Raw genomic sequence first — 72,089 nt, forward strand, 5'->3', positions numbered from 1 at the left:
AATTTAGAACATCATCATTTATCATCTATCTTTTCTTTTTAATAGGAAATTGATATAAGCCGAGTTTTTTGGACAACAATACATTCTGCTAAGTTTAGGATAAAGAATGGAGCAAAGTAAATTTATCTAGTGGTGAACACACAAAAGTAAAGAGTTTGGCTTCTGTTTGCAACTATCCTATAGTAGTCCCCGTTGCAAAACCACTCACCATTGCATGGCTTAGTTGAGAAGGTATCTGTCTCTATAATTATAAATATGTTTCATTGTATTTGCAAAGAAATAAATTTTGGAGGCCAAACAAACTTTTCTGGTGGTAGGAATTAGGAAGTTTTGTTATATCTCTTATAATAGGCAATAAACATGAAAGTTACGCTTTAGTAATAACAGATGCTCATCCTGTGTGACAAGTTATATACATCTTTGCTTAAGCAACATGAGAGCCCCTCTGATAGTGGAAACCAAAACGCACACAACTCCTTCTTTTGATTGTACTTTACTCAGGCCTTGTCATGCTAAGTTGCAGGGAGGTTTGAGTTTTGAAAGAAAAGACCTCTCCATGTCTCCTGCAGGAGTTGAAATATCTCTCAAGAGGAAGCAGACACTCAGGACACAGGGGGAGCTTTGACAGTCACTCTTATTTTGTCAATAGCATTAACAACATAGGAACTCAGTGTTCCAAAACACAATATGGTGATTCATCTAAATGAAGCATGGGCAAAAGGTGCCGTATACTTTGGAAAAAATAGGGGAATTTCCTCGGAGTTGATGGAGTATGATATATAAGAGTTCAAAGATCACTGGGAAAAGATAGAAGATAAGGCACTAAAGGAAAAATGTAGAACAGTTCATTTAAGGTCATTAATATCAAGTCCACCTTAAAAATATTTATTATCATAATGCTAATAATTCATTGCTACTACACATTTGTTTGTCTTTCCCACTAGACTAAGGAAGCAAGAGAGACTGTTCTGCCTTGCTTTCTACTGTGTTCCTAGCACCAAGTGCATCACCCAACACAGCTTTTGTTGAATGGATGAATAAATGAATAAACAATTCAGGAAACATTCATAAACGTAGAGGCAAACGGGAAAGTGACCCTATCTGTGTATTAATAAAGAAAAATCAGTTAACTTCTATAAAAAATGCTGGTGTTGAAATCCAACTGGTTAACATTTGAAGAAGATAATTCAGTCAACAAGTTTTCCTGCAAATAATTTTTAATCTAGTAACTATGGTTTCTTAATTTCAATGGGACCTCTATGGGTAGTGGGCAATTTACTCACCTCCTCTGTCTCAGTTATTATCTGCTTGGGATTCCACAATCACAGATTGAATGCCTAGCACCCATCAGGCATCTCAAAAATCCACTGTGTACAAAAGGAACCAAATAAAATAAAAAACACATCCAAACACACACACCACCACTGTTAAAGACTGCTCAGCTCAGATGTAATTAGTCCAAGAGGGACACATTATTATTGATAATGGGTCTTTCTCACAGGGAACTTGGACTCCCTAGTGGGAAGTATTTTTATGGGTTGAAGATAGGTAACATTTTCAAGTTGAATTAGCTACCAACTGTTTTTAAATATTGGGTATTGGAATGCATGCCAAAATAGATCTTGTGGTCATTAAGACACTGAAGCAGCCTTTATTTTACGTGATTCTTAATATTACTCATTGACTTTACACACGGCATTTATTAGAGATATATCTCACCCACTGTTTGCCCCTTGACATGCAAATTACTAATTAGTCAGTAGTAGACATAAATGAAACCTGCAACAGTTCAGCATTATTCACTGATCCCTGGGCTGATCACTTATCTGTTGTTTCATATAACTAAGTGGAGTCAGGCAATCTTATTTGGTTGTTGCTCTTGACTCCTCAATCCCTATTCTCAGTTTTCTTTTCTATGTAGTGGAGCTTAGTGTTAGTAAAGCCCTGGCTTCTCTAGCCTTATGATCATTGCTGAATTTTGCATTCATTAATAGCGGTATTTGTACATGAAAGCAAAGTTCTCTATATAATCATAGTAGTTATGTCTCATTGTAAAATTTTTGGAAACATAATCTTATCAGAATATCTTTTGACAACATTTTCTTTATTGTATTTTGAATAATGATTTTAGTACCAACAAGAGGCCTTTCTTGGTAAATTCAACTTGCTGTTGTGCATTTAACTTTGTCTCAGATTGAATCAACTTCAGGATAAAGTAAAAATAAGGTCAAACAGAGTGCTCACTAAATCATGACCTGAGTTCTCTTTATATGAGCAAAACTGAATAGTTATATAGATCATTGAAAATTTTCAGTGGTTTATTTTTCTACATTTAGATTTATGTTGATATTCTTTTTACAGAAATACTGTAGCATGAATGAATTCTGCTTGTTGGATTCTTAACCTTGTTTTTCAAGTACCAAAAAAAAAAAAAAAAAACCCCAAAACAAAACCCAAACAAACAAAAAACAATGGGAAACTAGCAAAAACAATGAAAAACAAACAAAAACAGCAGCAACTTTTTTGCTTTTGCCATAATATTATTGTAAACTATTCTTCTTACAATGTATTTAGATCCCCAAATTTCAACCATTCCCCAAATAAAAATGTGATATTTATATCAAAATTCTAACCCAACCAACTAAGCAGGTATACATCTCTAAATAGTATTGGCTTGTAAGAATAAATAAGGGATTATTATGATAAATTATCAAATAATGCTTTTGCAAATATTATTTGTCAGCTTTATATGTCCTATCATTCGTGCATTTCCAATTCCAGTATATAGTAGCTACAAAAATAAAATAAAATAAAAAGTAACAAAGTCAGTCTTCTTAATTTGTGCTTGCTTCCCAGGTCAAAAAAAATTGTTAAGGGCTAAAAATATAAAATTTATTGCAAGAAAGTAACAGGCTACACGGGTAAATTTTGGCAAATGCAACTTTATATTGAAATTCACACATCTGTATCTTAAAGAATGAGACTCACAGACTCTAATGTATTTCTAAAATACCAGAAATCATAGTATAAGCTTTCACAAGTTAAAACTGAAATAATTTAAACAACCAATACACTGAATGTGCAGAAAGTATAAACAAGACTGTGCCTTCGGTAGAATAAATGCTTCACAAATTGTGCAGGATGTCATACTAAGGCTGTGGTCTCCCCTTGACAGCTGATTCAAAATATAAACATACTATCAGCTGCCTGCTCCTTAGAACACACTAAAATGGGTGGCACACCTCAGAAAAAAATCTCATTATCTCAGTGATGTGCACCTTAATTTTCAAACCATGTGAGGAAAAAGGAAAAAGAGTATTAAACGATCGTTCATGCACTTCCAGATGCATGACCATGACCAAGTACTGATTCTATTTCCCATGACTATTTGTTCCATTGCTAAGTAAGATGAAAGATACTAGATAACCCTTTAAGGCAACATGTGTTTATTCTGCATTATTAGAACTGCTCAATTGTGACAAGTTGGTGCCATTAATGTTGCCTCCCAGACCAATACCTAGCATTTTTAAAATATAAAGGAATTGGAAAACTTTATACCAAATCAACAAAAACCACATAATACAGGTCAATGCTAGCAATTTCACTAGTAAGGAAAGTGGTATTTAGAATAGTAATGTATTAATACAAAAAAAAAAGTAAACTCTAATTCGAACCAATGTACTGCTTTGGAATGCTCCCTAACACAAGGCGGTTTTTAAAGTGTGATCATCCAATAATTCATGGCACGTCTTTAGTGGATTACAGTACTTTAAGTCCCCAAATATTTTAGTCTTTGCAAAACAATAATAGTATGAAATGTTTTAAAGTCCTCAAACGTCTAAAATTAGTTTTTATCAGCACATTTACCTCATGTCAACTTAATTTATTAAGATGTCCAATGCTAATTGGTTTTTTTGATGTTTTTTCATAAGTAGTGATATACACAGCATTTAGCACTGATACTTAGCACCTGCTACTTTCATTATCTAGTTTTCAACCACATAAAGAAACTTAGGGCAGTGGTTCAGTCCTTTCTTAATTACAAACCTTCGCCGGCAATCAGCAGGATCACTCTGAGATTTAAAATAGGATTATAGGTGAACTATTGCAAAGACTGCAGAATGTTGCCCAAATCCTTATAACTGCTGATCCCTTTCTTGATTTTCTTCTCAAGATATGGCTACAGGCCACAATTGCTTAGCAGAGAAGGTTAGTGTTTCAACAAGGCTAAAGATTTACAGATGCTCCTTCATATAACACAGTAAGGTTCCCTTGGTAACCTGGATTTTCTGCAGTAAAGAAGGGTTGTGCTGAAACAGCGCCTCAGCTCCCTGTTAGAGAAAATGCAGACAAAAGGATTGATTCCTGCTTGGGCAAAACTCATCCAGACAGCGGCTGTAAGAAATCCCCCTGGTACTACAGGCCCTCTTGCAAAGACTCTCCAATAACAGGCCACCAGGTAGGGGCCCCACAAGGTTAGGAAGAGAAAAGTCATTATATAGAACATTCTGCTGATTCTTTTCTCCATTTTGAACTCGTCTAAGACCAGTAGCCTTCTTCTGCCCGTGGTGTTTGCATTTTGCCTGATTCCCAGCAAGGTGGGTGGTGTGGGACCCCTTCCAAATCCCGCTAGCCAATTGGCAGCTGCCTGGCCACTGGCTCCAGGACCATGAAAAGTCCAGTTCTGGCTGACTGCTGCTACAAACTGGACTGGCTTCATTTTCCTTCGATCGTGGACAAAAAATATCAGCTTGAGGTAGACAAGCTGTGTGGCTAGGAGGATGAGGGCAAGAAGCAGCATAAATCCTAAGGAATCATTAGCCCTGAAGGAGCGGTGTTGGAAGGTGCATTGATCTTCCTCCCTAATGAATGAGTAAGTGCCCACATCTAAAACTGGGGGGAATGCCATGGCCACAGACAGAGTCCACACCATGCAGATCACAGCCAAACACGTCCAAAAGGTCAGCCTTTTTGTATAGAAGCGGTGATGAGCAATAGCTAAGTATCTGGTGACACTGATGCAGAAGAGCATGAAAGCAGTGTGGAAACAGGACAAAACCCCCAGAAAGGCAATCACTTTGCAAGTCAAAGTCCCATAAGTCCAGGTAGAGCCATTTTTGACAGAGTTGAATACAAATGGGAAACAAATTGCAGATCTGAGGATATCTGAACAGCAAAGATCCAACAGGAAGTAGTAAGGTGCTCTATGCAAGGTCTTATCTTTCACTAGCAAAATGGAGATCAGAAGGTTGCCCACCACGCTGACTCCTATTATGAAACCCAAGGAAGTCAGTTTCAGAAAGGCTGTTAGAGGAGAGAGATTTTGCAAAATGTTGTCAGCTGCATGGCTATAGTTCGCCATAGATGGATGGAGGATAAAGATACAGCCTCAGTCAAGTCTCATGATCTAGATATAAGAACAAGGAAAAAATAGATCTATACATTTTACTGAAAATGTAATCCACAAAGAGAATTGATCTGATCTGCAGTCATGCTTCCTCTTTTCTTCCATTTGATTTGCCATCAGAATATCTGGAAAAAAAAAAGAGCTATCAGTTTCTAAGTTAACAAGCAATGATGTCAGGCAGTGCTAACATAAAGCTGTTCATTTATGGGTTAGCAAATAAAGTTTTAATTTTGAATGCTATTTTTTGATGTAGTAAGGATTTTTTTGCTTGAGATTTTAAAGAATTGTCTTGTTTAGTTTTCTGAGCTAGAGGAATTAAAAAATGTCCCTATTTTAGAGAACACACATTTGATTGGTACCTTTAGGGCAGAAGGAATAAAATGATCCACAATCATAAAATATGCCAGTTCATGATTAATCACTACTGTTGCAATGGAATCTACAAGATCACTAATCAGAGACAGAGAGACTACATACATTTATTTGAGGTCTGTTAGTATCTGTCAGGGCTTTACAGGCAGCTTCTCTGATGATATGGATCCAAAGAACCCTTGCAAAATGTCTTTTAACTCAAGTGCCACTATTCATACTGCATATCATAAGAAGAGTATTTGTTGATTCACCTTATAGCATATATTCAACATTAGATTTCAAAATCAATGGGAACTTGGCCCAGGACTTGATGAGACTTAATCTTTTGTCTTTTCCTCCCCACAATAGCCCCCATTTTTGTCAAGTCTTTTCTCTATTAAGCTTACATGAACATTAAAAATGGTTAATGTAAATATTGGCCAGGGAAACACACCCAGAGGAATAATGCACTTCCATTTGTAAATCTTGGCTGCCTGGATTCAATGAATTTAATAAGAACCTGTATTTCTTGGGCAATTAAGCCTTTCCCGTTTACACTGATAATCTTTGTTGCAAATCCCAAGTGGCTTCATTTTAAAACAAAATGCACATTGTCTCCTAGGTGCCCGAGAGTCACAACAGGGAAATTGGCTTCCTCTGTTATTCCCACGAAGCATGTTTCCTTTGCCACTTCTCACTTGCCCAGAATGTGGTGATGGAAGCCCAGACAAAACTGCGTCCGATGATTTTAATTTCCCCACCGGTACATCTCCGGGTAAATACCGATAGCATCATGCAACATTACGAAACCTGAAATCCGCCACCCCTAGATTTATAATGGGGGGTGGAGGAGGGGGGGAGGGGGAGAGAGACATGCATTACATACGCGAAGATGGGGTGAGAGATTGCTTCTGTGCTGCAAGGGAACTGTTCCCGGTGATTCGCAGTCTGATATTCCTCAGCCTTGCAAAGCTTTCCAGAAATGGAGCTCTCAATAAGCCCTACTGAAGATGCATTGTCTGAATGTACTTCCATTATGCAGTTTATTGTTTAAAAAAAAAAAAAAAAAAAAACCTCAGGGAGGGCTCTTTCCTGGTGAACCTGCAGTTTCATCAACACGGTGCGTCCCCTTCCCCCCAAACTTAACCGAGAGTATATCCTCCTACCTGTTGGTGTTGGATATCCCGACAGACTATAGCTTCTTCTTTCTATAAATTGCTGATTTTTTTTTTTGCCTTAGTGCCTTGACTGAGCATCCAGGCAGGGCTCGGCGGCGCCTGCGCGCTGGAGCCTCCTTGAGCTCCAGCCGCGTCCTCCCCTGTCGCAGCGGCACGGTCTCCCCCAGTAACGCAGGGGCCGCGGCGGGGAGGGCGGCTTCAGCCTCTGTAGAGCCAAACGAATCCCCGACCCGTCTCCAGATCTGGCTGGGTTTATTGATTGCTCTGTTCGGTTGAACTGACAAATGAGGCTATTGTCCCCTGGGGCTGCTTCTGAACTTTTCCCTCCTCGCTTTTGAAGTGGGTGCTCGGAAAGGCTGGTTCAGGACCTCAGGCCCACCCTCTTCCCTTAGGGCAGTGCACGGAGAAGCCGGGGTGCAAGGCATCCGACCCCTCCTCAGTTTCCCGGAACCTTCGCCTCCTGCCAACATTTTCTTCCTTTCTCTCTTAGGATGGTCCACAGCATTGGGAGCTTTTTATGTTTCTTCCTTAATGGTTTTCCCAGCTGACCTTTGCATTTGCTTCTTAGCTGGGGAGCAAAATAAATAGGGAAAGAAAAAAAAAATAGAAGTGCAGTCAGGAAAAATCTTGTCAATGGAAAGAAGGGAAAGCAAGAAGCAGGTTGGGGCAACCCTGCCTTTGTTAGTCATTTATTCTCTAACGCACTCCAATATGTGTTGAGTAAGGAGCAGGCTTAAGAATGCGTTAAGTTTAGAAGACAACTGCAAAATGATTTACATCCATTATACTTTAACGATTGTGACTAATGAATCAGGCTTTAAATTTTTTTAATGACTGTTTCTCTCATTCCAACCCACAGAGCAACAGTCTTTTCTTTTTCCTTTTTGCAAGGACGGTTGACCAATAGATTGGTAACCTCAAAGCAGTTGTGTAGGTGAGTTTCCTCCTGCCCCCCACCCCCACCCCTTTGTTATTACGGAAGAAAAATACTAGGAATATAACGAATTCTTAAAACTTACACCCGTCCAAAAGGTCCGATGATATCACAAGACACCACATTGCCTGACACCTGGGTGCTTAGGGACGCCTCTGGAATCATGCATTTCCTCATTTTACCCTTTCGGAGGAGTTTTGTTTGTGGGGGGTGGTATAAGATTTTGAACGACAACTCCCACCTCCAAAAAAAAAAAAAAAAAAAGCAGACGTGCTTTCATTAATTCCCAATGTAAAACGTCTGCTTCTCCTCCTGTATGCTTATTGCTTTATAATAATCTGTTAATGAAACAGAAAAAATAAAGATCTTCTCTACAGTAATAATTTGATCTCCAGACAGCAGTAAAATACCTCATTGCTAGGTGGTGAGATTGTGACATTCGGAGGAACTCAAGCCAATCAGCATACAGATAATATGGGTTAATTTGCATATTGCATTTCTATTGGACACACCGAGGTAAAGCTTTCTCTGTTTAAAGCCTAAAAGTGAATATTTCACTGTCATGATGTCACAGTCATTACACAAAGCCCTATGTTGGTAATACTGAAATGATATTACCTTTCACTAATATGTTTTTGGATGTCCTACACCCATTAAAAAATAGATAATAATTTATTGTTTGTTAAGGAATATACAAAAGGCACCTAACATTGGCATTTCCTTGACCTAGAGAAATTAATCCTGCAGCAGTACTGGAAGTAACTTTAGGGCATTTCCATTCCAAGGAGACATACCACTTTTTTGAAAAACAAATTCAAAAGAGTTCAAAACTGTAAGGTAGCTTGCAACTTCTAAGTGAAATGTCAAGTTCACTTTTATGGAACTACAGATCAATTCAATTTGTTCCTTTTTTTTAACTTCTCAATTAGTGTCTCAATGTACTTTGCAAAGAGTTATTATTTCTGGAATTTTTACAGTTAAAAAATCTATAAAGTAAGAGACTTAAATTAGTTTGCCAAAGATTCACGATTGGCCAGATCTTAGGTTGCACAGATTAGGGAAAAGCTATTTAAAAGTAAATTAAAAGGGTGACTGCACTGCCAAGCCGTGAGGCAATAATTTACTCTGCCAAAAGGTATAGGGCCAAGGTCCAAGGGTTTAACTATATTTTAAGAAGCAGGTATTGATTCCTTAGAAATAAGGGAGGGGACATATGTATATGCAATATTCGTTCATATTCACATCTCAGGGTATATTAGAGCTATTATTTTCCTTTGCAATGCAGTATGGTTACACCACTAGTTATCCCGTTTTTCCAGCTGTTAGATGAGAATGTCATTTTCTTGCCTCACAAGGGGGTTCAAGAAATTAATGAGATATTTTCTATTTAGTTCATTAACTCTACTGGAGAAACATTTGAAGTCTGCATTTTCCACCAAGAGAGATTTAAAAATGTATATCTAACAGCTGACAAAAGTTGCATATTATCTACAAATTCTCGAATGTAAAGTTATTGCTTCAAATTGTACAGATCATAACCTTATTTGAACTTTGAGATTTTTTTTTTTGATTACTTACATCACAACTTTGGGGGGAAATTATTATCAGGTTAAGAGTAAAGGGATAAAGCAAACTACAACAAAATACTTTGTGTTCTGGGTTTGGAGCAGTTTAAAGATTGGAATAAGTCTAAATAAAGATTTTCAAGGTCTTACAACATGTACTATATAAATCAGTGAATTAGGAAGGCTAATGTAATTTGCTAAATTTGGTTATTTAATAATTACACATGATTTTATTTTTAAAGGTAATTATCTTCATTTCAAAATTAATTGACTTTTTCAGATTTTTGCTAAATGATACACAGTCTCATGGTGGGCAAATGCAATATTTTTGTTCTACACATTGTTTATGTCAAAATTTGCACTGGAATATAAGCAAATACAGAGAATAATAGGTTAGGATGACATGTTCTGAGAAAAGAATTTTTAATCATTCATTAAAGATGCTATTTCTCCTGCTTAAAAGTTGTCATTAAAAATTTAAAAACATCTATCTATGGTATTTTTGACCCTTACCAAAATCTAAATTTATGTATGAAAAGGAAACTTTTATAATTTTTTAAAAAATCTATCTTGATAAGAAGGTCTCCCATCAGGGAGTTTTGCATAGAAACATTTTCTTTCTTTTTTTAAGATTTATTTTTATTAATTTATGCATACAATAATTGAGGTATAGGCCAGAGGTGGGGGGTGAGGGGAGTCACCAGAGACCGAGTGGGGAGCAGAACAGGCAGATCTACTGAAATACACTGCTGAGGGGAGCAGCAGGGGAGACAGGAGAGGTCTGCTAGGTCATGGGTTAGCTCCCTGGCCAGGAATCGAATTCAAGCCTCAATAGCTGGCCATAGCTTGATAGTGCTGAGACCTTAACCACGGTACCACCAGGGGGGCCCTGAAATATTTCTGATAGATTTGTTTTTTTTTTTTAAAGCTTATTAACTGGGAATAAGTGGCCAACAAAAAAGGAGACTATGGTTTTATATTTTGATATGGTTTTTACCTTGTATATGTGGCAAAAGTGACCTTTTTCAGAGTGACATCTAACTAACTGAAAGTTTCTAAGGCTTTGCCCTCCATCTGCTTGAGGGACAAAAATGACAAAATAATACATTAAATATAAATAACTACAATTGGATTCAAAAACTCCTCAGGAGTTTGGAAAAGCCAAATTGTGAACATCTCAAATATTTCTGAAGAGTTTAGTGAGTTTTAAAAAGAATAAGAATGTGGTAAGTTCCTTTCCAAATTGTTGAGAGGTTCATTTGTCAGATTTTTCCCTATTCTGTCACATAACAGTTTCCAAACTATTAATATAATTCATTTTTAATGTTCACACTAAACCTCCTTCTCAATTTAAGATCCAGTCTTTAAAAAACATAGTGACTTACCTTCTTTCATCATATGTTAAGTTCTTTTTCTCTGCAAACTTTAATTTGTTCCTTTATTTAATTTATTTAACATATCTGTCAAACTTGTCTGTAGGAGTCACTTTGCTAGATTTTCTAAGAAATGAAAATTAAGAAATGGGACCAGTCTACAGGCAGTTGCATCAGATTAGGGATAGCTTGACCTGGTAGAGTAGAAGTGGTGAGCAAACAGAAACAAAATGTAGATCCATTTGGCAAGAAGAGATAGAAGCCATATTTTTTAAACAAGTGATTATATAAGGGAAGCAAAAGAGATTGAGGTAACAATTGATTGTAAAGGTCCCAGTTTGTATAACTGGGAGGCAGGGAACACCACCAACCAAAGGTAGCAAAAGTTTAAAATAAGAGGGAGCTGCTTTGATAAATGGAGACAAAGAGTTGGTTTTAGATACACTGAATGTGAAATGTTAATGGAACATGCAAGGGTTGAAAGTGAAAGTGTTCAAATTCAGGATGTATAGGTGACAGCACTTATAGATGATGGTATAGCTAGGCTAACTGTTGTATGATACCGTTAAGGGAGAGGTTACAGAGAAAGCTAAGATTAAACAAATGAGCAAACACGTCCATTCCTCTCCCTCTGGATAACAGGTACCGGAATGCCTGCATTTAAGAGACCAGAAGGTACATGGAAGAATCAGAGGTAGAAAAAACCTACAGGAAGGAGGAAAAACACAGTCATAAACCCTGAGGGAGGAGAGAATTTCAAAAAGGGAATGATCATCAGGATATATTGTATCTAGGAAGTTTAAGGGGATGAGGACGGAGAAAATATCATTGGATCAGGGCATAAGGAAATCATTAGAGAGAAGTTTTAGAAAAGCAAGTAAGACTGCAAGGGATTAACAAATGAGAAGCACAGGTTTAAAGGTTTTATAAGATCAGGCTAAGAAAGTTTTGCTACTATGATAGCACTATCTCGATGATAAAGGTTTTAATGAATTTTTTTGATGTTTGTGAAAGAAGTATTAGTTATTTAAATAGATATAGCATGCCTCTGGAAGTCTTTAAAACTCTTCTATTCACATTATTTAAACAGTGAATGAGGAGAGCAAATGCTAGTACAACATTTAAAGTTTTGATAAAAAATCCTTGATTTATTAAATTATTCTAAGTTGCCTTTATTTTTTTAAGATGAGTTAGTCTCTACCATGAAAAAAAGTGACCTACATGGGTGTAGCTTAAGATGGAGATGTGTGTGTGTGTGAGTGAGAGGGAGGGAGACAGAGAGAGAGAGAGAGAGAGAGAGAGAGAGAGAGAGAGAAATAGAGAGAGAGAGAAACCGAGAGACAGAGAGTGCTTACATGTGCATTGACAGGGCTGATGACCAGGGGAAGCAAGTGTTGGTAAAATAATTAAGAAATGAGAAGTTTAAGGACTCCCCGGTGTCGCAGCGGTTGAGTGCTGGGCTGTGAAGCTGCCCGCAGCCTCTGCAGCGCCAGTTGGATCCCCCGCCACTGGGCAAGGGTCCCACATGGCGCGCAGACCTCTCCTGCCGCCCGCTGCTCCCCTCAGCAGTGTACTTCGGTCCTTCTGCCTGCTCTGCTCCCCGCTCTGGCTCTGGTGAATTCTCTCACCCTCCCGCGCTTCTGACTGTACCCAGTGCTTGTATAAATAAATAAATAAATCTTTTAAAAAAAAAGAGAAGTTTAATTTAATGCTCAGGTTAATAGAGAATCATATATATGTTAAATGGGTTGTAAATTTTCATAGACTAAAAATGTGATACATTTTTTACAACTCCAGAAACATAAGACACTTTTTTTCTTTGGCTATTCAGAGGTTACCTCTGTCTTAAAGTACATTAAGGTTATTACCATGAACACCAGTTATATGGTAATATGAACAGATTATGGTATTTAAAATTTTGTAATGTTTAGTTTTTTGATAAATGGGCATAATTTAAACACGGCTGAAAGTAAGGAATATTCCTTAAATTCTATTTTAAGGAATATTCAGTCTTGCATTATTGTCCAGTCTTGCATTGTGATTTTTCTGATTAGCTTTCCATTTTCATTTTTCCTAATTAAAATGTTTAAACTTTAGGGCCTCCTCGGTGGCGCAGCGGTTGAGCGCTGGGTTGCGAAGCTGCCTGCAGCCTCCGTGGCGCAGGTTCAATCCCCGGCTGCTCCCCGGCCACCGGAGGAGGGTCCCACATGGCGCGCAGACCTCTCCTGCTGCCCGCTGCTCCCCTCAGCAGTGTACTTCGGTCCTTCTGCCTGCTCTGCTCCCCGCTCTGGCTCTGTGAATTCTCTCACTCTCCTGCGCTTCTGACTGTACCCAGTGCATGTATAAACAAAACAAACAAACAAACAAATAAATAAAAAAAAATGCCTCTATAAAAAAAATGTTTAAACTTTATTTTTTAAAAAATTTTGCATATTAATACTTTATGAAAGAGACTAAATCCCCACATCTGACACTCATGAATATGTTTACTACTTTTATTTTCTTCCTATTTGATTAATATGTAAGTGTGATATTATCTGCTTAATTGTATGTTTAAAAGGCAGAAGAATAGTACTTGGGGCAACCTTCACTCATTCATTCAGCAAACATAGTCTCCTCTAGAACATGAGCACTGTGAGAATACAGACAGAATCTTATTTTGCCCTGTTCTTCTCTGTACCCAAGCATGATCTAGTGCACAGGAGCCACTCCACACATATTTGTTAAAAGGGCAGTTATGAGCCTTTATGAGCCCATCACATAAAAGGTGCTTGACTAAGTACTGTGAGGACGACATAAAAGAAGAAAAAAAGAAACACGAACTTCAACTGAACTCTGTGTTTTTAAATTTATAAGTCTGGGGCTATTTGTATTAAAGGCAGAAAGTTTTGGCCGCGGATTTATTCTACATTTGGGGGAATTTGGTGTGTTTCTTGTATTACATTAGTATTTACATGATTTCCTGTACTATTCAGTAATTTAACACAATTTTTTAATAACAGTGTCTCTCATGCAGATTATGAGCCAAGAACAGATATTTTATGCTTTGAGTTTCTAACCAGGTGTTCAAATACATGGCAAAATATCAGTAACTTCAATCTGAGTTTAGATTTTTAATCATTAATTTATTTATGGACAAAAATGTGATGTGTCCTGAAAACAAAATTAAATCCAATTTATCAATTTAGAAATAAAAAATTCAAGAGGGCCTCCCCTAGTGGCGCAGCGGTTGAGCGCTGAGCTGTGAAGTTGCCCGCAGCCTCTGCAGCGCCGGTTCGATCCCCAGCCACTGGCCAGGGTCCCACATGGCACGCAGACCTCTTTTGTGGCGCCCGCTGCTCCTCTCAGCAGTGTATTTCGTTGTTCTGCCTGTTCTGTTCCCTGCTCTGGCTCTGGTGAATTCTCTCACCCTCCAGCGCTTCTGACTGTACCTAGTGCTTGTATAAACAAACAAACAAACAAACAAACAAACAAACAAATAAAATAAAATAAAATAAAAATTTCAACAATATAAAGATAAAAATATTATTTATAAAGAATGCTTTCTCCTTTAACTTTGCCTATGGATTATTCATAATTATCTGTAGGATAGGAAAGAAAATGGTCAGAAAAAAACTTGTAATTTAGCAACTTGGATAAAGACTTCACAAGGGTGATAATGCTTTTAGGGAAAAACCAGGACTATCTCTTCTTGCATTTTCTTTGTCTTCTTTTTAGAAGATACTCTTTTTCTTTCTTTACGGAGCATAAATTAGAGCTGAATATAAGAGGTTCTTATTCAAAATATTCTTGAATATTTACTAATTGAAAACAATAAAAAAGATATCGGCCAAATAACTCTTAGCTTGAACAAAGTCCAGAGCTGGTGATAGTCTGTAACCTCTTGAATAAGGAAAGCATAGAACAAAGCTCCAACAACTCGAAAAAAGATGTCAGCTCACTTCAGAAGATAGAAATGACTGGGGCTGGGTGTATACAGTTTTACTGTACAGAATTGGACTGGGATTGCCTTTCTCTTTCTGATCTAGAAACAGGGCATTTTGTATTGGCAGAGAGTATATGATTTATAGCAGCTGTTTTTTGGTATGGCTATTGTTAATGGGTCATTAACATTTGCATGAAGTGTAGGAATACTGTTGCATGCATTGTGAAACCTCTTTTTCATAGAGGTTCAAAAGACCATGTGCTTTTCATCTAAAAACTCTACAATCTGTTATTTTATTTTTTTATTATTTTTTTATATAGAGGCATGTTTTATTTATTTGTTTGTTTGTTTGTTTGTTTATACATGCACTGGGTACAGTAAGAAGCGCAGGAGGGTGAGAGAATTCACCAGAGCCAGAGCAGGGAGCAGAGCAGGCAGAAGGACCGAAGTACACTGCTGAGGGGAGCAGCGGGCGGCAGGAGAGGTCTGCGCGCCATGTGGGACCCTCCTCCGGTGGCCGGGGAGCAGCCGGGGATCGAACTGGCGTCGCAGAGGCCACGGGCAGCTTCGCAACCTAGCGCTCAACCGCTGCGCCACCGGGGAGGCCCTACAATCTGTTATTTTAATGTTTACCTATCACCTCTGACTCTCACTGTGTTACAGAGAGGTGAACCTGTGAACATCTTACATGGGGAAAGTGGATAGTTCTATGCCAGGAGTTCCAATATCTAAAATATTTTTGGGATAGATTTCATATCACTTAATCCTAATAAAAAAGGTAGGATAGAATGATAATGTAACATTTGCAGAGATAGTTGTTATTTGTTTGGGCAAGCATTTGTCTAGGCAATCTGGCGGATTAGAGACCAGTGTTAGCCCTCCAGGAAAATGATTTGTCCTCCTGTGAGAGTTCTTAGTGTTGACGTTTCCAGTTTTAGTTTGTGTCGTGACTCCTCCCGTCACTGTGGGGTTGTGGCACGCTGCTTCAGGACGGCTGTCATTTTCTTCTATTTGTTCTAAATCCCTTGACGACCACAGGTCTGTTTCAACTCCCCATCTTTGCTAACAGATTTCTCCCAAGGGAACCATGGGTCTCTTTAACTGCTTAGCATTATAGAAAACACTTTCACGTACATTGGTCCTTTTGCACTCAAAAAGTTTGTAAGTACTAGAGTCAGAGACTAAAACCCAGTTAGTCTATATAGACTTTCAGAGCAGGGAATGTCTCCTATTATAACATACGGCATTTTCAACATTCAGTCTCTGTTAGACCAGGTAGATCTGCACATCCCTTATTTTGCTTTCTCCTTTATAACCTAAACTATTCCAAAATGTAACTGTAGACAACCCTTATCAAAAACAAACAAATAAAAAATACACTTTTCTCTTTGGGCTCCTCAAAATTTCACTTTCCAGTTAAGGGTAGGTTTGTTATTTTTCATCTATACATTGCTAATTCCTGTAAATTCTAATGGGAATTAAGCACATAAATTCTTGGCACTTACTTGAAAGACTAGATATCATGCAGAGACAGCACTTTTGTATATAGCCTACATGTAATCCTCTCTATAAATGGTTTGGTTTTTGTGCCATCTGGCATGGAGTAGGTGAGATTCTTGCTGAGGTTTCATGATGAGATTTTACTACTGCAGAAGATCATACAATAAATTGACTTACTTAGTGAAGAGATAGACTAAATTTTCGATCCTACTCACAGACTATGTTTTAGTAAAAAGTCAAAAAGCCTAATATTGATGCATGCCAATGACACTTTCTAACGTGTGTATTTATACGTATGTTCTCTATTTAATTTGCTCTCTCAATAATTTTGATACTGCACAGCTTCAGGAGGGCAAGATTTCTGTTTATGTTGATAATCTTTGTGTCTCTGGTGCCTAGAATAGTACCTGGCACATAATCAGCATTCAGTAATTATAGAAAAATAGATGAATGAATGTTTCCATTAAAAAATCATCTTATTTCAGAAGTAAATGCTTTTTCTTTTATATCTATTTCTCCAAATAAATCTCCAAATGTCTTCGGTACTTCAAAAATAAATTAAAGAATAAACTCTTCCTTCCCCTCAGGAAATGTACTATATATTATGGCTGAAATCTTTTTCTCACAATATGTCTAATTACTTCTAATGTACAATATATTGTAGACAGCCTCAAATCAACCTAAAACTATGTATTATCAAAAGAGAGCCAGTTAAACGCCTGCTATGTGTATATATACACACATTAGAGACTAAGGTTAGCACCAATCATAAACTTTTTTGGCTTTTTACTTAAAATCATTTTAAACATGGTCGAATTAAAAAAAAAAAAACTTGCACAGTTGACCAACCTACTGATTATAGAGTGAAGGGATATGAAAACTGAACTCATATTTACCCTGGCAGGAGTTAAACTTTGTAATGGCTGTCAGGATTTTATAGAATATTAGCTTTCAGAGATTATAGGTTACTTATATTTACCTTATAAATAAGCAATAAATTAATTAAAAATATATTATTGTTTCTCTATATTCTAACTTCATCCTATGAAGTGTCATTTTCCTTTCAATGTAATAAAAACAAGTTGAGAGAAATGAATAATTAGTAGCTACATAGTGTTTTTAGTGTGACAGGTGTGGTTCTTTGCATTTACTAATTTATTTGATTTTCAAAAACAAAAAACTTAAAAGGTTGCTTCTCTGAGTCATTTTATGCAAATGAAACATTTTCATCATTTTATCATGAAACCTGAGCACAGACAGGGTCAATTGAAAAGTTGGGATTTGTGCTAAGTGACTTACCTCAACAAATGGTAAAACCAGAAACTTGATTTAGGTTTTTCTGACACTAAATCTTTTGTACTTTCAGTATATTATGGCGCCTCTAGAATCTAAACTAGTACTGGTTATAGACATGTAATATGAGTTACACATATCATTTAAATTTTTCCAGTAGACAAAATAAAAAGTAATAGGAAATAAGTTAAATGAACTTTAATGATATATTTTATCTAAAGCAATATAGTCAAAGAATAAATTAAGATATAATCAACAGAAAAGTATTAAATTATTTTATATATATGCTTTTTCTTATTAGAGTTCAAAAATCTAATAATTTATAACACTTACAGAACTTCTTTTTTTTTTCTTAACGGAACATTTTAATTCTGACTAACCACATTTCCAGGGCTCACACCAGCTCAGAGTCATCAGGCATAATATCTTTATGTATAGATAAGAATAATAAGACCCAGAGAAGTGAATTCACAAACAGAGTTAACCAAGCCCACAAATGTCAAGCTGGTGACTATCCTTAAGGGGGAAAATAATTGCTGAATTTTGAGGCACAGGTGAGCTTCCCATTGTCCTACTGTTTGACGTGTGGCTCTGAGGCACTTCTGCCTGTTAGTTAAGACCTAAGTGACCTGAACCCCTTATATTGCATTTAATTTCTTGCACCTTGTAGGCCAAGCCAACTGGTTTCACTTTTCAGTGGAGCTTTGTTAAACTCTGATGTTTATTCATGTACTGTTGCAAAAATGCATAAAACAGAAGGGAAAAGGCAAAGAAGTTCAAATCTTTGTGGAAAATAGGAGCCCAGAAACCCCCTCTTTCCACTGATTCTGTTTAAGTATCCATGGGTCATGGAAAGAAAATTGTCATGTTGTGCTTCAATCTGGGAAGAAAGCTGGGACCTAATAAATTTGAGAAAGTGTTGTCTTAGAGCAGTTCCCCTGCTTTACTGTTGCATAACATTTTTTAGTTTAAAGGGTAATTTATTGCATAATATAATAACCCATTAATTTAATTTATAAATTGCAGGCTTTTTTTTTTTTTTTGGTCACTTTGAAGTCACTTGTCAATGATTTCATCAATTAATTTCTTAATTTCCACAAGCAGTAATTTAACCTCTTCTCACCTTAATGTCTTCATTTGTAAAATGTGAGCGCATAAAGTGCTCACTCAGGGCCTCCCCGGTGGCGCAGCGGTTGAGCGCCGGCTTGCAAAGCTGCCCGCAGCTTCTGCAGCGCAGGTTTGATCCCCGGCGGCTATCGGAGGAGGGTCCCACATGGCGCGCAGACCTCTCCTGCGGCCCGCTGCTCCCCTCAGCAGTGTACTTCAGTCCTTCTGCCTGCTCTGCTCCCCTCTCTGGCTCTGGTGAATTCTCTCACCCTCCCGCGCTTCTGACTGTACCTAGTGCTTGTATAAATAAATAAATCTTTAAAAAAAAAAAATAAAGTGCTCACTCAATTTGAGAATTAGTTAACCAAATGGTTGATCTTTCTATTTCTTGTCACTTAACTTGTTCACACCCAGGACTCAGTTCTGAATTACTTCTGGTTCATTCTAAAAGCCATTACTCAATGATGAAGATTCCTTTCATTCTAGGTGTTTGATGGAACATGTCTCAAGCTAAATATGAATATTAAATATATGTTGAACAATAGCAGCATCAATGAAATTAATTCATATTCTCCTATGAGGACTATTTTATATTTGTACTTTTAGTCGTATCTGGATACTAAGTTGATTTCTTCAGAAGAGGATAATCATAGTGCTTGAGTGAAAGACCCAATAATAAGACAAAGTGCAATCATGGAGTGGCTCCTTGTATCTTTTTTCTCTTTTAAAATTTTTTCTGATAAAGACTTCTCGATGAAATGTGGACTTTGACATCACTTCTGGTAACATAATGTATCAACTACAATATGTAGGAAAATGTCTTGTGATTACTTAGCAATGGATATTTTTCACTGGATGACATTTAAATATGAATTTCCAACTTCTTGAGGGAAAGGAAGGAACATGTGATACTTTCTACGAAGTAAAAAGCTTAATATGGCTGAAAGCTCAAGTGTGAGGTAGGTTGAGGGCCATGGTCTTAGATGACATTGGAGAAATAGGGAAGGAAATATGGGCAGATCCAACAATGCTATCTTTTTTTGCTAAGGAATTCATGAAACGGGGAATTCATTAAAAAGTTTTGAACTGTTCAACATCATTTGTAATCAGGAAAATGCAAATCAAAACTACCATGAGATACCATCTTACACCAGTGAGAATGGCACATATTAAAACAACAAATGTTGTTTTAGCAACAACAAATGTAGCAACAACAAATGTTGGCGAGGATGTGGAGAAAAAGGAACTCTCCTGCACTGTTGGTGGGAGTGCAAACTGGTCTAACCACTACGGAGAGCTGTGTGGAGATTTCTGGATCTACTAAACATAGAGCTTCCATATGATCCAGCAATTCCACTCCTAGGTATTTACCCAAAGGACACAGAAACATCAATTCCAAAGAGCACCTGCACACCTATGTTTATAGCAGCACTATTTACAATAGCTAAGCTTTGGAAACAACCCAAATGCCCATAAATAGATGACTGGATCAAGAAGATGTGGTACATATACACCATGGAATATTACTCAGCATTCAAAAAAGATAAACACATGCAATTTGCGGCAACATGGATGGCGCTGGAAGGGATCATGCTTAGCGAAATAAGCCAGAAAGAAAAAGAAAAATACCGGATGGTCTCACTCATAGCAGGAATCTAGAAAACTTAAATAAGGGACCAGGAAAATGAATAACTATAAGAAAGTGAAAATCAAAATCAACAAAAAACTATGAACCAGAGACACTCTATGGGGGATGGGGGCTGGGGAGGGGAGGGATTGGGGTCAAAATAAGGGGATTGCAATTGTAGGGGAATATAAAAATAAAACTTATTTAAAAAAATAAATAAAAAAAGTGAAGGATTAATAAATCAAAAAATGTTTACTATAAGGAGAAAGCATTAAATCTCCCTTATTTGTGCCACTATTAGAATATGCTGGTGATCTCAGCAGTATGCAGTCCAAACTGGCAAAATTACTCAGTGACTGTGGCTTACCAGAGGATGAGGAGTAATTATGATGGGGAAAACTGGAGGCAGACTTAAAAAAAAAAAAAAAGTTTTGAACTGAGATGTAACAGGGCTACATTTGTGTTTTAAGAAGGTCACCATAATGTTTATAGTTAGAAAAAATTGTGGAGGGGTAAGATGGGAGCTCAGAAGACCAGTTAGGGGTGACTCTCATCTACCATATGATAGTCTGAGTTAGGGTAGGAAAGTTGGGGTAGATAGAAGTGGGTGGATCTTAGGGATCATTTGGAGGGAGATTCCAAAGGACTTAGAGATAATTGGATGTCACGTGTAAGGGAGAGGAAGTTTCCATGCATCCTTTTAAGTGACTGTCTGGGCCACTGGAAAGATGGTGTCTATTAATGAAGTCTCACTGGTAGTGTCAGAAAAGACTGAGCATCTGAACACTGCAAGGTTTGCTTGTTCCTGGATATTGCTAGGCCGATATCAATTAGTGTGTGGGTCATTTGCTGTGTGTGGGAGTGACGGGGTTATTGTTTGTTTTTATTCTTTCTTCTTGAGACAATCCCTAATCATACTTGTTCAATAAAGAAAATGAGCTGCCCCCATTTCACTGAATTAAAATCCAAAAATGTACGAAATCATTACTATAGTTTTCACTAAGGAGTTCGAAGAGGAAATCATATCCTCATGCTGCTGACTGAAAATGGGTAATTACAATATATTCTACACATTAGAGCTTATTATTTTTGAAATTAGGAAAACTTCTAATGAAGCCACAAAATTTTATCACTTTGAAGACTTTTAGAGATGACTGACAAATAATTTTACAGATGAAAAAATTGTGGGGGTTAAATTGTTGGCTCAAGGTCAGTTGCCTGGTAGTTGATTATTTTTTTTCTACATTGGTGATGATTAGTACAATTAATTTTTTTCTGAATTGATGATCAGTACATTTTAATGATGTACAATGAAAGTGGTGATTAAACAAGTGAAAGTGAGCATATGTCATCACAGGGCCCATAAAAGTGTTGGTCTCAAAATGCTCTGGTATTTTTGGAGGCAAAATAAAAGCATTCTGACAAATCATCTGAAACAGAATATGGTATAGATTCTGGTCTTGGTGATCATGCCTGCTCCTGAATTCTTTTAAGAGATTTACACACATTTATCCAGAGCATAATTATCTTGATTAATATTGAGAATATGGTATTTATAGTCCCAATGTTTAACAAAGTGCTGCATGATTAGCCTTTTAAAATAATTAACCCTCTTGTATATAAAATTCCTAATTTCATTTTAGACTATAAAGTACACTAGTATTTTCAAGTTTAATCACCCCCATATAATGGATTCAGTGGAGGTACGTGTGAGAAGGGTATTACAACTCTGATACTACAAATCAATGAGAAATGAAACCACATTTTAGTTTTTTGTGGCAGACAGATATTTCTCAGATCTTCTGCCATTTGCATTTTGATGTTAGATATGTATTATTTAATTACCAAAAAGATTTAGAAAAATATTTACTAAAAATTAAAATATGCTACTATATATACATATTTATTGATTTGATCCCATTTTCATGTGAGAGTAAAAATTCTATCATAGTAAATCAAAACATGGGCTTCCTCTCCACGCCCCACCATGGGAAATAAATAGTAAACTAGTTTTATGTTGCTTATATCTTTGTGACTTCTAATGAGATTTGCCAGAGTATTTTGCCTGATGGACTGTGAACTAGATATGCTATTTTCCCGAAGAGGCAGAACAAAATTCCTTGCATCGCCTTAAATTATCTGAGGCATTGTTTCTAATTTTTGGTCTTGTAACTTAGAAAAGTCCCAGGTTGAATATATTAGGAATTCAACTAGTAACTAGTACAACAGTACTGGAGAAATCAGCAACCAAGAAAAGTCAAAGGCTCAGATATAGCCTTGGGCCAGTGGAGGAGACTAAGTAGTGCATCTGGACTTCCACTCTCACCCAGTAACATTAGGGTGCCCTATGCTTAGTGTCAGTGATGGACATGGGGAGCAGTAATAAGGTACCCCCTGAATTTCAACACCTATCTGGTACTACTAAGGAGGAATCCTATTTTCACCTAATAGAAAAGTATCAGAGAAGGCCTGCTAAGACACAAGATTTTAAATAAGATTCAAATTCATTTTAATAATACCTAAATGTTTAGGTACCATGGAAAATCACTCCTCATACCCAGAGCCAGGAAGATTTTAATTTGAATGAGAAAAAACAATTAACAGATGCTGATACTAAAATGCCACAGATGTCAGAATTATCTGACAAGGATTTTGAAACAGTCATCATAAAATTGCTTTGATGAACAATTATATACTTGAGACAAATGAAAAAAATAGAAAGTCTCAGTAAAGAAATAGAAAACTCAGCAAAGAAAGAGAAGCTACAAAGAAAAAACAAATGGAAAATTTAGAACTAAAATATACAATTTAATCAATGAACTTGGGAGGCTAGAATTCTAGAAGTTGTCCAATCTGAACAACAGCAAAAAAGACTGAAAAAAAAAAAAAAATAGACCCTAGGGACAAATGAGACTATAATAGAAGAGCTAACATTTGAGTTACTAGAGTCCCAGAAGGAAAAGAGAAAAAGGATAGGGCTGAAAAGAGTATTTTGAAAAATAATGGCTGAAAATTTCCTACATTATAAAGACATAATCCTCTGTGTTTTAGCTTAGTTCAAAAAGCTAAGAAAACCCCGAGCACAGTAAAGCCCAAAGATGCTCATGCCAAGACACATCATACTCAAAATTCTGCAAACTAAGGCAAGGAAAACAATCTTGAAAGCAGCCAGAAAGAAATGATGCGGGAAATATGTAGATTTTTGGCAGAATAGTCTAGTTACCATAAAATTACAGAAAATAAAAATTTGAGTAGTGGTGACAACTGTAAATTTGTGATTTTTGTTAATTTCAACTATTAGTCTTCTGCCTTTTTGACTGGACTCAAAGCAAGCTAACAAATGTACAGAGAATTTGTAAGACAGCTACAAATTTGTAAGACATCTACCCTGCCCTGGGAGATATTTTTCAATCCTATTATTCCCACTCTAAGTGGAGTGTTATCATTAAAAGCAGAAGGAATTCCATAATGGGAAAAACCCTCACAAAACAAAAAAATGAGCAAATACAAGAACAGACACTTGGTATTTGGGATTCCTGCATGAGCTTCAGTTCTGTGAATTCCTTAAAATTAATATAAAAAAATAGCATGCAGTTGCATTTTTCTAGGAAAAGGATCAGATTCTTTCATCAGCTTCTTAAAGAAGCTGGTGGTCCCCCAAAAGAGCTACTCAATGAGTTTTTCTTAGCTAAAACCATATAATCCAACTTAGATGGATGAATAAAATGAGGTTATTTTTAGAATTTCCTCATTATAGCCATTCAAAATTGCTGAATGTCACCCCAAGATAATTCTCTACCTGTAAGGGAAAAATAAGAAAATGGCAGTTTTTTAACTTCTTTTAGGCACTTCTGGAGATACACATTCATTAAGGAATGTTTGCCTATAGTCTTATTTTGAACATTTTAAAAATAGTACCTGGAGGTGACTAAATGACTAATGCACTGTGGTTTAAAACGTATGTTAGGTTTGATTTCTCCCAATGCCAATGGAAAAGTTCACACATACAAAGCAGCAGCAGCAGCCTTTCCACATCACTATCAATAGGCTTATTTATAAGAGATAAGACAACTCGCTTTCAATCGGCATCCTTTTTTAATCTACATAGTATATAATTTCCAGTTTATCTGAACAAAAACGTAAATGCTTTCTCTGATGCAAAAAACAAAATAAGTATGACATAAACATCTAGGTTCTATAATGTCCTTTCTAACATGGCTGCCCTTTATTCTTTGTATCCTCTATGAAATCCCTTACACATGCCAGGTCCACGCACACCTGGAGAAATGCATACCTGTTTTCTGATTTAAAATTAAGACTCCCAGTATCACCTAAAAAGCTATAGATTTAGAAAAACTTTACTTGCTCCAGTAAGATCCAACGTCTTTATTTACCCAAACTATTCTATGCTATCTGCTTTTATAGAATCTAAAGAATCATTAGGAGCTTGTTAAACATAGGCTCCAACCCACAATTACTTACAATACAACCAGGGGAGGGACCTGGGAATCTGAAAGTTTTATCAGGTACTTGGCATGATTCTTTGGTTCTAACAACCTTGAGTAGTTTTCCTTTTTCTTTTTAAGATTTATTTATCCAAACAAGAACTGGGGTACAGGCCAGAGGCACGGAGGGGTGAGAGAATTCACCAGAGACAGAACAGGGAGCAGAATAGGCAGACAACTGAAAACACCGCTGAGGGGAGCAGTGGCGAAAGGCAGGTCTGCTGTGCCATGTGGGCATCTTCCCTGGCTGGCCAGGAATCGAACCTGTGCCTCAGAGTCACAGAAAGCCCCACAGTGCTGCGCTCAACCCCTTGCACCACCGGGGAGGCCCTGGAGTAGTTTTCTTAAACTTTCATGTGCATGCAAATTATTCTGGGCTCTTGAAACAAAAGTAAATTCTGATCTGATAGGCCTAGGTGGGTTCTGAAATTCTGCATTTCTAGTAAGCCAATCCATGTGATACTGCTGGATTGAGGACAGTTCAAGTAGCAAGAATAGGAAGACTACATATCATCTGGCTGGTGTACAGGCCATTACATTTCCCTTTTGTATCTGCGGATTTTTTTTTCTAGGGACTTCTCCCACTTAAATGTTGCCTATTTTTTATTTTCACTGACTGTGTCTCTACAAGCTAATGTGAACATTTAAGGTAAGGCATCTTGCCCTTCTCCACTTAGCTTATATAAAACTCCACACAAAGACAAAAGCAGCCTGAAATAGACAGAAATGGACACCACACATTAATTTACAACATAATGGGTTTATATTTAATATAGTACTTTTCACTATGGGATGTTATTCAATTAATACAAAGGTTAGTTGTTTTTTTTTCAACATTGAATCCTCTCCATTTCAATGTCAATATAAAGATTTTTTTTTTACATAAGTCTTTTCTCCATTTTAATGTTAGATATATTGAATAATTTCTCTGAACTTTTCCCCCAAAGAAATGTTCTAGTTTTTGACTGCATTTGATTATTTAAGTACAGTAATAATGTGGAAGACAGCTAAACAATAATCTACTAAAAATATGAAGAAAAGGTCCCTTAACAATGCAGGAGGCAGTGATTGTAAGCAAACACTGGCAATTTCTTAGGATTCTGGGCAAGAGTTTCCTTCTTATTTCATGTGCCTTGAGAATTCCGAAACTATGAAATATTACTAATGCAGATTTTAGTACTCTTACATCTTTGACCCTCTTCGAACTGATGCAAATTATAGGCAGCATTTTTCAATGCATTATTTGTTGTGAAGAAACCATTTTTTCCCCCATTAAACACCTATCAATTTGTTCCCATTTATAGGGAAATTATCCTATTTACTATTTCTTGGGAATGTTTAGACACCAAAGCACATTTTTAACCTTAACTGCACAAAGGTCTTCAGGATAAGGTTTGATTCAGAGAGCTCTTCGAAGTCACATCTGTCCATTTCTTTTCCGTGCATATACACCCAAACAAGCACAAATGCCTGTAATGCTCAGAACCACACCCAACAAGAGAGCAATTGCATCTCCAGCTTCTACTGCTTCAACAACAGGCAGCACCAAAAGCAGCGAAATGATGACTAAGAACAACTGTGTTGAAACTGAGGTCATGATGTTGGGATCTTGAGGTGTCTAGATCTTGAGGGCTGGTGGTTTCTAGAAATTAAACAAGAAACAAAAAGGAACCATTAACACTCCTTCCCTTTTCAAATGACAAGATTAAGATAGGAGAAATAACAGTCCACTCAACTTTCAGCTAATTCCTGGGCTACAGCTCTTTTACCACATTCTTCCCACCCCCCAGCTTTATAATGCCAACACAGCATGAATGAACCAAAGAGCAGCTGAACATTACAACATAACTAAGAATGCATAGCAAACGTACAAAATAGTCACTGGATAACTTCACATATTCTAGTCAGTAAAAATTACAGTTCTCTGACTCTTCCATTCAGGAAATCCAGACACATAAGGCAAAAGTCACACAACACTTACGTGTGTGAACTTGTGGGGAACTAGCTAAGACTTACCAGACAAACGCGTGAAGTAAAATTCTGACTTGAAATACTCCCTTCCCCAGGCTCCGGATGCTGAAACTAAGAGCTTCCACGTGACAGCGCCTATTATCAGAGGGGGAGAGGATACAAAAAACTAGTCATTATTATTATTACTACTAGTATCATTATTTTAAAGAGCAGCTATAGTTCGTGCAGAAAGGGGAAGTTCACTACGGCAGAAGAAGGAGTAATAAGTAGAGGAACAGTTTGCCCAAGCAGAGGCACTCCTCTTAAAGTTGGTCAATTCGTCCACTCAGGAAAAGCTAAAAATAAACAGAACTGAAACACGAGTTCATTGCGGGACTCGACACAAAGATTTGAAAAACAATCCCTCTTTTGACCCGGTAAGGTGCAAACTTCCCTCCTGTGTTACCTATACACTGTTGCAATCTTATTATTCTCTGCAGACGAGCTCGTACATTACCTTTCAGGAAGCAGCCATTACAGGAATGGCGAGGAGGGCGGAGTCGCCAAACTACATTTCCCACAATTCCCGCCGCCGGCTCTCAGGATGCCCTGACGTGATCCTGCGTCACCGGCTGAGGAAGCTTTTCCGGAGACGGAGACGGAGAGGCGCGAGGTCCCACCATTTCACCACAGCGCCCCGCCTTTGTCTGGTAAAGTGGTTTAGTGTATTTACAGAAAACTCACAATTTGGAAATAAACCCAAGAAATATCAGCAAGTGTTTTTACCCTGGTCAAGGTTTCAAAACACACAGGAGTTATGTCCCGAAGAGATCACCAAGCAGAGCTGTGTGTTTTTGGAAGCTTTTGAAGTGAAAGGTTTCCATTATCTTTGAAGTAGGGAATTTCCTGACACCACTTTCCAAATGTGCCTATGGCATTTATTTGTTCATTCTTTTTAACCAGCGTGGTGGGGAACACGTTTAAAAGGGTGTTTGGAAAACGTTAAAACCACTTGTAGGGTAAAACGGACCAAGTTTAGGAAAAGTAGATTAAGCAATATCAGAAGAGCTACGATTCAGGTTCTGGAGTTTCCCTATTCAAGAGTGTAATATATAGGACACTTTAGTAACTTCTCAATCATGTTTTTATAACGCCCCCCCTAAGGATCCCGAAATAATGTGAAAAGCTGTAGTTACAAATTTTAAGTCGTAAGACAAGAATAAATTATGTATGTTATCCCTTTCTGCAAGGCTCTTGAAGTGTAATGTCTGTGAAGTCCTTATTAAACCTTTCTGTAGTTACCTGGTCTTCCGCACTCCCATAATTACTGACTGGAAATTTGTTGGATACCCTGGGATTGCCAGTTAATGACGTTGCTTAGTGATCAAGTCACCTGCCCTGTCTGAAAGTCCTTCAGTTCAGTTATTTAGATACACTCTCAGGTATGGCAAGTACAGTCAGTTCAATGCTCATAAGTAATGTGAGCGCTTGAATTGCTGGTTATCGTTTTTCTTTCACATTCCCAATCTCCAGGCTGACAGCAAAGCTTTATATTCCTTGCTCCTAACATGCACCTAGCAGGTGCACAGTATATTGGCTAATTATAAATATCACTTAAATAAATGGGCCAACAAAATTTCATGAGACAAAGAAACGCCAAATAAACCAAAAGAAATGCTACAAATCAGAAGGAGAAAGACAAATACTAGATGATTTCACTAATATGTGAAATATAAAGAAACAAAACGAAAGAAAAAACCTAGAAACCTTAGAAATCTGATTGAGGAATTGAGGCTACTAGAGGGAGAGGAGGAGGAATGAGGTAAGAAGAGGGTAGGCAGCCCAGTGAACTCTGGGGAGAATTATGAATCTTTCGGTGATGTGGCAACATATACCTCCAAAAGTATGACCCTGTATCCCTAAATCATGTAGTGTTTTATACCAATATACGTTGAAACAATAAAAAAAAAAAGGTCATGTCAAAAAGAATTGGGTCATATCTATTTTCCCAATAATATTAATAAGAGTTTACATCTGTGTATAGATAAGACAGTAGCACACAAAACAGAAACATTATTTGTTTAGGAACTTGTCTATAATAGTCCCTATGTACTTCTTTTGTCTACTTGGGGCATCAGGTTCTCAACAAATGTTGGCTAAATCTACCTGGATCATTTATTATATCTGAGTGATTTCCTTTAAGTACTTCTTAATGTTGGACAAGCTGTATTGGCATTTTGGTTGAGCAATGCTTTGTTGTGGACACACATCTCTAGCTCATACCCACCAAATGCCAATAGAATCCCCCAGACATGAAGACAATCAAGTGCCCTAACACTATGCTAAATACTCTTTTGGTAGTAGATACTATCTCCACTTGAGAATCACACAAAATTTCACCATAAAATAAAAGTAGTTGAAAACAACGAAACCAAACAACAAATAGTTCATATACTTGAACATATGTGTACACAGCAGAAACAGACACACACACACACACCATCTCCAAACATTGTAGTGTCTTAGTGATTTAAATTATATTTCTCTTTGGTTATGTTGACTTTATATTTTCTGTATAATGCCTTCTTATCAGCATCCCTGCAAGACTTCACTGGTTGCTTTTTAAATTTTTTTTTATTGTGATAATATTGCTTTTTTTATTGTGATAATAATATTCACAATATTTTTTTATTGTGATAATACCTCCTCAGATGCCTGTCATACCACAACCACCACCAAGGTATAGTGGGCAATGGTAGCCAGTGACCAATGAAATTCAGAGAAAAAGAATGTTATTTTAGCCCCTTATATGGAGTGGTGAAGGGCAAAATTTCCTAAGTCAGTTGATACCAAGAAACAATTTCAGAGAAGGAAGCAGCAGTGACTTCTGTTTATTTTATAACTATTAGAAATGATTCATTTCTAGGCTCTAAAGGAAGGTACTTCTGGAATCCATAAGAGGAGATCAGGATCAGATCCATAGGCTGACATCAGGATTTTATAGTAACTGGTATGTATCAGGAATTCATAAAACCAGACTTGCCTCATTAGTAATTAGCCAAGCCAAGTGAGTGGAGACATTTTATTGGAGCGTCACAATTAAAAAAGGGCAATCTAAAACTAGTCAGTATTTCCCATTAATAATAGGACATTCATCACTGAGATAATTACATTAAAAATAACCAATCATTAGGCTAATAGGATGGGATAATGCTCACTTCCCAGATCTATTCAGTTGCTCAGAAAAACACCTGAGACTAAATACTCTTGTGCCAGCATTTTACAGAAGTGTATGGGCAATGATGCAAAAAGTCTTTTTTGACGTGGTTCCAGGCACCACCTAGAGTCCATTGCAGATATGGTCCTGACTTCTACCAGTGAACCTCAATAATCTGTAGGAATCAATAACACACAAGCCTGTGGTGTCCAGGGAAGTAGAGGAACCCAGTCACAGGCACTGATGGATTTAAATTTTACTTACATTACTGGGCTTCCAGGAACATGTTAAGGATGTTTGGATGGGACAACTTTCACAAGTTGTGAGATCATCTCTTTATGTAGCACTTTATGGTAATACACTGACTCAGAACATGGCTTTGGAGACACCACCAATTGGCCCAAAATTCACCTCTGCTGCTTATTAACTGTGTGAACCTGAGCAGATCATCTCACTTCTTGACCCTTGACTTTGCTCATCTGTAATGAGAAAACCAATTTTCATAGGATCCTTATAGTAGTTTAAATGAGCTGACCTGAAAATTCCCAATATGGTCAAAGTGCTATTATTATTAACAAGATAATAGAACTTTCAGAAACAAGGAACTAACTGATCAGATACTATTTGAGTACTGCGCACAAGGAAATTTAAAGCCAGAATTATCTTGCTTCGTGGAAGGGTGAACAAATATTATTATGAAAAAAAAAAGGATTTTCTTGGAAAATGTAGTTGCTACATGGGACAAAATTGATTGATCTTTAACAAACACTGAAAAGTGATTTAATATGTGTCAGAGACTACTCTGCTCATTAACTAATATAAATGATTTTACCTGTTAAAATAATCCTTGAACTACCTTCTATTATAGATGAAGAAACAGACATAATCATCCAAGGTCACATAACTAGTGAGTGGTTGAGTCAGAATATGAACCTAGGAAATCTAATAAAGTCTATAATTTTAATTATAACCCACATGGTTTTATGTGGAAAATGTTCCAAAGACCAACTGCCATTTTAATTTTCTTTGAAATAAGGTATTTTAGGAAACCTAAGCACGGTGAGTCACTAAGGGATTTTTGATGTTTGTATATTTCCTCCAGGATTGAGTTTGGTGAATGAGTTATTGCCAATATTTACCTAGTTTGTCAAGTGATTTTAGCTTACATTTAATAACTATGTACAAAATAGTGTTTTTTTTAATTAAAATATATCTTATCTAGGTTCAGAAGTATGCTTACTGATGGGCACAGACATTGATTGCCAGAGAAATAGACTGCAATATGTTGGTAAATCTCAAGTATCCTAAAGTCCATATTATATTAAAAAATTCAAAAAGAAAGAAAAGTAAGTCAGAGGACACTTTGAAAATCTGTGCTTAGACAAGAGACTATGGTGACGGTTCTTGGTTGACTTCGTGGGAATTTTATGGGGACTACATCTGAGAAGAAAAATCAAACATTAGACAAAAATGAACAATGATGTAAATATATATATTTAAATAAATATATTTAATAATAAAAAAAGAAAATCTGTGCGTAGAGGTCAAGAACTTAAATTAGTCACTGCAAAAGTGACACAGAGGCTATTAATTATTTAGTATATATAGTTCATCAGGAAATATTAAGTCCTCTGTATAGACCAGGTGCTCATTATGATTAGGAGCTGGTAACCTTGGAGACAGCATGAAATTTATAAAATTAAAAACATACCAGATAGAAAATGCAAATAGCATAGGAGAGTGGATCATTCTCCAATTGGTCTTAGCTTGATTGCCTTTGAATCGAAAGAATTTCCACTTTGAATTTATCAGTTTATTCATTTGATAATGCTTTTTATAAGAATCAATTTAGACATGTCAGAGTGTGTAGGGCTGTAATATTGTAGGGAAGTAGTAGTTGAGAAGCAGTGACTCTTAGAAACTTGATCTTGGAAACCTGAATGAGTACTTGAACGTTTTTTGTAGACATTTATTGTGAGTTTTCAGTTGACATATTGGAAATGGTCACTTTTAGTTTTTAAATGTTTCTTTTGCTAAATCATATAGATGGTCTAGGTAGAGAACTTTATGGTATAACATCAGTTTCTGTGTCAAGAATAATTTATCTATCTATGAAATGGTAAGATGGAGAGCAACATAAAGTTTTACTCTTGCCTATAATATTTTGATTGTTTATAACTCTATTCCCTGAGTCCATTATGACAACAGGCTGCTTGTCTGTAGTTATTGTGAAAGTGGTATTGTTTGAATTAAAAATCTTCATAAATTTAAAAAAATGACAAAAATCTTACTTTGTGGAGGAATAATTTTACTCAAGCAGACTGCCAGATTTTTGTATTACAGGGAAAACTATTTTAAAAGTGAAATAAGTGATATTTTTAAAAAATGATTCTGTTTCATTCGCGGGAAAAGTTTCATACAATACTATTCACAGTTTCATTTCATTGTGAATTGGACCCAGTTTAATACATTTTAAGCTTTCATTCCTCAGGAGATTCAAAATAAGTAGCTGACCTCAATCTGACAGTCAAAGTGAAGCACTGCTTTTGTGAGCAGGCCTATCAGCACAAGGGTATGTTAGAGTGAATGTGGTGTGCTGTGTAAGAGGAGGGGAATAATTCTTTCATCTACTCTGCTTTACTAGGACCCTTAGTGGGAGTACTCTACTTACCTTTCTTCACTAAGTTTTAAAAGGGACCTAGCAAAACAGCAGAGGGCCCAAGGATGAGTGAGAGAATTAATTCAAATGATCAAAAAATGGTTTCTGGAGGAGTGTTCTCAGAGTGTGTTCTGTGGTTAACTAGCATCCCAATTACACGGGAATTTGTTTAAAACTGAAAATTTCTAAAACAGGTTCTGCAGAAAGTTCTGTGGTCCATCCAGTCTTGGAACCTTTGTATTTGGGGCAAATCAATTATTTGGAGTGATTATTTGGTAAGAGGATATGCAGAGGCAACTGAATAATGATCTTGAACTTAATTAGCAGCAAGCATTTAATAAGGCCCAATTAGAACTATCTGTATTGCTCTCAGTTATTAAAGAAGTGGGAAACATAAATGTTTTTGCTATTTGTTTACATATCAAATGACCTTTCTCTAAATTTTTTTAAAAAATGTGTGAAACCATTTTGATAATTTCCATTATTAGAAATGTAGAAACATCACATTTCTCAGAGAAAACAAAACCTTTTCTAGCACTGAAAGGACCTCTGAATAGCAAAATGGACCATATCCTCAGTTTTACAATTTAATAATGCAGTCATGCGTTTCTTATGGTTTTTTCTTACAATAGTCCTGTGTTAAAGATTAGAACAAACTATTAAATGCAACTCAGTGAAGGTGACCAGAAAGGTGTATGTGGTGGGATCCTATTATGTCCTTTTCTGGTCATTCAATATTGACCAAGCATTGAATTTGTAAAGCTTTGGACCTGCCTTCCTTAAACATTTCTTTTCTCAGTTGTTATTTGGAAGTCTGTTGGATAACCTGGAGTGCTGGTCTTCTAATTTGCTGACTGATGGCCCATCCATATACTTTGGAACTGAGACTAGCAAATAGTGGGATAATTATTTTATGAAAATTGAGTAGTAAAATAATCATTAAAATTTTAAAAGACTTACTCATCATAAAGCTCAGTTTGAATCAATATGTGTGACTTAACCATGAAAACAATGAGTGCGGTCTTGGGCTGCAAGAATAAAGGTGTAGTATCTAGAATGGAGAGGGAAGTTCTGCTTGACTCTTCTTAGTTTGTGCCATGCCTGGCAGTATAATTTTTGTAAGTGAATTCCCCTCTTTTAGAGAACTGTTAAATTGGATATTAACTATGATTGTGATAAGACTAGAACCATTAATTGAAGACCATAAGTGAAAGATCATGAGGTATAAATGAAAAAACCTCAATGAGGATATCTGCTATTTTTAATTTACCTTTTGAGTTTTATTGATTTGCAACTAGTTTACATAACTCTGTAATTTTATTTTTAATGGTTCATTCCATAGAAAAGGTGGTGTTTGAACTAAAACATGTCTCTTTATCAACTAACCACATGTTTTAGTTCAATATAAAGAAAAGCTTTCTAATGTTCTAAGAGAGAATTGACTGTCTGGGTAGCTGTGAACTCTTGATTGGTCAGTAGGTTGGCTTAAGTAACACTTAACTGGTTTATAGAAAGGACTCAGACTTCAAAAAGACAGTTGGCTTAAGTATGCTTGAAAGTTCTTTCTGAATTTGACATTCTCTGATTCTCTTATCTGTTGCTCTTACCACTCCAAGCCTATGCTAGTTGCCTTGTGCTTTTTAAGAGTTGTTTCAAGACTCTCTGAGATACTGGTGTTTATCTTGCCAAAAACTTTATCCTTAAAATTTCTTTATTTAAAATTAGAAGGGAAAAAGTGGATTTTTTTTTTTTTTGCTTTCTGAAAAGGAAATCTTTGTTAATGATTTGTTAATCTTTATAAATACATAACTTTTTGGTATATTTAGTATTGTTCACATTTGTTCATATGTTATTATCAGCCTGGGTCATTAATACTATCTCATAAACTATCATGCAAGAAAGTTTGGGAGAAAGTATTTTTTTTAAAGATTTATTTATTTATACATACAAGAACTGGGGTACAGGCTAGAGGTGCAGGGAATACGAGGATTCACCAGAACATAGTGGGGAACAGAATAGGTGGATTGACTAAATACACTGCTGAGGGGAGCAGCGGGTGAGACAGGAGAGGTCTGCCTGCTCCATATGTGAGTTATCTCCCTGGCTGAGGATCAAACTCGTGCTACAGTGGCTGTAGATAGCTTCATAGAGCTGAGACTTAACCTCTTGTGCCACCAGGAAGGCCCAAGATTATTTTTTATAATTATTTTTCTTCTGGCAAATGAGAAGTACAGATTTACTAAACTTGTGGTTTGAACACATATTAAGCCACTCGTTTGTTTTGAAGAGTCTCCCGGGAATTCTAGGGAAAAATGGGAATCAACAGGATGCCCATGTTAATTACTTTACTTTTAGCAGTGTGCTGTAGTATTTGGGTAAGTGGATCAACATATAATGCTCTCTAGTTTTAGATCAATTAAACTTTAAAGATTCTTACATCAAATCATGGGTGGAGTAAGTTTTCTCTGCCCCAATTAATAGATTGATATCTGTAATAGAAAGTCAAGTCATTGATACAAAGACCAATTACTGATGGAGTCAGCAAAATTACTATGTGTTTTTGTATTTGCCTTACATAATTATTGACTTGAATCTTAGATTAGGTTGCTAGGAAATAGATTCTGAGATGAAAAATTGCATGTAGGAGGTTTTATGAGAAATGCTTTCCAGAAGTGCACTGTAAGGAAATAAGGAAGATTCGGGAAGAGGGAGAAGCTCACCCACAGTGAAACTGAGGCTTCTACAGCATAGAACCATTCCCTTCCCCTCTACCCCAGTTTTATCTAACTCTTTTGTCTCATTTCATCTTGATCACTGCCTAGCCCATAAGATGTAAGCATTGCATATCCTTATAAACTACTCCAACAGGTTCAGGTTGAATTATCTTTTCTAGTGAAACTTCAGGCATTTTATTTTCTCTCTAGGCAACTGAGAAATATATTGGGTTGGATAAACATGCATTTGTATATGAAAAGGCAGGACTCACCTCAGCCATTAGCTTAGTGTCTTCTGATGTCATAACTCCAGTTAATTTTATTGCAGGTATTGAATATGTGAATGCTCTGTAACCATCTGTCTTCAGTGTGGCATGTAATCAGAGATTTTGGTACTTCCGGATGAGGAGATTGGAGTGGGGATGCCTGATAGCAAGAGAAAAATAGCTTTTGGTTTCCAATTGCAAGTAAGTCACTGCATATAATGAGAACCTACTATTTTATCCTGGGAGATGTAATCTTTACTAAATCATGCTAAAGTTACTCAACACACCTCTGTATTGTCTCTGATCTGCTTGTTAATGTTTTAATCATTCTCACTATAAGTTTCCAGCATAATAAATGGAGAAATGGCACTCTAATTATTCTGTACAATTTCATGATTAATGTGTACATTTAATTCAAATGACTGTCAAACTTTTTCATTAAATTATTTTATTTTTCTTGAGGAAAATTGCTTTTAACCCTCCCTACAAGGAATATTGAGATTATGCAAAATCAAAGAAAATTTATGAGCTGTGCTACTGTGTTGAAGACAGTATGTATCGTGATCTTGAAAGTCTTGATCAATTTCAGTAACTGAATTACCCTTTTCCTTATTTGATTGCCAAGGACAGCAGTAGAAATTTAACTTTAGAAGGAAATAAATAGTCATTTCCAGGAAAATGTTTGCGATTTTGAAATTGTTTGCATAGATGATACATATTAAACAAGTTAAACAAGGTATTCTTTTGCAAGTCTGAGAGTTATATTCACAAGTAATATAGTCCTTTAAGCACTGGGCATTGTAGTTAGAAAAAAATAATGTCTATAAACATTTGTCAAAAAAGATATTTTTGTTCATTAAGATTGATGTTTGTGACTGAAGCTGTGATGCTTCTAAACATAAGTTATTATGGTGTGATTTAAAATTCTTTGGAAGAGTAGTAGGAATTGCCTCATGCATTGACCCCTAACTGTGAATCTCAAGATGGCATTCTGTAATTATTAGAAATGCCAGGGGTTGGGTAGAACTAATAGACTTATATACTTCTCCCAGGATATGAGCAAAAACTCTGTGCTTCAAGGTGGGGCTACATGAAGTGTGATGATGTGGCCATAGAGAGCAATATAAAATCATAGTCCTGCTTATAATTTTATTGCATATCTCTACCTTGTACCTGCATTTATCCTTCTGTGACCCCAGTTTTCTTCCTGTGCTTTAGGTCTTTTAGTGGAATAAGTAGCAGCTAATAAAATTCCTCAAGTTTTGATGCCCTTAGTGGTATACATATTTACCCCTGCCCCCACCTTCTCTACATAATTAATTGAAGCTATTTGTTCTGCTCTACTCTTGCCCCTCTACACTAGAGAGGCAAGCTCAAGTAATAGCTAACCCACTGGAAAGTATCTGTTAGTTTCTTTAGATTCAATTTGGTGTATCTCCTCCCTCAACCTTTCTCTGATCTCACCCAGTGAGGGTTAATCACTCCTACCTTGGATCCCCCAGGCATGGCACCATTCTTGCACTTGTCCTTGTTCTTGATGCCCACTCCAGACTATCGGCTCTCTAGATGGGAAACTTGTCTTATTAATTTTTTATGTTCTCAAGTGTAGCCATTTCCAAAATGAAAAATGCATATGTTTATGCTTTTTCTTTTTCTGAACAAATTAGTTAAAAATGGAAAGTCTTATGGGCAGTGAGGTAGGTACATCCAGTATGTCATCAAGTTATCTTTTTTCCATCTAATCCTCAGTTATCTTCTAGTTCTCTATCTCACTCTCATTACCCAGGTTCAAATTCTCATTTCTCACTGCCTATTAAAACTGTATCGTTACTGTACTTTACACTTCAAACTTGTTAGGATGTTAAACCAATATATGTTATTATTTATAGTAATTAGAAAAAGTCTGTTTCCTATGAACCCCCTCCCCTCTAGCGATAAATCTCACATTCACCTCCAAACATCTGGCATAACTGTTTATTAATATATCCTGAAGGATAACCTTAATTTATCCCTTTATAGCTAATAGGAAACATTCTAAGATCCTTAGCATGTTACACAAGACCTTTCATGATTGATCTATAATTTTCTGAACTCTATTTCTATTTTCTGCTCCAGTCATACTGTTTTTCTTATATAGTCCCATACAGTACAATTTCTTGCCTTGTGCCTTACTCTGAAATTTGCTGTTGCAAAAAAATGCTCCTCTGCAATCCACTTTCCTGGATAACTCTTTCTCATAAGTAATATACTATAGTGATTAAAAGGGAATATGTTGCTATCTTGGCTCAATCACTTATATATTATTTAAGCTTGGGCAAGTTTCTCACCTCTCTGTGCTTCAACTGTCTTATCTGTAAATCAGGACTAATAATGGTACCTGCCTAGTAACTACACAAATGTAAGCTATTTTTGTTTATTTTATTCCTTTAGACTCAATGAAGAATTCTACTCCTTCAGGAAGCCTTTTAGGATTTCGCAGGAATGGATTAGGTCTCTTACCAATACATAATCCACAACATCTATTTTTGGATTCATTGAATTTTGTTGGAATGGTCTCTTTATGTAACTGTCTCTCTTCCAGACTATGAGACACTAAAAGGAAGAAATCATGTTTTATATCTTTTTTTTAAAGATTTATTTTTATTTATTTATACAAGCACTGGGTACAGTCAGAAGTGCGGGAGAGTGAGAGAATTCACCAGGGCCAGAGCAGGGAGCAGAACAGGCAGACTGAAGAAGAAGTACACTGCTGAAGGGAGCAGCGGGTGGCAGGAGAGGTCTGTGTGCCATGTGGGACCCTTGCCAGCGGCCCGGATCGAACTTGCTACAGAGGCTGCGGGCAGCTTTGTAGCCCAGCACTCAACCGCTGCGCCACCTGGGAAGCCCAAAAATCATGTTTTATATCTTTAGCATAATACTTGCTCACAGTAAATGTTCCAAATGTTTGATAAATGAATATGTTGTAGTGTGACGAATTCATGATTTAGAATCAAACATGTTCCAATGAAATACTAGCTCTGCATCTACAGACAAGAAACTTAATTTCTTTCAAGCTGTTTCTTTACCTAGAAAGATAATGTTGTGTTTTTAGAAGTAGTGATAGTATATGAGCTTACTATAGTGCCCGAATTAGTGTTTTTTTCTTGTAAAAAATATAATTTTATCTCAGAGTTAGTGTTAGTAGGTAGATACAATTTTTTTTCCTGCACAGCTATCTTAATACTAAAGAAAATATACTATAGTGCTTGTTTTTTTTCTAAAGCTAATCTCTTGTTGAATTTCCCCTGAATTGTTTATTGAATTCCTGTATTGTTCATAATAATACTCAGAGGACATTTAGCATTTTGCTGTTGTTGTTTAACTAGCTTCTTTGCTTTGCGTGGGAAATAGATAAGCTTTTTGAGAACAAAAATCATGTTATATTTTTATTTTCTTCCTTCCTCCCCGTCTATTACCTTTGCACCTTTCCCCTAATAATAGGGATCTTTCTGTGAACTAACAGATCAGTAAATAAATGTTGACTGATAGTGATGAGTGGAGGCCCAAGAACAGGGAATCGCAATTGGAATGTTTTGGCTCTGGGAGGGTCTGTCTCATTTGAAGTAAAATCTCTGCCAGCAGTTAATGCAAAGATTCCACTGAACATGAAGGGGAACATAAAATAAATATAAGATATGGCTCTTTCTCTGTTGGAGCTGACTATCTATTTGGCAAGATAAAGCAGTGCCCACACTGAACCATTAAGCAGCAGTACTGGACAGAATGTGATTAAGCCCACACAGTGTTCAGAAGAAGAGAAATTAGAATTCATGCAGGTGAATAGTTGGGAGTCTCAGAGTGGAAAGAAACAGAATCGCATAGCTATTTGAATGCATATGACCTGCAGGTGTTGTGATGAGTGATGAACCTCTGTGTATGTGTGTGAGTGCACAATTGTACATGATAGGAACATTTTGTTCACTCATTCAATAAACATTAAAAAATTAGGAACTAGTGTCTGTCTGCTCAAATTTTAAAAAATACAAAAAGCTGGAGCGTTTCATGATACAAGCAAGAAAATACTATCATTCTTGCAAGATGATATGCATATTCTCCCCTTATCCAGAGGCAACTTGGAGACTTAACCTGGATTTCATAGTGTTTGTATATCCTGGGCTATTAGTAAAATATGTGCTGACTGACCAGAATTGAGAGAACTCTGTTAGTCTATTAATCAGCTGGGTTTACTGAGGCCTACTTGATTTTTTTCAGAGAAATTATTCTGTGATGGGGTGTGTCTATGCTCCTTTAGTTCTAGGTCATTGAGAGACTTGATGAATTCATTTGCTCTTGTGGTGTTCAGATGCCTTATATGTATGTAACATATAAAATCATAGCTTTGAAAAAGACCTGAGAGAGCTTAACAAGAGAGCACAGAGATAAATCTGTTCTGCTGCTTGCATGTTTTTATAGGTGATATTTTATTGGAAAACAGAAATGCTCATGTGTTTATATACTGTCTGTGGTTCCTTTTTTCATTAAAATGACACAGTTGCACATGGATGGCGCTGGAAGGGATCATGCTCAGCGAAATAAGCCAAAAAGAAAAAGAAAAATACCGGATGGTCTCACTCATAGCAGGAATCTAGAAAACTTAAATAATGGACCAGAAAAATGAATAACTATAAGAAAGTGAAAATCAAAATCAACAAAAAACTATGAACCAGAGACACTTTTAGGGGGGCGGGGGCGGGAGGGGAGGGATTGGGGTCAGAATGGGGGGCTGCAATTGTATGGGGAATATAACAATAAAATTTATAAAAAAAAAAAAAAAAAGAAAAAAACTTAGTAAGTAATGGCCTGGAAATGTTACTTGCATCCAATATATTTTTTACATTCTGGAAAAAAAAAAAATGACACAGTTGCAACAGAGACTGTATGTTCCTTTTCGGAAAAAAAAAATGTTGACCTCAGTTTAATCCAACTGCCTAATTTTAAGATGAAGAAACTGAATCCTAGAGAGTTTAAGTGATTAGCCCAAGTTCATGCTGCCAAAAGAATTGAGGTTAAAGCATGATTAATGCATGTTTTGAGGAATGAGGATGATGAATATCAAGCCACTGACTAGCTGTGTTCCAACAGTAAAATAAGGGAAAAAATAAATATGCTATAAGTCGATTTACCTACAGATAAAAAAAAAATGGGCTGGCTGATTTACTTCTCCCACTGAATCGATCAATCATCTTTATGATGTCATGCAGATATAGCTGAAGTAAGACTTGAATCAAGTGATATCACTATTTTTATGCAGTTAGGTCCCTATTTCCCAAAGAATAGCAGAATATTTATTGGTCAGCCTCTTGTGTCTCAGTGTTATATTCCTCAAAAGTTGAATTATTGATGGTAAGTCAGGGAAGACATTTTGGTAATTGCTGAAATCCTGAATGTATTAAGACTGACTAACTGTCCCTGTGTTCTGCTGTGGCACCAGCTGACAGTGATGAAATCTATAGAAGTAGGACACATTTCCATAACATGAATATTCAGGGTTGGTGATGCAAGAATTATTATTAAACCACTGGGAAGGAACACGTTCTCCTTATTATTTGATTGAATACTAAATACTGCCTTTTAAAAATAATTCAGTATGAATACTTTGATAATGAGGAAAGAGAGATGCATGGGAAAAAAGTCTCATACATTTCCTCTTGGTACATAAGAAGGAAATTAAATTAAGTTTAAAATATATAGTATGTCTAGAGGAACTATTTTGGCATCATTAGCTATATTTCAACTAAATATGTCTCACATCTATTGAAGTATAATGTAATAGAAGTCAGAATAGAATTTGATTTTAACGAGATATATATAAAACTAGAAAATGTAAAAAAGCATGCTTAACCATAAATAAAGAAACCTGAAATAAGTAAAGTATCTATTACATACAACAATTATTATTACCAAAACAGTATTTGTTAGATCTTAGGGCATATTTGCCACATTTCTGAGTAGGAATATTTACAATTCTGTAAATGACCCAGTTTATACTTCTTAAAGAACTACTTACCGCTAAGAATTCTGGGTATACCGATAAAGCGCCATCATTTGGTTCTTCATATCAAAGATTTTATGTAGGAGGAAAAAAAAGGAAACTTATTTTATTAATTCATCCATTGAATATGAATTGACCCTCTACTGTATGCCAAACAGTACATTACTAGGTCATAGCCTTACACAAATAAAAATAGACAGAATTCCTGTCCTCTAAAAACCCGTGAACTAAAGGAGGGTGCAGCCAAGTAAATGGATAATTTCAACAGAGAATTGTACATGTTCTATTAGAGATAAGCTCAGGAGGCTGTTTTGTACAAGTTCTCTTCCATTTTAATTAGTTTCTCATCATCTCTTCTGGTTCTTTTTCCCCACTTAGTTTAGGTGAGCATGTACCTGAGGCCAAGATTGGGTTTGATATCCTTCCACTTTTCTCTTCCTACTTCCACTTCCCACCTTAAGGGTTTCACCTCTCTGGTGAATAACTGACTGGGTTGTGCTACTCCTTAATTGTCCTCCCCAAGCTGTTCATAGCTCATTAGTGCCTTGGGCTTCATTTCCACTGTCTTCTATTCCTCTTTCCCCCTTCTCCAAAACTAAGCTATCCAATACCCTGTTATTGAGGTTCACTCTGTCAACTAGTAAGGGAAATAGGAATTTCTATCAATTAGGTGTTTCTATTGTTTGTTGCCAATATATCCAAGGATCTATGTAGCATTTTATTTTAAATGAGAATTCTTGCTCACTAAACATTTTTTATCCAAAAGGAGAGGAGTGAGGCTAAAAATTTCAGGCAATTGTTGTCAAAGAATGGAAGAAACGTTTTTGGCTACTTAGATCACACTATAGGTAAAAGATAAATAAATAACAGACTTGGTGAGGTAAAGTCAGTGAGAAAGGATGAAGTAGCCATACAAATATCACAGACAATATATTTTTTAGCACAACAGCTACTCATTCTATACTTACTGCTTCTTATTTTTTTTAAAGACTTCAAGGTCTTTATTGTGTGTGACAGCTTGATGTATTGGGAAAAATATGAATTTTGAACTCAATGCTCAAATCAGACACAGTTTATGCAAAAAAAAAAAAAGAAAAGAAAAGAAAAAAAAGTGTGCAAACACCTAACATACTGCATGACTTCAGGCATCCAATGTATGTGTCCAGATGTATTTAGATTAATATGTATTACTTTTTTCTTTATTTTTCCCCCTTCCTTCCTTCACTAAGAGGAATAATAATTAGTACCTATTTGCAAAGTCTAAGTAAAGAAGGTTTGTGGAGAGAGCAAAAGTTTTCCTGGAACTGACCTCCACAGGGCAAATTCAGAAACTGCAGATCTCTATTATTTATTCAGAGAGAACTGCATCATAATCACACTCCTGAATGCTTGGGGTGAATGAGTGACAGCTGAACACCTCAGTCACTGTGAGATGGCAACCTGAAGTGGGTGCCTCCAAGGCAAGGGGCAGAGACCTCCTCCAAGGTCGTGCAGAAGCAAGGCAGCAGTCAGCATTGCAGGGGAGGCAACTGCTGGGAGAGACAGCTGCAGAGAGAGAGGCTATTATGGGATGCCTCTCTCTCTGAGGTGGGGTGATAGTTTGTATATGCTTCAAGATGTCAGCGACTGTGGATTCTCTCCAAAGAGCTACTGGGGACCTCATTCTTTAGGCTTTAAAAAAACAGTACCCTGAAGCTATTTTGTTTATTTTGCTTTCATGACTTATACCATTACAACATAGGTTTAAGTGAAAGAGTTTAAAAAACCTTTAGGGAAATGGAAAGTCACTGACATAAGCAAAGTTGAAAAGAATTAGGAGTCAGGTCTTTTGTTAATTTTTCCAAGAGAAGAAGTAGCTGGGTTTTTTGGCAGAAAAAGAAGAGCATTGTTGGAATGTGTGTGTGGTCCTGGATGAGATACTGAGGGTAGTTTATGAGTCCGGATCTGTTGTTTTGACTAGGGAGAAGGGATGGCTGTCTAAACCACCCCCTTATGTAGCAGAGTGTCAGGGATATAAACAAGAAGAGCCAAACTAAACTCAATTTTAATAAAACATCCTTTTTTTTTTTGGTCACCTCACAAAAAGCTGGTATGAATGTGAGTCATGTGTCCTAATGGTATTTCCCAAGACATTGGGGGTGAGAAGGCTGTGGAAAGATGACCTCTGCAGTGAATTCAGGCACAAAGAGATTCACTGTGAGTGGTTTGACACTACCTGAGCCATTTGTAGGACCAAGTGGACATACTGCATAAATTCTGGGGAATAGAAAGTTAGAAAAAGGTCTAGGAAATAAGATGGTGAATGAGATAACCAATGTTGTAGTTATGAGACCAAAATGGAAAGACACATGAGGAAACAAAATATTTGGGAGAGCAACAGGCACTGGGATTGGAAGAAATGCTAAGACTTTTGGTAGAGATGTCCAACAATAGCTTGATGAGAAATCAAATTTTGACAGGGCAGCTTGGTAGCTGGTAGCTTACCTCCAGAGCTACTGTTCCATCAAAAATTATGACTTCTGGGCTTCCCTGGCAGTGCAGAGGGTTAAGACGCAACCTATGGAGCTATCCGCAACCAATGAAGCACGAGTTCGATCCCCTGGCGAGCCAGGGAGCAACCCACATGGCGCAGCAGACCTCTCTTATCTCGCCCGCTGCTCTCCTCAGCGTTGTATTTCAGTAGATCTACCTGTTCTGCTCCCCACTCTGTCTGTGGTAACTACTTTTACGTCCCCACCCACGCACCTCTGGTCTATACCCCAGTTCTTGTATGCATAAATAAATAAATCTTAAAAAAAAAAAAACAACAACGATGACTTCTTTGGTTCAGGAGTTTCTTCAGTTTGTCTTGGGAGGTAGTAACACCTTCTGATTAAACTGGAGACTTCACCAGGCCAAATGAAGGCTGGTTCTAAAGAGTTTCCATAATAACTGCTGTTGGTCACTTTCCTTATATCTGACCTCCTGTAGATAGGATTTGAGTTGAAGCTCTTTTTCTGTCTTTCTGATGGGAATCATAGCTTCATATATTTTTTTGTTATCCTAAATAATAAACTCATTGCCAGTACATAATAGGACTTCAAGAAAATGATCTGTCACGATTTGTTTCTTGATACCCAGTATAGCCAATCTCATTAAGGACAGTGCATCAATAGTATTGTTTTATTTTGTAGCATCATTAAAATAATATGCAAAATAAAATTGTTATATTTTTGATACAAACACAGTGACATACAGGAACTTGCAATAACATGGTTTTTCAAATGACAGAATTCAGTTTTTTTCAATCCTGAGTTAGAGTTGTAATTTACCTAGTCTAGTGTGTAGAAAAAAGTAGTTTATTTATCTAGATATTCTGGAGCGTGTCTCAGTGTAGAGCCTGTGTAGTCAAGGCAAGCATGAGGCAGCTCAGTAAGAAGAAGATAGACAAAGAATGATGGAAGCTCTGCCCCCCAAAGCCAAACACTTCTCTTATTCCTATTACTGAGTAAATGTAGTATTTCAAAAAATTGTTTCTTTTTTACATATAATTTTGATTTCAAAATAAAAGTTAATTATATTGGTTTACAATAATACGATATTATTTAATTTTCTGAATTACGCCTTCACAACTTGATATGTTAATATGCCTCACTACACCCATCGTCAAAGTCCTAGTGCCATTCCCACTACCAAGTTGACTACCTTTACCCTTTTCTCCCATCATCCTTTCCCTTTCCATCTCATAACTACTGTATTTTTTCCACAATCTAAGAATTATGGTTGTTGTGATTTATTAGTTCATTTGATTTGATAATTTATATTCCACATATTAAAGATGCCATTTGGTAATTGTCTTTTACTTTCTTTTTCTTTTTAAGATTTATTTATTTATACATAGAAGAGCTGGGGTATAGGCCAGGCGTGGGGGTGGTGAGAGGATTCACCAGAGACAGAGTGGGGAACAGAACAGGCAGACTGACTGAAATACACTGCTGAGGGGCGCAGCGGGCGAGTCAGGAGAGGGCTGCTGCACCATGTGGGTACCTCCCTGGCTGGGGTCTGAACTCATGCTGCAGTGGCTGTGCCTAGCTTCATAGGTTGCATCTTAACCCCTTGTGCCACCAGGGAGGCCAATTGTCTTCTACTTTCTGGCTTATTTTGCTTAGCATAATCACCTCAAGTTTTATCCATATTGTGGCAGAAGGCATGATTTTATCTATTTAAGTAGATGAATAGTATTCCATTGAGTATACATACCACAACTTCTTTTTTTTAGTCATCTGTCAATGGACTTTTGAATTGTTTCTGTCCATTGGCTTTTGTAAATAATGCTGCTGTGAACATAGGGATGCATGTATCTTTTTGAATTGATGTTTTCATGTTCCTTGGATAAATACCTAGAAGTAGCATTGCTGGAGCATATAATATTTTTTTTTCATTAAAAAATTTCTTAAGGAAGTTTTGGATCCTCCATGCAAATTTCTTCCATAAGATATCCTTGTATCCTGCTGCTGGGTCCTTTTTGCCTTTTACTGAATTGCTCCCTAAGGTATGCTCAGTACTATAACCAGAAGACTGGTCTTAATAGAGAGATTGGTTTGAGAGACTGGAGAATGAGATAATCTACCATGCCCTGAAGTACATTCTTGCTAGTTGACAGTGGATGAAAATTGTTTCTCACATTCATCCTTAGAGTTCAGGGGAGCAACCTTGGTTTTTGGATTAGTTTGCTAGGATTGCCATAAAAAATTCTGCAGACTGGATGACTTAAACAACATAAAATTGTTTTCCTACAATGCCGCAGGCTATGAGTCCAAGATCAAGGTAATAGTAGGTCTGGTTTCTCCTGAGATTTCTCACAGGCTTCCAGCTGACTTCTTGTTGTGACCTCCCTTTGGCACAGGGGGAGAGATCTCTTCCTGGCTTCCTGGCATACTGAGGCCTGTCTTCTCAGCATGTCCTCACGTGACCTTTTCTTTGTGCACACATGGTAGAAGAGGAAAAGCTCTGCTGTCTCTTCCACTTCTTTTAAGGTCACTAGTCCTATTGGATTAGGATCCCACTCTTAGGACTTCATTTAGCTTTAATTACCTCTTTGAAGGTCCCGTCTCTAAATATAGTTACATTGGGGGTTAGAGCTTGAACATATGAATTCTGGGGAACTCAGTCCACTAAGCTTCTCATGCAGTTTTTGTTGGTGGAGAAAATCAATAAAAATGTTGCACCAAAAAAAAAAAAAAAAAAAAAGAAAGAAAAGAAAGAAACCTGATTTATTTTTGAGCCACTGAAATTTTAGGATTGCTTGTTAATATAATACAACCCAATCTACTCAGATTAATAAGCGTGACTTATAGTTTCTCTGAGTTGAGTAGGCTATTGTCCAGTTTCATAAGACAGGACAAATTTTAGTAAGTCCTGCATCTCGGTGCATTTGATTAGGCACAGTACCACCCAGAATAGATGTTTGAGATATGAGGTTAGAGGTATACTAAGTATAATTGTAACAATGTAATAGTAACAGTAGTTACCAATTATTTATTGAGTACCCACTGTGCTAGGCTAGATGTATATTAGTGAATAAAATACTCTGTCCCAATGATAACCCAGAAAAAGAGAAATGCTAAGCAAGCAAACACATACATTAGTATTTTATAACAATGTAGATAAGATCTAGTAAAAGATATTTCAATTTTTATCTTTTCATTTTTGGCTTCAAAGATAACTGATTTCTTATAAATCAAATCTGGTAATATTAAGATTTTATACCATAGTTACTACCTGAACAGATGCAAACACTGAAAAAAAATTGTAAATGTGTGAAAAATAAAGCTTTTTTTTTTTTTTTGGTTACTGAAGTTTTAAATTTGCTTGTTAATGTAGTACAACTTTGTCTATCTGAATTTCAAGTGTGGCTTATATTTTCTCCAACAAGCCAAAAGGGAAATCCTTCTAAGCTGATCTCTATAGTAAAATTATTTACTTTAAAGTCAATCTATCAATAGCTTGTCAGTCACATTACCAATTTATACATTTGGTTGAAAGTAGAAAAAATGACTGATTTGTTCCATTTATTTCAGAATTTAAAATTTTCTCTTCATAAAAGCATCAGTGACTTACAGTTATAAAAATGTAAAATAGCTTTCTTATATGCAGAAAAGTTATGTTGTGTTAAGTATTTTTACAAGTAAAGGATAAGCAAACCATTGGCAAAGGAAACCTATATTGCTAAAGATCTACCTTTGAATATACACTTTCTAAATTAGCATAGAATGAAAGGATAAAAGCACAATATGAAGATATATACAAAGTGAAGGAAGAACTTACAGGTTCCTGAAGACATCAAAAAGACTTGCTTTTCTACCAAAACATCAAGACATAATTGTAAATTTAAGTTCTCAGAAAAAGATGATAAAAACAAGGTCTTGATTCATGTTAAAAAAAGTGAAAGGTAGTGGCTTTATAAAATCTTTTAAACAGAAAAATATATTCAGTTAAAAACAATTTCAGGAGTTCATCAAGATGGCATCACAATGAAAACACCAGCTCACCTCCTCCAAATACTAATAACAAACTGCTGTAAAACAAAACCAAAACTCCCTGAGGAAAAAACTGGCAAAACACACTATAGGAGCACCTTCGCAGCTGAAAGGGGTAGGAACAACTTTAACTGAACTTTAGAATGATAATGGAGCAGTACAACTCATCAGAGGGGAGAAGCAAGAACCCCCCAGTTATTGACCTTGGCATGCATCAATCTGGGGCCCTAGGACCCAGCACCGCACTACATAGCGGGATGCACAAGCAGGCACCTAGAATGGAGGATGCTTTGCTGCAGTATCAAAGATGGGGCATAGAGTAATGACTACTGGGGTAAGTCAAAGGCTTGTAACAGAATAGTTCTAGCCTCAGTTGGGTGAGAGTACCTGGACTTCCCTATAGAAGAGGCTACTGCAAGTTCTGGCTGACATATCTGAAACACCTCCTCCCCACCCCACAAAATGAAATGTCTGAACAAACTGCACTGTGAGCACCTATCAACAACAGGAGTGGATACCCCAGGATAGGAGTGCTGGGGAGGAAAAGAGGAAAAGAGAACAGCTTCCAGCTTAGAAACACAGACCAATGAAAGGGTCTGAAGGAGGGGATCACAGTGGATCTCAACCACAAATTCTGGCACTCATAACATAATAGGAAAAGTTCATGAGTGTACTGGAGGCGATCCTTTGGTGCCCTGGTCCTCCCATGATTCCAACAGGTACAAAGACAACAACTGAAAAATTTGCCCCTATTAAAAACCCATAAAAAATTGAAACTGAGGAGACAGAAGAATGCATCAGAAATGCCAAAGCAAAAAGGAAAACAAAACACACGCAACAAAAAACCCTGAAAGGAGCCCTGACTCAGTGGAGCATGACAGAAGGGAAATTCAGGACAACAGTTACTGTGATGCTGCTGAAACCAAACCCAAAATCAAAACCAAAAACAGGTTATAAAATAAAAGAAGAAAAAAGATAGGGAAAACATGAGGCAGGTACATGCTGTGTTTTATCTGTGGTTTGTGAAGGGCTATTTTACCAAAGGAGGAGGGACTGAATAGAGGTTATAGTCAGGTGACAGTGGTATCCATAATTTTGGCTTGTATGTGTGACAAAAAGCCTCCTTTGCTTTCTCTGCCTTGGTAAGTTTTGCTACAGCAAATTTAGTTTTTTAACCTAGAACTGAATCCTACTAGAGAGACAAGTCAACTGATATAATTGATGTCCCTTAGAGAGATAATTTATTATAAATATATTTAATTTCATTGCTAAGGGACACATTTTTCAGTGCTTCCCCTTTCTTTAAAAAAGATTACCAAGTGCTCAAAGTTATTTGCTGCAAAGGGAACTTTCATAAGTAGTTAACAAAGTTTCAGTACTTTATTCTGTACAAAGTATTTCAGTACTTTATTGGGTACTAATATCCTGTACTGCAGGATATTTGACTATTGGGAAATCTTCACATTAATCTAAAACTCTTTCTAAGCTCTCTATGATTAAAGGCATGTCCACATCGGTCAGAATATTTCCTCTGATACTGATCTTGCTCCATCTATTTATAGACCTACCAGTGTCTCATTGTGAAAAGGGAAGCTGTGGAGGACACAGTACTATTCTTCCCCCTCTCTATTTCCCATACACACATAATACTTTTTCTTCTGGGGATCAATGAATTTAAAGCATCATGAGATCAAGTGGGATATATTTTATTTGAAGCATAATTGTCTTATTTTTCATCAGTTACCCTTTTTACACCCACCAGGCTTTGACATTTATGCAGTAATATCCCTAGCATGTGTGGGAAGTCTGTTCAGATCAGACATCTCATTTTATCCCTATGCCCTTTTTTCTCCCCATGTCCCTCTTTTTTAAGGCTCCCAGTGCTCCAGGGTTATTACTGTGTGTTAGGTGATAGGGATTCTTTTAGCTCTGTTCTTTATTTGATGCTTGATCCTGGGAAAGCCACTTCCTCACTTTAGTAGCTCAAGTTTCCCCATTTATAAATGTGACAATCCTGAAATGTGTTCTGGTCTCAGATTTCTTCAACTCATATCTTCAGGCTAAACGGGGTTTTCTAGGGAAGATGACGCTTAACAAATGGAAATAAATGGTAGAATTTCATGCACAAGAGGCCATAGAGTTAGATGCCATATTTTTGTGGATACCATCCTGGTGCCTAAAATCACACCAACTGAGTGGTTGTCTCCCTTGTGGCTTCTCCTGAGCTGAGTCAGACTTATCTGCAAAGGAATCAGTGGATAGAGAAATTAGTATTTGAGTGTAAAGAGCAACTGAAATGAGACAAAAATTCTGGAATGGAAGAGCAGTGCACAGGCTATGGGTTGCATTATTTCATTTCTCCTCTTTTATGAGGAAATCTAAAACTAAAGACCATTTCTTAAATTATGCATGTATCAAACTATATTCAAAATAAGCATAAATTTTTAAGGATGGCTAACGATGGAGCACACTTGAGATAAGGAGAAAAAGAAAACTTAATGGGTGACCACAGCCTTCCTATTCTGTGATAATTATTTCATGCTAGATCACCTAACCTTTTCTAACATAAATAGCACAACTACTATATTAATTGATTTCATATTTCACTTGTGGATAATTTCAAGGTTTGTCCTTCCTCAATGATATTGTTTCCATAGTAACTAATTCATTTTATATAATAAGTAACATGAAGAGTAGAAAAGATCAATTAGAAATATATTAACTCCAATTAATATATCAATGTTTGAGGTTATAGGTGGCAAATTTTCAAAATGAACAAAATGGTCCAACTATTGTTGTTGGACACTGGTGGATGGCACATACACTAGTGATAAAAAATCTGAGCTCTGTTGCACAAATTATTTCACCATGTCACACTTCAGCTCCCATGTAAATACGCAAATGTGAAAGTGATAACCATACAGTCAACCATTAATTATGTGTTAGCTAAATGTCTTCTGTCTCCCTTATATTCTGCAATTTCATTTCTTTTCTACTACAAAAGAAGGAAGAGAAGGTAAAATTAAACTGATTTATCTTGCTTTTTATCAGCTATATTTGTGAGGACACATTAATTCATTAATTTATCAAAGATTTATTTAGTACACACCAATAATTAGCATATGCTTAGATTCCATAGATACAAAGATGTTTAGTTCTTAATTGCTAGAACCTCATTCTATTGGGAATATAGTCAAGTTAGCAAACGATTGTAGTTGGATAAAAGACGTCATTTGAAATTGTTTTTCTGTCTCTTGCTCTCATAGCTTTACCTAGGAAATGATGGAACCTCCCAAATGATAGAACTTCCCAAATTTTTAGGGAAGTACTTATAGTTAGTAGTTTAGACACAAACTTACTGGAGTTAAAGTGTTATTTAGAGATATTACAATTCAAGAAAGGAAGAAAGCTGAATTTAATTATGGGGTTTAATTTTAATCACTTCATCTGATAGTTTCTTCAGTCTTACTAACTGCATAGTACCCCATATAGTACTGCATCTCCAAAATAGACCAAGTGCTGGCTTGTAAATCAAGTCTCCAGTAAATTCTTGAAGGTTGAAATCACATCACATGTATTCTCTGATCACAATGATATCGAAGTAGAAATCAACACTTGTTTCTGGTCTTATTAATATGGGCCATTTTCACAGGTATAAGGTAGTATATAATTGTGGTTTTGATTTTCATTTCCCTGATCATTGATGATGATGAGCATTTTTCATGTACTTATTGTTCATCTGCATATCTTTGCTGCCTAAACAACAACAGCAAAAAGAATTCAACATCAACACCAGAGTTACAGAAAAACAAGAGAGTTATTGTTAGATAAGAGGAAGGACAGGAAAACTCTCTGAGCAGAGAGGGGTCCTGTGTGGGTAGCTGATGAGGGGCCCAACAGCAGGAGTTTATATGGGTATAGTGCGCAAGAAGTGGGGGTGTTTAGCCATTGGGTGTCTCTGCTTTGTGGCTTTTGCTGATTGGTTGGGGCCGTGGGGTCTTCTAGATTACCGAGGCCCACTGAGTTTCCCACTTTACCTGGCCTGTATTTCCAGAACCGTTACTTCAGCATTGTATTATTGTGTTGGTGTTCTGAACATTCCATTTTTATTTGATTTGGGGAGACACCTGTGCTTGGGGTGGGGGGCACTCTCCTGGTTCCCATTGATTGTTTAGTTTGATAAATGGGCTTGGGGCTTAGGGCACCTTGCTCCTAACTGACTGCGTGTAATCATTTTCTAACTTCCTCATTCATTATCTGATAAAAAATTTTTAATAAATTGTTCAGCTTTCTAGAATTGATTTGTTGGTTGATGGGTTGAAATTAAGACCCAGTTTGATACCAAAGGGAAGGCATAAAGCTACAGGATCAGAGAAAGGTGAACAGGAAGTATGAAGTGGAAAGGGAAGACCCAAAATATAGGAGACATGTTAATTGGTACAAATGAAGTCTGAAATGTAGTGTGTGCAGTTGGAATGAAACTGTGGGAAGGACAGAAGAGAAGCCATTGGAGAAGACATGAAACTAGAAGAGAAAGTAAAAATGGAACATTTTTACATAGAAGCTTTCAAAATTGCAAAATTTTAAAACATTCAGAGTAACAAATTCAAGGTACCTTAATATTTTACTTGCTATCCATTTGTTATCTATAAGTGCAATCCTGTTTGTGAACTTTAATCCTAGATAAGTCCTTATATTGGCAATATAAAGACCAGTAATCAAAATGTCCTTTTTCTTTTAAAACATTTTTTCACCACTTGAGTTTCTCACATAATATTATAAACTTATTAAATTTTCCCAAGGAGCCATGACTCCAAAACACCTATTCTGCTCTCATGATTTCATTTGAGAAGAAATCAAGTGTTTTCTGGAATTATTTTCTTTAGGACTTTTACTAAGACCCTCCTTCAATGTGATTAATACTTTGCTTTTTATTGCTGCTATAACAAATTTCTATAAAATAGTGACAACACAAATTGATTATCTTGTAGATCTAAATGTCAGAAGTTTGGTACAAGTGTCACTGGGTTTAAGTCAAGACTGTATGGCTGAGTTCTTTGTGGAAGTTCCAGGAGAGAATTGTTAAGCAAAGGCTATCTAGAAGCTTGCCTTTTCTAAGTTGCAGAGGTTGCATAAATTCCTTGACTCGTGGCTCCCAACCAATTTTTAAGACAGTAGTATAGCATTCTCACTACCTCAGACTTTCTTGCCTCTCTGTTTTACTTAAAAGGGACTCTTATAACCATATTGGGCTCATCCAAATAAATCTGGATAATCTCCCCATCTTTAGTTCAGTTAATCAACAACCTTAATTCCATCCTCAACCTTAATTCCCCTTTTGTGTGTAATCCCACATAGTCACAATTAGCATTGCATTTTTGCATGGCCATTATTCTGTTTGCCATACTCAGAGGGGAGAGTAAGCCAGTAGAAGTAGTGAATTTTATCTCTCCGCTATAAATGTGTGATTCTTTTCCTTTTCACTTCTTTTAAGGACTTTTTTGTTAATAACAGGAAAAGAGATCATGCCAGTGGGAAAAAAATTCATGCTTTTGAAACTCTTTTTCACAGTCTGATTTTTTGTGGTTCCATTCCAAAAGTAACATGAACTACTGAGATCACTAAAATCCATATGCACTCCTGAGAAGGATTGCAAATTTACACAATACTCTGTAATCACCTTCTTTTGTATGTATAACTTACCCTCAATTTATCTGGTGGTAATGATGTTGTTACCCATTGAAGGGAAAAATAAACATTGAAAGTACTGAGTAGGTACAAAGTGTGCTGTTGGCACGAATCTTTAATAAACCTGATTTAGCTTTCAGCCTTGAATGGATGTATGCTGACATTGACCTTAATATCCAAATGTTACATATATATTTATATTTAAAATGTTAGTATTATTTTGAATTTTGGGTTCTTTGTTAAATAGCATTAATTTTCACATCTAATTTATTGGCTAACAAAGACTTTTTACCAGGTTAAAGGGAAATAATTACTGTGAGTGGTATGAACTGCAGAATTCTGTTTCATTAGAAAATCCACTTTCTGTTTTTACTTATTTATTACTATTATCTTTCATTTTTGTCTCAGAATATTTTTAAAGAGACTTTTAAGTCCTAGAGGATAAAATCTGTGCCTGAGCTCATTATGTCTCCCAAACTCTGACCAATATATTCTCTGCCTCCCAGGCACCGTCCCTGGATGTCTCATCAACAATATAATTCAATATAGTCAAAACCAGGCACCTCACCTTTCTTGTTTTCATTGCAAAACCTGTTTCCCTTTTCATATTCCCTCTCTGCTAAGGATACTACAACCCACTCAGAGCCTAAGCCATAAGTCTGGTATCCTTAGTTATTTGCTCTTTATAACCTTCTCTAACCAGTTGACCCCTTTGGTTAATGCTAAACTCTAAAGGAGAAAGTAATTACATATAATAAAATATGGTTAACATTCTGAAATGAGTACATATTGAGCCTTTCTTTTGTTAATGCCCAATTTAAAAAGGAATATTTCCTTGAGAAGTTTCACAGTTTGAGTATTCAGACTCAGGAAATCTGGAAATCCTCAACTTCAGGCTTGCTGGTGATTCTCAAGAATTTCCATTTGCTGTCCTGGAAGGAAGTGTGATATATGCATATATATATATATATATATATGCACACACACACACATATATATATACATATATATATAAGGTCTGATTACATCAACTATTTTGAATAATGTAGAATTACATTATAGCATGTAAACCAGTAAGAAAATTTTAATTAACCTGCAATAAATAAATATACTTCCTATATAAAAGGTAGGGTTTCCCCCCCACAAAGTCACTATCTTCTTCGATCAGTGACATAGATGAATTCTGCCTCTTACCCTTGGTAATTATCACCTATCCTTGCAGGTTTATGGAATATAAATTAAGATTTCATTTTTTGTTCAATTGTATAATCAATTACTTTGATGCTGACATTTATGACATTCCCATCAAATTTGTAGATAACATAAAACTGGGAAGAATTGTGAATATGTCAAAATCCAGAAAGACCAAGAGCTTCACAGGATCAAATTTAACATTGTAATGTTAGGATAATGTAAAGTTTTTACTGGATACACTAAATAAATTTTACAAATGCACATTATCAACTAATGTTAATGGCTTATTACAAACTAAATTTTTATCAAGGAATGATGACCCTAAAAAGTATTCTCAAGTTGTTTTGTTCTGGATGAAAATGCAATGACTCCCTGATTTGGCAAGCAGTCGTGGTGGGAGGAAACGGTGGTTCACATTGGGCTGGTGAGGGATGTGTGCTTAAGAGTGGAGGAGATAGAATTATCTGGAAGATCACTTTTCTTTTAAGAAGAACAGTTTTCTGAATTAACTATTTTTGGATTTCCCCTGTAATCAGAAGTCTTGTCTGTGCCTGGCTGGGTGGGTGGGGAATGGGCAGATAAAAGCAAGATGATTGATGGAGTTCTCTCATTATCTAAGAGTTTATTATGTGTGTGTAACTAGAGGCTGGGGAACAAAGTAGAATGTTACCTGCTACAGAGAAATTTGTACTGATATATTTTATTTTATTTATTTAAAAAGATATATTTATTTATGCATACAACAGCTGGGGTACAGGCCAGAGATGTGGGGGGTGAGAGGATTCACCAGAGACAGAGTGGAGAACAGAGAGGCAGACTGGCTGAAACACTGCTGGGGGGAGCAGCGGGCGAGGCAGGAGAGGTCTGCTTCGCCATTTGGGTTGCTCCCTGGCTGGCTGGGGATCAAACTCGTGCTGCAGAGGCTGCGGATTGCTTCACATTGTGGTGCTTAACCCCTTGCGCCACCAGGGAGGCCCTGTATTGATATATTTTAAAATCTATTATAACAGAAATATGAAAGAATTGCATGATGGATTTTCTACATAGTAATGACTGAATATTAATTGTACTGAAAACAATTAATATTAATGGATGATTTAAAATTGATTAGAAAGAAAACTGAATCAAAAGTCATAAGTCCTGAGAACTAACTTTACAATAGTTTATAATATGACTTTGTCTTTTTGGATCAGTTAGACAAGGACTAACTTTCATATCTTTAGCTTTTAGAACATTTAGTTTCTTTAGTAAAATTTTAAGTCTGTCAGACCATTGAACGTCAAGCAATGTTTGTCCAAACAGTTGAACTGATTTGTCCCTTCAGACATATACTGGATGATATTACTTAAATATGGGATATAAGGGGCCTCCCTGGTGGCGCAGCGGTTGAGCGCTGGGTTGCGAAGCTGCCCGCAGCCTCCGCAGTGCCGGTTCGATCCCCGGCCACCGGCGAGGGTCCCACATGGCGCGCAGACCTCTCCTGCCGCCCGCTGCTCCCCTCAGCAGTGTATTTCGTCCGTCTACCTGTTCTGTTCCCCGCTCTGGCTCTGGTGAATTCTCTCACCCTCCCGCGCTTCTGACTGTACCCAGTGCTTGTATAAATAAATAATAAATTAAAAAAAAAAATGGGATATAAGGATACCAAACAAGGGATGAGATAAAGTGAAGCTAGCAATAAATCCTAGAAAGTTGATTACAGAACTGGAACTCCCAGAGGGGGATGTGGAGAGAGAGGGGGATAACAAAGTGGCAAAGGAGCACAAGGGACTGATGGGGATTGACTGTGGGTTCTTTGGTGGTGGATGTGATGTGGTAACAACACCTGGAGGGGGAGATCCTTTACCTTTAAAACACAAATAATCATGTAAACCAATGTTAATTTAAAAAATGTATCAAAATTTATGTACTGTTTTAATGTAATAGTACTTTCAATGAAACAGTATAATCATAGTAATTTAAAAAATGACCACCAACATAATTCCAGGGGATTGATTTTCTGTCATTAAGCCAGGGTCAACCAGCCTACTTTAGGCATGAGCAATAGAAGTCAAACTGCCATTCACAATCCATATGATTGTTGAAAATCATTAAGTATTGATTCTCATTACTTTATCTGTCCCCCTAATATTCAGTGTTAAGATTCAAAAATGAAAGGACAGATTGAAAAATTAAGATAATTCAATGAAGTAATTAAGAATTTAGGTAGCTTAGATACACAGAAGAATAAAGGAGAAAAAGATTGCAAACTAAGTACATTGGTAGAACATCTGTATTTTGAGGGTTCAAACAGACATTCTGAATTATAAAAATGATTACTTGGTTTATTCATTTAATAAACATCTATTAAAGTCCCTACTATGGTACACAAAGCATAGACTTTACAACAAATAAGCAATTGAAATGCTGCACAAATAAGCAGCATTATTCTGGAGATATGCACAAATAAGCAATTGAAACTGCTTGATATGGAAGTGTAAGTAGAGAGGAGGGTGACTAAACCCAGACATGGGGATCAGGACAAATGTCATATGTTCTAGAGGAAACAAAAGTGAAATCAAGGGGTAGGGAAGGACATGGTTGGTGAGTTCCCACCTGGGTGCTGATCACTGCAAAAACAGACACACTGGAAGAAATAACAATAACAGTTTATAAACAGTGGGTAAGAAAAAGGATTGCTGAGAGATAGATTAATAGGCCGGGTGGCATTTGGTCCATGCAGTTTCTCAGGGAATGTCTGAGACTTAGGGTCTGGAGTCCAAGTTGTAGCCAGCTATGGTAAGATGATAGCTTGCTCCTGTCCTCCTTGCCAGTACTTTAACTCCCAAGGCTCCAGCTTCTCCACCATTTCCTGTCAGCCCCCACGTGGAGTGGAGTCCAGAAAGCTCCATTTTTTACCCTTGTAGGGTAAGGTAAAAAGTATCAGGCTTTTCTGCCCTCCCGCCATTAGGATAGATGAGGGAACCCTGTGGTCCTGAATGCATGCCTGATGGCGGGCACCTGAAGTGGGTACACCTGGGCTGAGAGACTGGGTTTATAAGGGCGGCATCAGGGGGACGCCAGCAGAAGCCAAGAATGGACGGAAGCCGAGAGAACGCCAGAGAGCCCAGATAGAGTGAGGATTTGCTGGGGGCTGGGAGGACTGCCAGCCTCCCGGCCCCCCAGCACCCTTGCCTGCCATATGCCTGGTAAATCTAAATAAAAGACCTGCAAAAGCCACTGAGGACTCTGACTCCTCCTTTACCCGGTCTGCTGGAAAACCTGCCTAGTGTCCGTTCCTGACCCTACAACCCCTGAGTTGACAGTAAGTACCACCCACTGACCTGGAGGTTGCTCCTCACTGTTTTTAAAAATAAATGAGAAAATATGGGAAGGAGAATGTTATCCACAGACTCACTGTATGTGCAGTGACCTGAGGTGAGGGAATGTATGGCTTATTTGAGACATTCGGTATCTTGAACTTGGATACTTAAGGATCCCAGGTTAGTGGAGTAGTTCCTTCATTCCTTTGTCCCTCCCTCAACCCCTCCCTCTCTCTTTATTGAAGTCTGATTAACTAATAAAAATTGTATATTCAGACAATACAACATGATTTTTTTTAAATGCATAAGCTTTGTTTTATTTCCTTTTAGTTTTATAATCAAGTATGAATTTTTATGGAGCAAATACATTTTCTGAAAAAGTACTTTCACTGTGACTTTTTTTTTTAAATAATAAATTTTATTTTTATATTCCCCCATACAATTGCAAATGCCCCATTCTGACCCCAATCCTTCCCCTCCCGCCCCCCACCCCCCAAAAAGTGTCTCTGTACAACATGATGTTTTGATAGGCATACATTGTGAAATGATTATCAAACTCAGGCTGAGCAATATATACATTGCCTAACATAGTTCTTTTTTTGGCTGTGTGTGATGAGAATACTTGAGATTGACTTGCTTAGCCAATTTCAGATAATTCATTATTACTCGGCATCTAGAACTTATTCCTCTTCTAACTCAAAATCTGTACCCTTTGACCACCATCTCCCCTTTTCCCCTACTCTCCCTCACTACCCCTCCAGTCCACCCAAGCCATGGTAACAACTATTTTATTCTCTGCTACTACAAAATTTATTATTTTTTTTTGTGGGACCCTCGCCGGTGGCCAGGGAACAAACTGGCGCTGCAGAGGCTGCGGGTAGCCTCGCAGCCCAGCGCTCAACCGCTGCGCCACCAGGGGAGGCCCCCAAATTGATTATTTTTTAAAGATTCCTGTAGAAATGAGATCATACAGTATTTGTCTTTCTGTGTCCTGTTAATTTCACTTACTATAATGTTCTCCAGGTTCATCCATGTAATCACAAATGGTAATTTTCCCTTCTTTATTTTTGTGGCTGATAAATATTTAATTTGCCTTATTCATTCATCTGTTAATGAGTTGATGGACATTTAGGGTGTTTCTACATATTGGTTGCTGTGACTTATGCTGCAGTGGTGTAGGGTAAGGAAAAAAGTATCAGGCTTTTCTGCCCACCCACCATTAGGATGGATGAGGGAACCCTGTGGTCCTGAATGCATGCCTGATGGCGGGCACCTGGAGTAGGGTGTGGGCATAGGTAGATGGGATTCACCTGGGCTGAGACTGGGCTTTTAAGGGCGGTGTCACGGGGACACCAGCAGAAGCCAAGAACACATGGAAGCTGAGAGAAGAGAAGCAGAGAGAAGGCCAGAGAGCCCAGATAGAGTGAGGATTTGCTGGGGGCTGGGAGGACTGCCAGCCTCCTGGCCCCCCAGCACCCCTGCCTGCCATATGCCTGGTAAATCTAAATAAAAGACCTGCAAAAAGCCACTGAGGACTCTGACTCCTCCTTTACCCAGTCTGCTGGATCAGAAAACCTGCCCTGTGTCCTGTCCTGCCCCTACAAGTGGATGTGAGGGATAGATATCTTCTTGAGATAGTGATTTTATTTTATTTTTTGAATGTATATGCAGAAGTGTTCTTTCAGTTTTTTTAAGACCCACATACTCTTTTCTATCATGGCTCTACCAACTTATATTCTTATCAGCAGTGCACAAGTTCTATTTTTAGAACCATGTGGCAGCTCTTTTCTCCACACCCTTTTCAATACTTGTTATCTCTCGTCTTTGTGGTGAGAGCCATGCTAGCAGGTGTTTGGTGATATCTCATTATGGTTTTGATTTGCATTTCCCTGGTGATTAGTGATGTTGAACAACTTTTCTTTGTCTTCTTTTGAGAAATGTCTATTCAGGTCATTGGCCAATTTTAAAAATTGGGTTATTCTTAATATATCTTGGATATTAACATCTCAACATATATATGATTTTCCAATATTTTCTCTCATTTCATAGTTGCCCTTTGAATTTTTTTTGTTCTTTGGTATACAGAAACTTTTATGTTCAATGTAGTCCCACTTGTTTGTTATTTTTTGCCTGTCACATCTCAGAAATTATTGCAGAGACCATGCCAAGGAGCTTTCCCTGTGTATTTTCTTCTAGCGGTTTTGCCATTTGAGACATTATAATATGTATTTTATCAATTTCAAGTAAATTCTTAGGTACTATTATAAGGATTCAGTTGCTTTCCTTTGCATGTGGAAATCCAATTTTCCTTTGCCCATCGTATAGTCTTGGCACCCCTGTCAAATATTTTTCTGTATATGCGTGGTTTTATATCTGGACTCTATTCTGTTCTGCTGGCCTATGTCTGTTTTTATGTCAGTTCTATACTGTTTTGATTACCTTAGCTTTGTAAAATAATTTGGAATTAGGAATTATAATACTTCCAGTTTTGTTCTTTCTCAAATTGCTTTGACTCTTTGGAGCCTCCTTTGTCTTCATGTGCATTTTTTGGGCTAAACTTTCTTCTGTGAAAAATGTCATTGGAATTTTGATAGTAGTGATTAAATTGAAGCTGGCAATCATTTTGGGTGGTGTGGACAGTTTAATAATATTAATTCTTCCAGTGTATGAATATGGTGGATGTTCCAATTTATTTGCGTTATCTTCATTTTTTTTTTTCCTGCAATGTTGTATAAATCTCAGTGTAGAGACTTTTCACATTCTTTGGTAAATTTATTCCTAAGTATTTTATATTGTTAGTGCTACTGTAAATGAAATTGTCTTCTTAGCTTCTTTTTCAGATCATTGTTATTGAATAAAAATGCAACTTTTTTTTTTAAAGATTTTTTTTATTTATTTATACAAGCACTGGATACAGTCAGAAGCGCGGGAGGGAGAGAGAATTCACCAGAGCCAGAGCGGGGAACAGAGCAGGCAGAGTGACGAAGTACACTGCTGAGGGGAGCAGCGGGCGGCAGGAGAGGTCTGCGCGCCATGTGGGACCCTCGCCCGGTGGCCGGGGATCAAACCGGTGCTGCAGAGACTGCGGGTCAGCTTCGCAACCCAGCGCTCAGCCACTGCACCACTGGGGAGGCCCAAAATGCAACTGATTTTTATATGTTCAATTTTGTATTCTATACTTTATTGAATTTATTTACTAGTTTTAGCAGGTTTTTGGTACTTAGGGACCCAGATTGGTAGAGAGATAGGTAGATAGATTGGTAGGTGGGTAGAAGGTGTAAAAATTATCTGTGTTCATGAGTGACATTTGTCATTTTTTTTTTTTGTTATTGTGTCCTTATCTGACTTTAGTATCTGTAATGTTAACCTCAAAAAAAGACTTTGAAAGTATTCCCTACTTTATAATTTTTGGAAGAATTTGAGAAAGTTTTTTTTGTGAAATGTTTGATAAAAACATCAGTGAATTTATGTGATACTAGATTTTCATTGATGTTAATTGTTTTTTTGATTACTGATTAAATCTTATTCATTATTGGTCTGTTTAAATTTTCTATTTTTTTCTGATTCAATTTTGGTAGGCTTTATGTTTCTAGAAATTTGTGCATTTCTTGTAGGTTATTCAATTCGTTGATATGTAGTTCATAGATTTTTTTAATTTAAATTTTATTTTTATATTCCCCATACAATTACAACCCCCTTATTTTGACTCCAACCCCTCCTTTCCCCGCCCCCCAACCCTCATAGAGTGTGTCTGGTTCATAGTTGTTTGTCGATTTTGATGTTTTCTTTCTTATGGTTATTCTTTTTCCTGGTCCCTTATGTAAGTTTTCTAGATTCCTGCTATAAGTGAGACCATCCGGTATTTTTCTTTTTCTTTCTGGCTTATTTCACTGAGCATGATCTCTTCCAGCTCCATCCATGTTGCTGTAAATTGCATGTGTTTATCTTTTTTGAATGCTGAGTAATATTCCATGGTGTATATGTACCACATCTTCTTGATCCAGTCATCTATTTTTGGGCATTTGGGTTGTTTCCAAAGCTTAGCTATTGTAAACAGTGCTGCTATAAACATAGGGGTGCAGGTGCTCTTTGGAATTGATATTTCTGTGTCCTTTGGGTAAATACCTAGGAGTGGAATTGCTGGATCATATGGAAGCTCTCAAAGATGTTTAAGAACTTTTGTATCTCTATGGTGTTAGATAGTATAGTGAAATAATAATCAGTCTAACTATTCTACCATAGAAAGAGAGGCTACATATTTTTCCAAGGTCTCCAATGTAGTAAGCAATATTGAACTAGAATTTAAATTTACCTCTACATTCCAATGTCTGTTGTTTTTTTTCTCTTGATTCATTCTCTCTTACTGCTTATGATAAGGCATTTCAAAGTGTGCCTCGATGAGCAAGCACATTCTGTTAGATAAAGTGACTTAGAAATAGAAATTTACTGTGGGCGAGTGATAATGAAGTTTTTATTCATTTCGTTATCAGAAAATGTTTTGCAAAGAGAAGAAAGGTGAATGGACAAGCTGGTGATTTAAACTCCCTAAATTGTTAACTAAAGACAGAGTCTCAGATACCAGTAATTTTTTTTCCTTCTCCACTTTTGTTTATCATCTGATTGTTTATAAAAGGCTGCACCTTATGGCATATGAGTAAACTCTGCTTGGGGAGTTACAGGTATTTTTACTTGGCTATGTGCAGTGAATTAATTATTCCATTGAGATTATTTTTCTTTAGTCTTTTCTGTTTTCTTATTGTCATCATGTATATGTTTGTAATTGTATAGTATTTAATTTACCTTTAAGTATTTTATTTCCCTTTAAATACCTAAATATTTCCCTTTAAATACTTAAAATGAAATAAAAATGAAATCTTGTGGAAAATATTTGAGAGTGCTGAATCCTAACCACTAGACAACCAGGGAAAAATATATTTGAATTTTTTAGCATGCTCGTGCACACACACGTATTCTTATACACTCAGAGCCAAGATAATTTTTAAAGATCTCTTTAGATGAAGATTTATATGTAATACTTTCATGGGCTGAATGTGTTCCGCTTTAGAGATGGGACCTTTGGGAGATAATTAGGGTTACATTAGGTCATGAAGGCAACACTCTTTTGATAGGATTTGTGCTCTTGCAAGAAGAGATACTTTCTTTTCTTTCTCTCCTTGAGTGTCCAGAAAGGAGTGGTTATGTGAGCACACAGGGAAATGGATTTCTATTCCCAGAACTGTATGAGATAAACTGTTGTTTAAGCTACCCAGCCTATGGTATTTTGTTATGACAACCTACACTGTTAAAACAGTATGGTAGCACAGATCTTTTATGAGAGTTAAGTTTAATATCAAAGCCTCGAAGGTAGTCATTCTTTTAAAATACCTACATTTATGTTAAAAATTATTCTCACAATCTAAGAAAGATTATAACAGAACCATTGTACTATATGGGTTAGATAGTACCAAATTCATTACCTACCTGAATAATAATCATCAGCCTTCCTGCCCAATATCTGTCTGATCTCTTTGAGAGCCTTTTTTCCTTCTTCCTGATTTTGTATTCATAATGAGAAATGTTAGCAATAATAGCTTTAATAATGGCAGCATTGTCTTGAATTTTTATAGCATATTTCCTATGAGAGGTTTAAAGTGATTCAGATGAATTTCCTCGTTTTCACTGGCAACTTTCCAATGACTTAGAGTGTCAGAATGAACACTACCTCAGTTTCATAGCTATTGCTGTCCATCCATTTCACATGACTGCTTCAGTCTTACGTGAACCTACTCTTTTCCTTAGCCTATCTACAGTTACAGGAGTATTGTATATGTGTGTATTGCTAGTCAAAAACCTTTCCTTCTATATCATGTACATCTTGTGTGGTGGAGGTTAGCAATGCTCTGGACTAAAGAATATGAAATGGAAATGAAATGCAAGTAGGTTGCCAGAAGCAACACTTAATAGAAAGAAGTTCCAGTTCTGTTTATCAGAAATGTGACTATTTTAACCTTAACTTATGGCAGATGGCAATTTTTACTCTAGCCAAAAATAAGATCCACTGAAACCTAACATGAAATGTTCAATTTTGAAATGAGTTAGAACAGAACAGTAAAGCCAGAAGTAAAGACTAGGAGATACAGGATAACACTTCTACCATGTTTAGTAAGAATATTTGATTAAATTTCTTAGTGGTTTTCTTGTTCTTGAATGGTCACTGATGTCAGGTGTTTATGAATCTTGCAATTATATTGGAGTGATATAGACTGAGAGAAAAGAAGAGGAGATTCTTGTATACAAACATTGTCTCTTTCCTATTATCCTTATTCACCTAATAATTTTCAGTTTTGCACATTTAAAAAACATGTAAAAGTAAAAGAACCTCAGTTCAACCTTTTTTACCTCTTGAAATCTTAAGTTATGCTAGAAATATAATATGCAAAACAAAACAAAATGAAAATGAGTCAAACTCTCATGAAAAACAATATGATTAAGGATTAAATTTATTGTTATAAGAGAAATATTTAAATACCTATGTTAAATTTACTTAAAAATGTTCAGTAGTTAAGAATGCTGTACTAAAGTGAAAGATGGATATCATTTTTCCTCTGATGCCTTAGCGACTACTCATTCTTCATTTTTATAAAAAGCTTTTGATTTAAATATTATATTTTGCTATAATTTTTTGTAATTAGGGTATACAACATTGCAAAATACTAAACAGTTAGATTATAGATTTGCACAAATAAAAATATATTTAAAGATCATATTATGTATGACAAATATATCAAAGAATAATACTTATGTATATTTATATATTCCCCTAGGAAATAAAGCCTGGTAATCACTGGAAAACATTTGTTATGTATGCCCTCAAATTCTAAAATTAACTGAATGAAATATTCTAACTTATCTAAATATCCAAATTAATTGGACTCTTCTGAGTAACCACTTTTTTTTTTTGATTGGTGTTATTCTTTGTTGCATCTCTCTCAAAGTGCTTCAATTTAACCTATGTAGTGGTCAGTTAATTGTGTCAGCTTGACTAGGTTACAGTTTCAAATACTGATTTCATCGTTGCTGTGAAGATAGGTTATATGTGACTAACATTTGTAATTAACTTTATTGAGGTAACATTGATTTACAACACTGTGTTTTAGGGTTATAGGTTCATACCTACACAAATAAGTTATCAAACCACACCCACCACCAAAGCACCAGTAATCTTCTACTATAATCCATTAGGCCCCTCTCCCTGCTTTGCTCCCAACCCTCAACCCCTTTCTGGTGGCCTCAGTTCTCCAGTCAGATTTGTTTTGTTTTGGTTGGTTTTGTCTGCTCCTTTGCTTTATTTTTATATTTTCCACATAGGATTTAATCATTTGGTATTTGTCTTTTTCCTTCTGACTTATTTTGCTTAGCATAATCTCCTCCAGTTCCATCCATGTGGTCACAAATCACAAGATCTCATATTTTTTAAAAAATAGCTAAGTAGTTTTCCTATGTATATATACTACTTCTTTATCCACGCATCTATTGTAGGTCATCTAGGTTGTTTCCTTAGGTTGGCTATTATAAATCGTGCTGTAATGAATTAGTGTTTTTGCATCCTTGGGGTAGATCCCAAGGTCAGGGATTGCTGGATCATATGGTACATCTATCTTTAATGTTTGAAAAATCTCCAAACTGTTTTTCTTGGAGGCTGAACCAGGCTACATGCCAACCAACAGTGTGAAAGGGCCTCTTTTGTCCACAACCTCACCAGTATTTGTTGTTTCTTATGTCACTGAGTTTGGCCATTCTCACGGGTATAAGATCATATTTCATTGTGAATTAAAGGAATTTAAGTAAGGGAGATCATTTCATATAATCTGGGTGAGCTAATTCAATCCCTTGAAAGGTCTTAAGAACAGGACTGAGGGTTTCTGAAAAAGGAAGACATTCTCCCTGTATGTAGCAGCCCCAGTTCATGTTGTAGACTTTCCAATATGCTCTTCCTGACAACCTGCCTAGATTAGGCTTGCCTAGTCAATCCATAAATCAAATTTTCACAATAACCCACTTTATACATATTAAGGTCGTCTTTTCTTTTGATTGAATTCTAACTGATCCAACCTTTAATAGCCAAGTTAGCTTTCTAATTGTTTGACCCAATACATTTTCTAGAATAAAAGAATTACCGAGTTGTTGGTAAGAGAATTTCAACAGCAACCCCTTTATTTTAATATAAATTATACATAAATTGTCCTTGTTTTACATCAACATTTCCTTCATATAGCATTACAACTTGCAGCTTGGTTTGTTTTGTTGGCCAAAACAACCCCAACAGTCCCCTCAGTTTGACTAAACTTCAGCCAGGTTTCTAATAGCTCCTGACCTCTCTTAGAATATTCAGTTCAGAAAACTTGAATTTGTAATTTTTTTTCTTTGTTTCTGTGAGATGTAAATCTCCTATCCTCTTGCCTGTTTTATAAACCAGGGCTGTCTCTCACAGGATCATCTTCTCTTTAAAAAGTAGTCAGGGGAGAAAGAGCCTTTATCGCCAAGTCTGTTTGGGAGGGTACGAGCCTACGAGCCTTACTTGTGTAATCACCAATTTGAAAACATAAATAGCCTAGTCACATTCACAAGCTCCCTACAAACTTCCCCCAGTACTTTTTCACTAACTCACCTGAGCACTTGAAAACTCTTACCTTTTGTTTTAGAGGAGTAGATTTCAGTCTCTCTCCTCTATTAAAATAGTTTTGACTGCTATTTCAATACACTTGAATAAAGGTCTCCTTGCTTGTTGACCTCTATACAGTGCAAGTTTTCTTTGACACTACATATGATTAGTGTACATTTTTTCATTTATTTGATAATTTGGGGAAGTATGAATTCATTTAAATAAGAATTTTTATAATGATTATATTGAATTTTTATGTAAAATTGGTATTTTACTTCTATTCATCAATATATATTTTAAGACTTGTGTACTATATTTTGCATATGTAAAAACTATAAGTTATTAGCAAGATAACTTGTAAATTTATGAAGACTGGAGTCTGGGTTTGGTATCACTACTTTGATATTTTAGGTAGCTAATAACTTGCCAATTATTACTATTATTTCCCTCTGCGTTTCTTCCCTCCCCCCATTTTTAAAGGACAGGTTTAAAAAAGGAGAAAAAAAAGTGAGACACCTGCATAGCCACAGGTGGGCAGGCGAACTCTCCCTTTGGGTTTCTTATGCCCTACCTTTTTCATTTTCTCTTCTCTCTCAAATCCTACTCTGAAGACTAAGAATACATTAATGACAACTAGTGTTTTTGTACCTATATAAAGGTTTTGCTGCTATCTCAAAAAGAAAAGATTTGAGCATAAAGTTCTTTTTTTTAAAGATTTATTTATACATGCACTGGGTACAGTCAGAAGTGCGGGAGGGTGAGAGAATTCACCAGAGCCAGAGGGGAGAGCAGAGCAGACCGAATTACACTGCTGAGGGGAGCAGCGGGCGGCAGGAGAGGTCTGCCGCCATGTGGGACCCTCCTCCAGTGACCGGGGAGCAGCCGGGGATTGAACTGGAGCTACAGAAGGTGAGGGCAGCTTCGCAACCCAGCACTCAACCGCTGCGCCACCGGGAAGGCCCACTGAGCATAAAGTTCTAACCTGGGTCTAGTTCTTCAGGTGTTGAAAGCAGGATTTAAACTAAAAAATGTGAAAGCCGAAGATAGAGGTTCTGTTTGGGTTTCCTGTGTCTGAAAACCTCTTAAATAACTCCCCTAATGCTCTCCAATCTCCACAGAATACAATCATTCCCTGAACTCACAAGACTTGCTAGTTTGTGGCTACAATTGATTATTGAGTTAATCAAACCAGGATGGCCACTAATCAATATAACCAGAGTTCCATGGAAATGTGTATAGGACTCTAAGCCTTCAGTGGTAAAGCATACCAAACATGCAAACAGCTTCTTTGTACCCTTTATTCAGCTTAAATTTTAAGATCACTGTTTTCTAGAAACCTCGGACTCTCTGTCAGTTATTATACTATAAAAATATTGAGAATGATTTAAGATGTTGAGTTATTTTGAGCACCTTATTTGATAAAGAAGAAAAATTGTGGTGTCATTCTTCTGACTTCAAGCTATTACACAGCAACAATAATCAAAAAAGTACGGTATTGGAACAAAAACAGAAACTCAGACCAATGAAATAGAATAGAAAGCCCAGAGATAAACCCACACAATATGGACAATTAATCTTTGACAAAGGAGCCATGGCAATACAATAGAGAAAAGAAAGCCTCTTTAACAAATGGTGCTAGGAAACATGGATAAATACATGCAAAAAAAGAAACTAGTTCCATACTTAACTCTGTACACAAAGTTTAATTAAGGTGAAAGATCTGAATATAAGAACCAAAAGAATAAAATACTTAAAAGAAAACATAGATGGTACACTACAGGACATCGATCACAAAGATGTATTTGGTGACTCAACTCTGATGGCAAGGAAAAATAAGTGGGACTACATCAAGCTTAAAAGCTTTTGTACCTCAAAAGAAATCATCACAAAACCAAAAAGGCAACCTTCAGAATGGGAAAAATATTTGCACATTACAAGTCTAACAAGTATTTTATGTAAAACACTAAGAAATAATAAAAACACTAGGAGAGACCCCAAATTTAGCTTAAGAAGTAAATACTTCTTAAAACAAGAGAAGTGTTTCTTAGCCAACATTGTGAACAATCTGTTAGTCCATTTGGGCTGAGTGGCTTATAAAACAATAGAATTTATTTCTCATAGTTTGGGAGGCTGGATGCTAAGATGGGGTTGCCAGTATAGTGAAACTGCCTACTCTGGCTGGAGATTGCCTGTCTCTCATATCCTCACATAGCAAAGGTACTGGTGAGCTAGTTCTCTGTGGCTCCTTTTATAATGATACTACTGATCCCATTCTTAAAACTCCTTTCTCATGACCTGATTTCCTCCCAAAGGCCCTATCTCCTAATACCACCACATTAGAGATTAGAATTTCAATAGACATTTTGGGGAGACACAAATGTTTTCTCCATTGCACAGTTCAGTTCTGGAAAACTTTTTGAAGAAAGTCTTGTAGAATCAAATTCCCCTTATTTTTGTTATATTATTTCCCAAATCCATAGATTTATAACTAAATCTAGAGTCACTGACTTTAGCATTTTCATTTCAGACACTTGTGCCAAGTAAAAGTCAATGACAATTAAAAAATGTCAAAGCCATTTATTTAATTTACTTCCTAATTAGCATAATTGAGATTTACTTTATTCATTTTTCACTTAACTACATTGTTTTTGCAATTGTTTTTATACCAATGCTAGGCATTCTGTAGTGATCAAGATAAATACTATTCCTGCCCTCACTTAGTAGTTTAGTGAAAGAATTTCAACAAATAATGACTAACAGACTTACATGACAATGATTAAATTAAGTACCATAAAGGAAAATTAGACTGTATTTGTAGAGCTTCTATTGCATTGTTCTTAAGACTGTTTTTATGGCCAACACCAGTCAGTAAAGCAGCAGAGAGTAGGTGCCTTGACCAAGTGTATAGAGCTGAGGGCCTCTGGAAACACTCCTTTCTCTTGAAAAGGCCACTGAATTGGGGGGGGGTGTTGTGTGGGGAAGGGGGGAGAGGTATTCAGAGGTCCTATTACAAAGACAGTCTGGGTGGTATTGCTCATTGTAATTGACACAGCTGGGGCAAAGATACTCCCAGTTTTTCCTGATACAGTTCTTCCAGTGGCCACACTCCTGCAACCACATCTCCAGGATATTACAAAAGCAAACAAAAATTGTTAATCTTATAGCAAGGTTAAAGGTTAAGATGAATTTAAACTAAAAATTAAGAAGAAAATCTTTATCTGATGTTTGAAAGAAAGAAAACCAAAAGATCCTGTAAAAGTTTGAAAGAAGAGAAAAGATATTAGGTAAGTTTGAAAATATATCTAAATGTAGAAAACTACAAGGTAAAATTAGCAAATTGGGGAAATGCACTTTTAAAATATTTTAGTAAAACATAGGTATCATTAACATATATGATGATATTTTAATGTTAAAAAGCCTTGGCTAATGTGATATTTAAAAGTACTTTACCACTATGTAAAGCTAACACACAAAATATCAAAAGATAATGGAAAAATGGGGACAATAAGAACAAACTACATAGAGTTTACAAATACAGGTAAAAGTGTATCTGTGGTGGAGACAAGGAAGGAGTTAGGGAAGAGGGAAGCTGAACCAGAAGTGGGTCTCTGACAAGGCAATGAATGGATTCTAGAATATTTATTTATTTGTTTATTTTCCTGGGTACAGCTATAGGGATCATGAACAGCTTTTAGTCTGTTAGGTTGTGACCCCAGAGTTTCTCCGAATGAGAAGAAAGGGTTGTGATGCTAGACATTTGGTGCTGAGCTGATAGGGTCTTATAATGGTTGAAAGCTATAGCCAAATTGTTTCCATTTGTATGTAAATGCATTGTATCCATAATAAGAAGGAAGCCCCAAATTTGTAGCATTTTACCCAATGTAATGGGCTGTGTGCCACATAATAAGAGGAGATTTATATGGTGGGAAAGTAAGAGCATTTGCACTATAGGAAAAATCTCTAAGCATTTGGGCAGTTAATTCCTAAGTTTGATGAACACTAAAATCAGCAAATTTACATATAATCTCTTGAGCATGCTATAGCTGTGCATAGATTAGTTCCTTCAAAGACACTTTCAAAAGTATTTTTTCAGAGTTGCTTTATTTTAAAATAAAGCAAGTCTCTGATATGCCGATGGCAGTGTTGATACTAAGGAAATGTTTTTGTTAGCTTTTGCCAAAATACTTAGGTAACTCAACCCTTAATGTCTACTTCAGACTTACCAGAAAATGCCAGAAGGCAAATTGTTTATTTCTAGAATGATGAAAGGACTGTATTTCTAATGGGATGGAATATGTGGGTTGGTAAATGTGGTTCCTGCTCACCTATGTGCTGGTTAACTGAGAAGGGTCATGGGAATAACACTGATCACAATGTGAGGGAAACAGAATGGGCTGAGGCCTAGGTAGGATTGTAATGCATCTGTGACAGTGGTTCATCCAATCCTGCTGAAATCTCAGATCTAAGAGGCCCTTCCAATCTCTTCAAGGGGGCAAGTTTCAGTTAAGCTCCAAACAAGCAGTCCTGACTGTCGTGCAGAAGCATTGCTGCCAACCTTCTCATTTTCAGGCACAGAATATACCCAAAAGGACAGTTTTCTTAATTGTTTAAACAATTTTTTTTCCTCCGTGAAAAGACAAATTTTATGTCAATGTAGTGCTAAATGCTAGGAATCTATGCTATGGCATTTTGAGGTCAAATCTGATCTAATTCAATTCTGGTAAAACACATTTTGACCTGAAAAGCATTGATTTATTTATGTAATAATTTCTTTAAAAATATGCTTGAAACTAGGTTGATTAAAACGGAAGATTCTGTTTCTTCTGTCTTCTTTGGCATTGTTATCTCCACAGAGAGAATAGAAAGGCTATCTGTGGGTTATCTGTGCTTTTCTATCTAATCTTGTTTGAGATACAATTTTTTAATTAAAAAATGAGAGAAAAGGTGTGAAAAAAGAAAATTTCTTAATTTATAGTTCTTCCCTCTAAATATTTTCTCCTATGTTTTTCTTATGTCTGTGCATAAGTACAAATAATATAAGCAAAGTAAGTATAAGATAACTTGATTTCATGCCAATTTGTGGATTTATATTATACATTATATTTCATATTTCAAGATATTTAAGT

At 36.5% G+C, this 72,089-nt stretch overlaps 2 protein-coding genes across 2 annotated transcripts; both read right to left on the bottom strand.

Annotated features, from left to right (window-relative positions):
* Positions 1-4,249: 4,249 nt before the first annotated feature.
* On the bottom strand, positions 4,250-5,362 carry GPR85 (G protein-coupled receptor 85; the record flags this gene model as incomplete). Its single annotated transcript, XM_084229322.1, has 1 exon — positions 4,250-5,362. One exon carries the CDS (start codon positions 5,360-5,362, stop codon positions 4,250-4,252), a length of 1,113 nt encoding a protein of 370 aa, XP_084085448.1.
* A 20,820-nt stretch (positions 5,363-26,182) lies between these two features.
* On the bottom strand, positions 26,183-26,362 carry SMIM30 (small integral membrane protein 30; the record flags this gene model as incomplete). Its single annotated transcript, XM_084230945.1, has 1 exon — positions 26,183-26,362. The coding sequence occupies one exon, from the start codon at positions 26,360-26,362 to the stop codon at positions 26,183-26,185; it is 180 nt and encodes a 59-aa protein (XP_084087071.1).
* Positions 26,363-72,089: the final 45,727 nt, after the last annotated feature.

This window comes from Talpa europaea (genome assembly GCF_964194135.1).
Source record: "Talpa europaea genome assembly, chromosome: 3".
In the NCBI taxonomy this organism is placed as follows: Eukaryota; Metazoa; Chordata; class Mammalia; order Eulipotyphla; family Talpidae; genus Talpa; species Talpa europaea.